The sequence below is a fragment of the Leucoraja erinacea genome, chromosome 10, assembly GCF_028641065.1.
Source record: "Leucoraja erinacea ecotype New England chromosome 10, Leri_hhj_1, whole genome shotgun sequence".
Classification (NCBI taxonomy): Eukaryota; Metazoa; Chordata; class Chondrichthyes; order Rajiformes; family Rajidae; genus Leucoraja; species Leucoraja erinaceus.
In genome coordinates this window covers 43,602,377-43,674,465 of record NC_073386.1, presented here as the reverse complement: position 1 = coordinate 43,674,465, position 72,089 = coordinate 43,602,377, and the positions used below count along the sequence as shown (strand labels likewise).

The 72,089-nt window shown below is 42.6% G+C and overlaps 1 protein-coding gene across 1 annotated transcript; it reads left to right on the top strand.

Annotated features, from left to right (window-relative positions):
• Positions 1 to 19,822: 19,822 nt before the first annotated feature.
• Positions 19,823 to 68,605, top strand: ak4 (adenylate kinase 4). Its single transcript, XM_055642068.1, has 6 exons — positions 19,823 to 21,412; positions 21,872 to 22,080; positions 43,005 to 43,124; positions 47,424 to 47,596; positions 48,916 to 49,034; positions 65,605 to 68,605. Exons 2-6 carry the CDS (start codon positions 21,936 to 21,938, stop codon positions 65,726 to 65,728), a joined length of 681 nt encoding a protein of 226 aa, XP_055498043.1. The 5' UTR covers positions 19,823 to 21,412; positions 21,872 to 21,935; the 3' UTR covers positions 65,729 to 68,605.
• The last annotated feature ends 3,484 nt before the right edge of the window (positions 68,606 to 72,089 follow it).

Here is a 72,089-nt window from a genome sequence, read left to right as displayed (position 1 = left end):
TGACCTGCGATCACCGCACAATAATGCTATCCTACACACAAAAGGGACAATTTACAATTATACCAAACCAATTAACCTACAAAACTATACGTCCTTGGAGTGTGGGAGGAAACCTGAGATCACGGAGGAAACCCATGCGGACACTGGGAGAATGTACAAACTGTGTACAGACAGCACCCGAGGTCAGGATTAAACCATGGTCCCTGGCACAGTAAGGTAGCAACTCTACCACTGAGCCACTACACCTTAAGATATGACAGTCAACCAAGACAGTGACCAGCAATGGAGACTTTGGTTTTAGCCACAATTTTCTCTAAACATGGGCACAAAGCTAAAAAGATCCAAGTTATAATTTTCTCACTCACGAAAGGATCTGCAGGATGAAAAGCTACAACAACTTTTTTTTGCCAAACAGTGTTTCAATAATTTTGTTGGCACTGAAACACATACTTTCACCAATAAAATGTCACCATGACATTTATGTCTGAAGAAGGGTCCTGAACCGATACGCCACTAAACCCAGAGATGCTGTCTGACCTGCTGAGTTACTCCAGTACTTTGTCTTTTTTTGTAAACCATCTACAGTTCCTTATATCACATTTATATTGGATTATTGTTATTATATATGATGCAAGATGATAACAACAAATTGTATTTTTCTGTTTTTATAAATTGCAAATTATCCAATGGGGTCTTTCTCAGAGTATTAAGAAGTAGAATTTGGCATCAAATCATACAAAGGCTTGATCACAGAGGAAGATTTTAAAATGCATTAAAGATTTAAAAAAAAAAGAGATGGGAGGATTAAGAAGGGATTCCAGAGCTAAGATATTGACAGCTAAAGGGCAACAAGCAATGATGAAGAAATGATTGTTGGAAATAATTAGGGGGGCAGAAATGGTGCATAGAGATTTCAGAGGATTGTCGAATGTAGAATAGAATAAAACCATGTAATCTTGTAGGGTTTGGGATGAGATTTGTTATTGATTTATTATTGTCATGTGTACTGAAATACAGTGAAAAAATCTGCTTGCAGCTCCACACACACAATTACAATGGAGAGGACAAAGAGATTCATACCAGAGTGCAGAATATAGTGTTACTGAGTTATAGTGATACAGATGCAGATAAGTGCAGATTAGAAAAAATGTGCAAGGTTCGTAATGAGGGAGGGTCAAGATCGTGACCTCATTCTTAGGTCACGAGGGGTCAATTCGGTAGTGTGATAAAAGTGAAGAAGAAGCCATTCTCGTATTTGGTGGTACAGGTGCACAACTTTTTATCCGAAAGCCTTGGGACCAGACACTTTTCGTAATTCAGAATTTGTCGGTCTTCGGAATGGAAATTTTTTAGCGTAGATTTTAATGGCTGGCTCAGTGGTAGAGTGCTCGGCTCATATCTGCAAGGTCGCGAGTTTGCGCCTTGATCCCAGCAGTTACTCGGTCGCGAGTTTGAGTCTTCAATGTCGTTTTTTCTTGCAGAATAAATGTTTGTATGAAATGCAGTGTAGGAGAGGTGTACTGACTGTGTGGGCAGAACTTTGGAAGTGATTGCCCACCAGTCTAAAAAGCCGCTGTGTCTCCCTGTCCCTGGGATAGCAGGGGGCGATCAAACAGCACAATACCCCCCTCCCCCTCCAACTCCAGAGGAATCCTCTCCCCGATGGGCCGCTACGGCGACAAGTGGCAGTTTGCCCACAGCCCGAGCTGCGCCACCCCAAGAACACCTTGCACACCATCAGCTTCTGCCCCTACGTGATCCTCTGGAGTTGGAGCGGGGCTGGGCTGGAGTTGCTGCTGGCTGTGGGTCTCTGGGATCTCCGTCCTTGCAGTGGGCCTGGGGTCGCTGTCCCATTGGTCCTGACGTCTCCGGCCACCCCCCTGGACTGGAGCTGAGACTGGGAACTGTACCGCCCTTGCCCCCTCCCTCTGCAACTGCAAACAACCCCACTCTCCTGCAAGGGCGGTACAGTTCCCGGAGGATAGCAGGTGGCCGGAGACGTCAGGACCAACAGGAACCCGCTCCCCGATGGGCCCCTACGACGCCCCGAGCTGCGCCCCGTCATCCGCAACCCATGTTCCTCTGTAGTTGGAGCGGGGCTGGGCTGGGCTGCTGTTGGCTGTGGGTCTCTGGGTTCTCCGTGCTTGCGGTGGGCCTGGTGGTCGACGTCCAATTGATCCTGACGTCTCCGGTGACTGCACTGGTCTGCTGCCATCGCCGACGTGAAAACAGTACAAAGCCCCCGCGCCGGTGCAATGAGCGGGGAGCTGGAGAGGGGAGGGATGGGGTCACACACATGGCCGGGGAGCAGAGGGGTGTAGGTGGGGTGAAACTGAAGGGAGCGACAATCTGCTGCTGCCTGCACGCTGAGTGAAAAAGTTCCCACGCAAGACTCACGATACACTGTGTATCGTGTCTACCGTGGGAACTTTTTAACTCAGCGGGCAGGCAGCAGCAGATTGTCAATTATTAACCCTCCCGCGCAATATACCCCCACCTTCTCTTTTATGGATGGGGATTTAGTTCCCCTTTCTTCGAGGACCGACCGGAGGTTCCGCTGTCACCTCTGCGGGCCGCCCTCGGTGAACATTCTGTCTCCCTGTCCCTGGGATAGTAGGGGGCGATCAAACAGCACAATACCCCACTCCCCCTCCAACTCCAGAGGAATCCGCTCCCCGATGGGCCGCTACGGCGACAAGTGGCAGTTCGCCCACAGCCCGAGCTGCGCGACCCCAAGAACAAGACGTACCTCTTGCATACCATCAGCTTCTGCCCATACGGGGAGCGTGTTCCTCTGGAGTTGGAATGGGGCTGGGCTGGAGTTGCTGATCTGGGATCTCCGTGCTTGCAGTGGGCCTGGGGGTCGGTGTCCTGATGAGGGGGCGCAGCTCGGGGAGCGGCTTCTGGTGGTCCTGACGTCTCCGGACAGTTTGCAGTTTTCCTCTGGAGTTGGAACGGGGCTGGGCTGCTGCTGGCTGTGGGTCTCTGGGATCTCCGTGCTTGCAGTGGGCCTGGAGGTCGGTGTTCCGTTGGTCCTGACGTCTCCGGTGACTGGCACTGTGCTGCTAGCATCGCGACGTGAAGACAGTGCAAAGCCCCCGCGCCGGTGCAATGAGCGGGGAGCTGGAGAGGGGAGGGAAGGGGTCACACACATGGCCGGGAAGCAGAGGGGTGTAGGTGGGGTGAAACTGAAGGGAGCGACAATCTACTGCTGCCTGCACGCTGAGTTAAAAAGTTCCTACCGTGGGAACTTTTTAACTCAGCGGGCAGGTAGCAGCATATTGTCAATTATTAACCCTCCCGCGCAATATACCCTCACCTTCTCTTTTATGAATGGGGATTTAGTTCCCCTTTCTTCGAGGACCGACCGGAGATTCCGCTGTCACCTCTGCGGGCCGCCCTCGGTGAACGTTTTCAAGGACCTTTCTTCAAGGACCGAAAAAATGTCGCTATTCGGAGGTTTTCGTTATTTGGATCTTCGGATAAAAGGTTGTGCACCTGTATGTGATTTCAAACCTTTGCATCTTTTGCCCAAAGGGAGAGGGCAGAAGCGGGAATTACTGGGGTATAAATAGTTCTTGCTTATGGTGGCTGCTCGCTCAGAGTGTAGAAATCAATGGGCGGGTGGGGTGGGCGGGGGAGGGGGATAGTTGGGGAGAGAGAGAGGCTTATGTGATGGTCTGGGTACATCCATAACCCTGAAATTTCTTGCGTTCGTGGGCAGAGCAGTTTCCAAATTAAGGAGAGAGTAAAGGAGGACAGGAGGGAGAAAGAAGTAGGAGGTGAGGGTGCATGCGGTTGTGTGCAGAAGTTTGGGAATGGTAAGGCAACTGTACAGGAGGGAAAGAAGGTAAGATGGTATTTTGGGAGTTTGGGAGAAGGAGGGAATGGAATGGGAAGTGGAGGAATTGAATGTGGGGAATAGCACAAGGGAGGTGCAGGGCAGATAGAAGGAATGGGAAGTGTGTTTTGAAGGTAGAAGAGGACATGAGTATGAGAGATTAGGAGAGGAAAGGAGGAATGGAGAGTGACTAGAGAAGTAGGAATAGGAGAGTGTGTGGGTGGGGAAGAGGGGAAGAGACCGTATTTAGCGCAATGGTCACGTGAAGGGTGAAGAGGTTAGAGGAAGAAAGTGGTAGCAATGGTAGGAGTTGGGAAAACTTCACTTTATATTGTAAGATAACCAAATGTTTGAATGAACATTGCGAATGATAAAATATGTCACAAATTTCAGTTACCAAGTGTTTTCCTTTTTGAATTTCTTTAGGTGGTTGAGGGCTCTTGTAAAGAAGTTGAATTCAAAAAGAGTTGAAGTATATACAGTACTTTGCTGCAAAACTAAGCATTGCACAATATGTAGTAAATATTAGGATAATCCCATTGTTTGGGAATGGTTGATGGTAAAGTATTGGAATGGTATAACCCTAGGGGGCGGTGTCGAGTGCAGCTGCCCTGCCAGCAACTGTTAGTCCTTTCACCCTTTTAAAAAAAATTTTAGTGAGGTAAAAGTGTTTGTTTTGTAGGTCTTCTAGTCTTTTTATGTGGGGGTGAGGAAAGGGGGAAACTATCTTTCTCAGTCCCTACCTGGTCGGAGATGTGGCTTTTCTCCGAGCCGTGTGTTTTTGCCCCTTCCTTGCGGCCTACCAACAGTCTGGAGCGGCGTTTCCTGCCGGGACCGGCCAGGACTTCAGTTTCGGCGGCGGCACAGCACTGAGGCACCATCGTGGAGCGGGCGATGCCTTACCCGGGTCGCCGCGCGGTAAGCTCCGGAGTGCTGAGACTGCCGATTCCAACATCATGGAGCTGCGGTCTGTGGAGCTTCCAGCTGCGGGCGGCGCTGGATTTAAAACACCGCGGAGCCTGGGATCTCATGCCGAGATCGCCAGTGTTGGAGCTCCGACCCGTGGACTTTGGGAGCCGTGGTCTCCGGGGAGAAAGCGGCCGCTCCAGATACTCCAAGCCGTTGAGAGTGTTCACCCGACACCAGAGCTTCATCATCCGGCAAGAGGGCCTGAAGCATCGGGCTGCCATAGCGGCGACTGCGGAGGCCTCAATAGGCCTGACTATGGGTGAACAGGGGACGGGACTGGACTTTTGATGCCTTCCCCCACAGTGGGAACCATTGTGGGGGGGATGTTTTTATGTTTATTGTTAAATTCTTTAATGTTGTGTCTTATCTTTATTTGTGTGCTGCAATGGCAAGTCAAATTTCACTACACCAATTAATGTGTATGTGATAATAAATGTCCTTTGTATTTGTATTTGTATTTGTATACCATTTGACAATAAATTGTACATCAAAATCATCATAGACTGAACCTGTGAAGTTGAGATATCTATATTTGTTGGTTGGAAATTGTCAGTATCAGCTCACCATGGATTGACTTGCAATTCCACAGAAAATTGGCACTAATAAATGAGCACCCTATGGAGAGTACCAATCATCAGTGTTGAAATTTCTTCCCTATTCGGAAACAATGAAACTGAAGATGAAAACATCTCTACTGAACCTATGCCTTTGACAGCAATACAAGTGGTGAATTGCTGCTGCTATTTTAAAATAGGTTGAAGTAAATAGCACAGAACATAAATGTTTCTGCTGATAATAGTACAAATGCCCCCACTGGTTTGACGTAATAAATAACTATCTAAGAGATGGATCATGGTGACGCGAGTTTAAACAATTTCTTTCACAAAGTAAACTGTGATTTTTTTGCCACACAAGGCTGTGGAGGCCAAGTCAATGGATAGATAGATTCTTGGTCAGAGATAGGTCGATTCTTGGTTAGTGCGGGTGTCAGGGGTTATGGCGAAGGCAGGAGAATGGAGTTAGGAGGGAGAGACAGATCAGCCATGATTGAATGGCAGAGCAGACTTGATGGGCCAAATGGCCTAATTCTGCTCCTATCACTTATGACCTAATTTTTAATCATAGCAGTCACAAGCAATATTCTTGAATATTGTTTCAAGACAATTTTCTTGAATATTTAAGTAGTGGGTGCATTGGATGTTGAGTTTTGTGTTGTTTGTCAGTATTTTGCATCTTTTGTGCAATCAGGACAAAATGAAACCACCTTCAACAGTTTCAGGAACTGGCTGCCATCCAGCATGCCTCTGAAAATCTAAAACACAGCTGGGCCTCATAAACATGTCATGGGAGGCTGGGCCAGATTCAAGTTTCAAAAAGGAAAGGCGTCCAACATACAAATGTTAATGCATTCCACTCATACAAAAGCTATTGATGAAAACTGAAGATACGAGGGAGCAGCAGTAGAATCTCTTTCTTTCGCACAACATTCACATTGGAAAAACGGGCAGTCTACTAAAGATTATAACTTGTTAGAACATTGAAATTAAAGTATTCCCCATACTATGAAATATGTATACCATGGTTTACAAAATAAAGTTATAAATATGATGACAAACATGGTTTCAAAGCAAATATGCCAGGAGGTGAAGGCAAAATGCCACTTGTTTTTACTTGATTGCAACATATCAGCAAGAAAGAATTGTGTGCTACTTCATTAGCAACAATATTTTATTCTGATTTTCATGCCAGCAGAAAGCTCATTATTAACTCACACCTGAGGAAAATAAACCATGTGCTTCAAACGCATTAATAAAAACATAAAAACAACAATGGTAAAAATGTGTGCACAGGTTAATGTTGGACTGCTATGCTATCTGGGTGCAATCAGGGTAACAGAGAGGTTTTCTAGAGAAGTATTGTAAGCAGTTAACCTACACTTTACCTGATGTGAAAGGAACTTTCCAACTGACGCATTCACATTGTAAGTATAACCGTTGCCTATATCTCATCGATACAAGCTTACTTTAGCTCTGACTGTTATGTTCATTTCTTGCAATTTAGTTTTATTTGAGTGTGTTCACAGTGTGCATCTGTTTGCTGTATCTTTTTGCTCCAATTCAACCTTCCAATTATTTTTAATTATTACTTATATAAGATATAGGATATAGCATAGATAAGGTAGACAGTCAGAACCTTTCTATCCCAGAATGGACTTTTGAAAGACTATAGAGCATAGGTGAGAGGGCAAAGTTTCATGAAGACGTGCAGGGCAAGTTTTTTAAATTTTTTAATTTTTTAATGTTTTTATTTTTATTTATTAGAAGCAAATCTACAAAAATAGAACCAACGGTATATAAAATTATACAGTTTATGTACAGCTTCAATTTTAACTTTTTAGCTATGAAAAGAAAGGAGATGAAGCAAGAAAGAGAAAAAGTGAGATGTGCAATGATAGAATAAAAGAAAGAAGAGAGAAATAGAAAAAGAAGAAAAGGACAAAAAGAAAAAAAGGAGAAAAAAGTGGTGATATACCTTCCCCACCCACCTCACCCAGCCCGTAATTAGATTTAAATCCACAATTGTGTTGTGTCATACTACCCTTGTAGTAAATTACTGAATTGTGTCCATGTCTTGGGAAAATGTTCTGGTTTTTCTGCCAAAGCAAGTCTAATATTTTCAAGATGTAGCGTCTCGGACAATATAAACCACATCTTAAGAGTAGGGACTGATGTATGTTTCCAAAATTTAAGTATTCATTTTTTCGCTGTTATCAGGCCATAATTAAGGAAACATCTTTGAAACAGTGATAGCTAATTTATTCTATATCCTGAAAACGAACCGAAATCATCTATAAGATTTAGTGTACTTAGAATGCTAACTTGGGAATTGGTGATATAAAGTAATACATCATCTGCATATAATGATATTTTATTATTGGAATATTTAGTGTTATAGCCGTGAATATTCGGGTGTACTCTTACACTTTCCGCCAAAGGTCCAATCGCGAGGGCAAATAACAGGGGTGATAATGTACATCCCTGTCTATTGCCCCTGGATAGTAGAAATTTAGGTGAGAGTACATGATTAGTCAGTATTCTGGCAGTCGGATTGTCATATAGCAATTTTATCCATGAAATAAACAAAATTCCCAACTGGAATTTTTGCAATACTGTAAAAAGATATTTCAATTCTACTTGGTCAAATGCTTTTTCTGCATCTAATGAAACAATTGATGTCTTCTTTTATCGCTCTATGTGAATACATTATATTAAACAGATCTCAAGTTGTTGAACAAATGTCTCTTGGATATAAACCCGGTTTGATCAGAATGTATTAATTTATTAATGTAATTACTTAATCTTCTTGCCAGGGTTTTAGCTAATATTTTCTGATCTGTATTTAACTGGGGAATTGCTCTGTATGACCCTGGTCTTCCAGATCTTCCAGATGATCAGCTGCTCCTGATTGAGCCAAAGACTAAGCGGAAGCTCAGAGGGGACCGTGCCTTTGCTGTGTCGGCTCCGAGATTGTGGAATGAATTGCCTCTGCACGTTAAACAGGCCCCTTCTCTAGCTGTTTTTAAATCACTCCTGAAGACATATCTATTCTCCATGGCCTTTGTAGACCAGTGAGGTGTTGAATTGTTTATTAACTTTATTTGCTTGGTTTTGCTGCGTTGTTCGTACTTGTGTTTTATGTTTTTTAATTTATTGTTTGGATTTTTGTATGTAATTTATGCGCCTCGTGTTAGTTGTATGTTCTGTTGTTCTGCCTGTTTTATGATGTCTTGCTTCTTTTCTTTTTTCTGTACAGCACTTTGGTCAGCTTTGGTTGTTTTTAAGGTGCTTAACAAATAAAGTTATTATTATTATTATTATCTTTATCTTTTTTTGGTATCATTGTGATAGTTGATTCGGCTAAGGTTTGTGGTAGCGTCTGTTCTTTAAATGCGTGTATATAAAGGTTATGTAAACGCGAGAAGATTACTTCACAAAATGTTTTATAAAATTCATTATTAAACCCGTTACTAAACCCTGGTGTTTAGCCATTTTTCAATGAATTGGTAGTCTCTTTGATTTCTTTAATTGTAATCTGTGCTCCTAATTCATCGTGTTCCGCCACGTTTAGTGCCGGAAGATTCCAGTTATCAAGGAAATTTGCAATTTTTCTCATTTCTGTTGATGTTTTGGATGTATATAAATTTTGATAGAATTGGGCAATCTTTTATTAATATCTTTTGGAAGTGTGAACAGTTCACCTTTCTCTGATCTGATTTTTTGAATAGTATGATCCTTTTCCACTTTTCTCAACTGACATGCTAGACGTTTATGCGGTTTGTCGCCGAATTGAAAGTTTTCCTGTTTAGTCATTTGAAATAGCCTGATAACTCTTGCAGAGAGAATTCGATTTAGCTTGAATTTTATTAGTGCTATCTTATTATGTTTATCCATAGACGGATCTGTCGCATTTTCTGAGTCCAGCTGTCTGATCTGTTCTTCTAATTGCAATTGTTCCATCCTATTATTTTTGTTTAGATATGCTTGATATGAAATGATAGAACCTCTAATAAAATCCTTAAAACATTCACATAATAATGAGGCAAAATACCTGGAGTATCATTGGTCTCAAAAAAGAATTCCATCTGTTGTTTTAAATATTCACAGCAATCTGGGTTAGTTAGTATTTGGGGATTAAACCTCCAGAACGATTTTTTATTGTACATTCCTTCTAGTTTTAGGGAGAAGGTTAGTGGGGAATGATCGGAAATAATACCATTATGATATTTGGGATTAGTTGTAAAAGGTAATAATTTTGTGTCCACCAGAAAATAGTCAATACCTGTATAAGTTTTATGTATGGATGAATAAAAGGAATACTCTCTTCCAGATGGATTTGTAATCCTCCATACATCTGTTATATTTGAATTTTTTATGTACGAATTTTGAAGTTCGCTGGATTTTGATTTTGTGTTATATCACTTTTGTTGTGAGGATTTATCCAAATATTGATCCAAAACACAGTTGAAATCTCCCCTGGTTGTCAGGTTTTGCTGGGTGGCATCTGAAATTATATTTTAAAATTTGTTAAAAAAGTCGGGAGTGGGGTAGAATATATCTCCCCAGATGCTATGATGTACCTACCATCTTTATCTGCTAGTGTAGTTTTATGTTTAAATGGTATACCCTTACGAATTATAATTGCAGTACCTCTGGTTTTGGAGAGAAACGATGAGTGACATATTTGACCAATCCAGTTAGACTTCAGCCTGATATGAGCTCGATCTTTCAGGTGCGTCTCCTGCAAGAAATATTATATCAGCATTAATCGATTTTAATTGGGCAAGAAACTTACCCCTTTTAATTGGCTCATTATCATCCCTAATATTCCAGCTACAAAATGTAATTCCTCCAGTTTTCTTCAGAGGGTCGTCTTGCATTATAGCTTAACAAGGATTCCCTTGTTTCAGATGGGGCAACACAATAACTCAACCTTTTGGTTGGTGGGTGGGTGGGTGATCCCAATTGTAAAACCCGGCTGGTATATCACAAGAAAAAGTGCCTTGAGAATAAGCTAAAAAAAGTGCTAAATAACATAAATAATACAAAAAAAACAGCATTTAAAGACACTGTGCGTGCAGCCCATCCCCTGGTGGGATATTTCGTGTGAGCTTCCGTGGATGTTAATTACAATTAGCTCCGCCCCATACAAAGTAATAATGCAAAGAAAAAACGGACTAAACAAGATATTATGTAAACAGAAAAAAACGAACGCGGACTGTAAAAAATTTCCTCTAAGAGAGTTACATTTCTTCTTATAGCTTGCCTCTGAGTGGGTATTTATATTTAAATACCCAACTTAAATAAAAAAATCTTGCTTATTAATATTCATATGTTAGATACATAACCGGTTAAAAACAGACAGGCTTGAAGGGGTTAATTTGAAACTCCAGCAGTCTCACCGGCAGAATGAGAACTCTCTCTCTCTCTCTCTCCTCCCCTCTCAGACCACCATCAACAGTCCCACCACTTCCTTATCAGCCTAATACTCTTCTAAACCTCCTCACCTCATACTATCACTTACCAGTACCCATCTACACCTGCTTGACCCCTCTTCCTCTGCTAGAGCCAGCCTGCGACTTGCCCCCGTCTCACATCTCCTTACTCTGCCCCTTATCTCCCTAACTATTGATTCCCTTACACCTACTCAACCAGTTTTCTAACATATTCCCTCTCACTGTGACCTGGTAATTGCTGGAAATTCCGACCCGCCCAATCGGATAGATATTAACCATATTTTAAATACAAACCGATACATTGAGCGTTAGCTATAATTAGTAAATCTCATAACTATTAGATATTAGATTAAAATAAATGGGTTAGTATTAGATAATATGTTAAAATAAACGGTTTAGTATGTTTGTTTTCAATGCTGAATAGTTCAAAGATCTTGAACGCTCTCCTCGTAATCACAGGGACCTTGAACATTCTTCCCGCTTACATTCCAATCTATCTCTGATAAGTATGTCTAGACTTAACCGCCTGCGAACATGTCGGCCATCTTATTTGCAGGTTTTTATATATATATTATATAAAAAAACAGATTATATCAGTCTACCCTTTATAAATACATATAAAAGGTGTAAGTTAAACACGCGATTTAACAAACAGGTTCAGTGAAAGTTCATAGGTCATAGCCCTGTTAATCATACAGAGCTATGCCAATTATTTCTTATCTACTTATGCCCTTAAGTCCTTTTTAAAATCTTGCGCATATTTAAATGTATCTTCTGGGTCGATAAAGAAACATCCTAGAATAGAATAGAATAACAGAATAGAATAGAATAACCTTTAATAATCCTTTACAGGAAATTACAGTGCCACAACAGCTTCAAGACAGACATAACACCACACATTTCAACAGATATCTTCAATACATAATAAGTTAACATTTTTGTGCATTATAAAACCTTATAGCAGCTGGTATACAAGACTTCCTATGTCTCTCCGTTTTGCACATTGGTGCAATCAGTCTCTGACTGAAGATGCTGCACTTGATCACCTTCAGGGCGTGGAGTGGGTGAGTGGGGTTGGTCATTATTGAGCCTAGTTTTTTCAGAGTTCTGGCCTCTGCCACCTGCTTGACCGTTAGTTGCTCTGCCCCAACCACTGAGCCGGCCTTCCTGATCAGCTTATCCAGTCTGTTTTTGTCCGCTATTCGGGCGCCTTCTCCCCAACAGGCCACAGCAAAAAACAGAGCACTGGCCACCACTGAATGGTAGACACTGCACAGTAGGGGTTGACAGATATTAAATGACTTTAGCCTCCTTAAAAAATACAGTCTACTTTGTCCCTTCCTGTACACCGCCTCCATATGACTCTTCCAGTCCAGCTCACTGTCAAGCTGCACACCAAGGTACCTGTGGTTGGCGACCACCTCCACCTCAGTGCCCCTGATGGTGATTGGTGTTGGTTGAATCCTCCTCCCCCTCCTTAAAACCACAACTATCTCCTTCGTTTTTTTGGTGTTGAGATGGAGATTATTGTGTGCACTCCACTCCACAAAGTTGTTAATTGTGTCTCTATACTCCTCCTCATTGCCCCCTTTGATGAGGCCTACAACAGCTGTGTCATCTGAAAATTTCTGCAAAAAGCAGCTCATAACTATTAGATTATGTGACCCTTAATTTGGCAGGATACATTATTCCATATCTTAAGTCTGGGATGTCTTTGAGAATAACACGTGTCTTGGTGAAAAGTGCTCGCTTCTTGACAACCTCTGCTGGATAGTCTCTAAAGATTCTTATATTTTCTCCTTCAAACGTCAGGGTTCCTGCGCTTGTCACTTTCTTCATGATATCTTCAAGAACTGATAGGTCGTGTAGTTTAAGAATGATTTGTCTTGATGGGGCTCCAGCACCAGATCGGGCTCTCTGGACTTGATGTGCCTGATCAATTTTAGGTTTCTCAGGCAGATTAAATACCCGTTGAAGTAAGTTGGCAGTGAAGACCCGAGAATCTTTTCCACTTTCCTTCCATTCCTTCACTCCACCAATTCTTAAGTTTTGACGTCTGAACCGAGCTTCAAGATTAGGCATTTGTCGGTCATTCTGGCCAGTTGCCCAGAAACAAGGTCTAGATCTTTCTTCAGCTTTTGCATTATGTCGGAGATGTCCGTAATAGTAGCTTCGAGTTCTCTGATAGCGTTGTTTTGATTTTTTGAAGTGAGGAGAATGGGCTCCAACTTTTTGCTAATATCTCCTTCGACCCGTTTAATTTCTCCTTTCAAAACGTTATTTACCTCTTCGATGCGAACTTGTAGGATGTCTATTTTTCCGCAAATTTCTTTATTCCCTCCTTCAAGTTTTGTTTTTAGCTTTCCAAGCTTTTCAATCAGAATTTCTCCAAAGTCTTTTGCCATAGCCCATCTTAAAATTTGTTCTTGTTCTTGTATTTGCTCCTCCATGGTAATGATAAATCCTTCTTCCTCAGATTCTTCAGAAGTTTCTTTCTCTTGCTCTTGCAGAACGTGCAGTCGGGTTCTTTGTTTAGTCTGAGGTGGAGACAGCGGAATCCGTTTATTTATTTAAAATTCCGGTATCCAGTCGCTATACGTTGATTTCTGATGACTTCACTTACGTGCCTTCGGGCATCTGCCGGTAAGTATTTTGAATTCGGTCCGTTTTTCTTTTTCAGGTATTTTAACGCGGTTTCACGTGTTTCTCGGAGCTGAGCTAAAAGGAGCGCCTCTTACTGCTCTATGGCGCCACCGGAAGTCTGTTTTTTACATAGAGGATGGCGGGTGCCTGGAACGAGCTGCCAGGTGTGGTGGCTGAGGCCGATACGATAGTGGTGTTTAAGGGGCATTTAGATAGGCACATGATATGTAGGGAATGGAGGGATATGGATCATGTGCAGGCAGATAAGACTAGTTTAGCTTGGCACCATTTTTGGTACATTGTGCATCAAAGAGCCTTTTCCTGTGCTATAATGTTTACGTTCTGTCTATTGACTCAAAAATATAAGAAACTTGAGCCCTCAAAGAGCCAGTAGAACTGAAAGACCTGGAACATAATGGACTTGTCAATATACTGCTTACTGGGAAATTCAAAAATAATGTCAGCTTTATGTGCAACATGAACAGATGTCATCAACCAGCCAAACACTCATTAAGCATTGGGACGAGAACAAAGAATACCAACGATTGATTAGTCATTAGGTTATAGAGCTAATTTCAAGTATTCTCTGGCTTGCAAAAACAATGTTTGATAATTAGAGCAAAGATTTTGCCATGTGCATTTTTTGATGATTTCAGCAAGATAATGCCTTTTTCACGAGTGAGTGCCTAAATCTGCCTTTTTTTTGCCCTGCTATCGTAATTTACAAGAAAATTGCCACCACTGGGGCGAAACCGGGGCGCCACCTTCGGTCATTCATTCATGAGTAGTGGGCGAGGCCCCAGTCTTTCGCAGTCAGGCTGTAAGTGAGGGTTAACTGCTGATTGGAGAGGGGTGGGTGGGAAAGGGTCCAGTCTTTGCAGACTGGAGTCATGCTTTAAGTAGATGTGAAGTGGTGATTGGGGAGAAGTGGGTGGGGAAGGGTTCAGTCTTTTCAAACTGGAGTCAGGCTGTGAGTAGGTGTGAAGTGTTGGTTGGGGAGGGGGGGAGGGGATACCAGGGTTAGGTTTCTGTCTATCATACCTGCAGTGGAACTTGTTCAGGTCATTGGTCAGCTGACGACTGTCCATGGAACGGGGGGGGGTTTCCTCTTGGTTCTGGTGATTTCTTGCATGTCCTGCCACACTGAAGAAGAGTCATTAGCTGAGAACTTGCTCCTCAACTTCTCAGAGTACCTTTCCTTGGCAGCTCTGATTCCTCTTCTCAGCTTGTACTTGGCCTGCTTGTAGAGGTCTGCATCCCGGCTCCTGTACGATCTACCCCTGCAAGCGTCACAATGCCTAAAGTCAAGTCAACCTTCCACTGCGATCTTGTGTTTATTGCTTCCAATTTTGCAAACTTCCCACAAGTTATCACTTCCCTTGAGAAACGTGGCAAAACATTAGTGAATAACTTGCAGGTTTTCATCAAAGTAACTGATGTTTTTCGTAAAGTTCCTGGCGATGTAGATAAAGATACAAAAGGAAAATGTGAGAGTGATTTTAGGTAAAGATCTTGAAGAAATACACAACATAGCTAAAGTTCTCAATGGCAGTTGTTATGCACAAGATATTGACATGAATATAGAGTCTGTAGCTTGTTTTTGGTATGCACCAGGGACCTCAGCTGGGGTGGAAAGAAGATTTTCACAACTGAAGCATATTCTCTCTGACAGACGGCATAGTTTACCACCAGATAATTTGAAATAAATGCTGGTAATTATGTGCAACCAGGCAATTTTGGTCATTTCATGTAGTATATGTTTATATTATCATTTTTAACAATATTTTGTTGGTGGAAATGCATGCCTTTTTTGGTCAATAAGTGCCTTTTTAGTGCCTTTGGGCACCTCCAGTCTCAACTATAGATTAGTCGTTGGGTCCTTCAGTGGCCTCATCAGCTACCCCTGTACCCATAAAACTGAAGAGGAACGAGTCATCCTCAATCTTGAAGGATTGCCGGAAAAGAATGAAAAAGTAGTCCTGCCTTTCTCCATACATTTTTCATTTACGTCTTTGTTTCTCATAGATATATTGGTGTAAACCTTGAAGGCGTGTTTCAGAAATAACATGTTAACATCTCTTTTTTTGGTATGTTATGCTTTCTTGCACTTCATTGTGTTTTTGTATTCATAATTTTTTTTTTTGAGAACAGAATTGGTTTTTGTGGTGTAATTGAGATTGGTCCCTCAAAGCTGAGAAATATATATTTTTAGATTCAGTATGGAGTTCAGGATTTTCAGTGGGGTAGCGATTATTGCCACTAACACAGCTCCAGCGACCTGCCAAAGTTTAATTGTCCCTAATACAAGTGGGTGACGGGAAAATTGGGAAGGATGTTACAGTGTTGATGGGAATGTAACAGGAAACATGGGGTTAGTGTAGATAGGTGCTTGATGTATGGCACAGGTAGATTCAGATTCAGATTCAATTTTAATTGTCATTGTCAGTGTACAGTACAGAGACAACGAAATGCATTGTAGAACTTGTTTTATGCTGTATGACTGTATACATCTGAATTTTGGTTTGACTTGAATTGTCATTACAAGCTTAATATTTTAGCAAAGATTTGTACTGAGGGTTGTTTAGTTGCAGTTTATTCCCTTTCAATGCTAATTAAAGCATTTTAAAATACAATACAGTAAATCACTTAACCATGGAAATAGGGAGAGGGGGAATGAGAATAATGGGATTCCACTCAGTGCAGGTAAGTATCCAATGGCCGATTAGTCCTCTATTGCTTTATTAAAAGTGAAAGAGGGAGGAGAGGAGATTCAAAACACAAAATACCTGAGGGGCTTGATTGAATAGATGCTGGGATGATACTTATCCAGGCTAGGGTATATAGGGAATTAGCCACAGATGAGAAATAATATGTTTAGTCAGAGTAGAGTGAATCTTTTGACTTTTTACATAAGAAGGCTGCAGAGGCACATTTGCTGAGTATATTCCACACTGATATCAATAGATTTTTAATTATTAAGCAAATTAAGGAACATTAAATTTACGTAGCACTGAGGTGGAAGATCTGATAAAAGACGAAACAAGCTGAATGAGCTCTCCTGGTTTTATATAAAAATATTCTGTGATTTCTCCAAAATATGTATAGGTAATTATTTACAATACAATTCATTGACTTTTCTTTGCTCCCCTATAAATATTGCACCAGCATGCTGTAATAATTAAACCTAATCTGTTTGCACCTAATATATATTTTCCTTTTGCATTTAATACAATTATAACACATATTTCTGTGGGTGTTGCTGAAATGAATACATCTGTTTGGGCAGAAGATCTGTCATGCATCACCCCTCCTCCTCCACCCCACCCCCACCGGGAAGAGCCTGAAGCCAAGCAAAGATCCTATAGCAAGATAGTCCACTCGACGAAAAAGCCGTAGTAGGGTAATGGATAATCTTCAGCACCATTTCCGTAACCGTCTCCGCACCAAAGATCCTATAGCGGAGCAAAGATACTAGTGCGGAGACGGAAGCCGGTTACGGAAACATCCTCATAAAAATCTTCTCCTCAAGAGTATTTTCTTTCTGCCTCTCTGCCTCACAATAAAAAAGCAAAAAGTTGCCAGTTCCTTCCACAGCGTGTGGGGAGTCTGGCCCGGATCAGCACGGCTGGGACGCCAGGGTAAAGTTGTGGGGAGGTTTGCAATGTATTTTTATGTAATGTTGTCCCTTGTCTGGGGCTTGCGTCCAAAATAAAGTTCATCATTATTTATAAAAATCTGGAGAAATATATATGTGTGTGTTATATGATTATATACATCTATATCATATTCATACATGTGTGTAAGTGTATTTTTTCTAATCAATCTAATCAGTTGCATGGTCGCTGAATAAAATCATCCTTAAGTTATACATCATTTGTTAATCTTGCGCAAAACAAATTCCGTAGACATAAAAAGAACATCAAGGAACATTCCAAGAGTAGAGCAACTGGAATCTTCATATTGTTATTATTTTACCAAATACCGCAGTTGTGAACAGTGTGATTAGATGAATTACAGAGTGCAAGTTTAATACAAAAATCAAATCAAACACAGCACATGAGCCATTTAAAAAAATATATATTTAAAACATTAAAAAAGAAAATTAACAGAATTATAATTTATTAACATATTAATCATTAACAATAAATAACAGAATTATGAATTAACAGAATTATGAATTATGAATCTAACCCTATATCACACGCACAAATTGTTCCCCCGCAACGCTGATTACACTGCGAGAGGGATAACCAAAGTCGGGTCGAGTTTACTGAAATGGCCGACGTTCCGCTTCATTGCGTACTACACGTCAACCCATTGGATTTAGCAGGAGTGGACTATTTTGCTCTGCAAAAGGATCTTTGAAGCCAAGTCTGTTGGAATTCATTATTTTTACATTTAATGCCCTTACTTATCAATCCAATAATTTAATGCATTTTCACCCTGCAACCTTCAAGGAGCATAATTCTATTAGTTTTAACAAAAATATGGAAAACAGATAACAATGGTGCACAATTTAAAGTCCTAAATTGGGGCAAGACTAATTTTGACGGAATTACACAGGAAGGTGAAGAGATTTATTTTGAGAGGATGGTAGCAAGTAAAGGGAAAGTGGGATGGCTGATAAATCGGGAGCTTTTAAAAGCGAGATAGGAGTTCAGAGTCAGGAAAAAGAAGGAAGTGCATGTCATGTTTAAGTAACTAGGATCATGCAAGTCCCTTGAGGAGTAAAGGGATTTAAGAGTACAAAGGATCTAAGACGTTAGAATGGAAAAAAAGGGATATGAGATATCTCTGGCAGACAAGATAATAAGAATCTTAAAAAAATGATTAGGTATATAAAAAAGTAAAATGATAACAAGGGAGAGAATACGTTTAGTTTAGAGATACAGTATGGAAACAAGCCCATCGACCCAATGAGTTAATGTCAACCATCAATCACCCATTCACACTAGGTCTGTTATCCCATTCCCTATAAACTAGGGGGTTTAGAGGCCAATTCACCCACAGACCCCCACGTCTTTGGGATGTGGGAGGAAACCGAAGCATCTTGAAGAAACCTAGGCACAAACTCCTTACAACCAGCAGCACCTGAGGTTAGGACTGAAACCGGATCTCTGGTGCTGTGAGGCGGCAGCTTTACCAGCTCTGTTGCTGTGCCGCCTATTTAAAAGATCAGTGTGATAATCTATGTGTGAAACCACAGGAGGTGGGCAGAGTCACCTGAACACCTTTCATCTGCATTTACCAAGGGGAAGGACATGAAAGTTAATGAGTTCAGTAACGACAACAATGATATCAACAACAGTGAAAGAGATTGACCATGCAAGAGAAGTTTGCAGTCTTGAAGCCATACAGGTGGTTAAATCTACAGGACCTAGCCAGTTGCATCATATGACATTGTGGAAAGTAAGGGTAGAAATAGCTGGGGCTCTGGCAGATATTTAATGCCCCTATCCCACTTAGAAACCTGAATGGAAAACCTCTGGAGACTTTGCGCCCCACCCAAGGTTTCCGTGCGGTTCCCGGAGGTTGCGGGAGGTTGCAGGTAGTGGAAACAGGTAGGGAGACTGACAAAATCCTCCGGGAACCGCACGGAAACCTTGGGTGGGGCGCAAATTCTCCAGAGGTTTCTGTTCAGGTTTCCTAAGTGGGACAGGTGCATTAGTATCTTTCTTGGCAACCGTTAAACTAAAAAGTGGCGTATATCATCTCTCTATTTGACAAGCTCCATAAAAGCTCAGGAAACACATGCCTTTCACTAGCAGTAGTTGTTACTGCAAGGGATTCTGAAAGACAGGATTTATGTACAGAGACTGATTACAGATTATCAGTATGGCTTTATGTCAGATAAATCATGTCTCATGAAGTTGATGAGTTTATTTAGGAGGTGACCATGAGGACTGAAGGGGGCAGGTGATCTGTGTGTACTTTAGCAAGGCTTTTGAGAGGGTAATAGGGAAGGCTAGTTTGGATGGATAGGACAGATGGGATCCAGGCTGAGGTGGCCAATTGGATACAAAGTTTGAGAGTGGTGGTGGTGGTGGGTTTTTTTTGGAGGCCTATGACCAGTAATATGGTGTACGATTGGTGCATCTTCTTCTTCTTGCATATGGCGTGCACAGCCTAACGTTGTAGGACAACTTCTTCTATTTGATCTTACTTGATTGTGCACGCCAGGTTGATTGCATTCGTCGAAACAGGGCAGACCACGTGAAGGTTGCCATCTCTCACCCCACGATTGGTGCTGAATACTGCGTAGAACATGTAGAACAGCTGGCATAACTCAACGGATCAGACAGCATCACTGGATGATACTGGAAGGCCATGTTTTGGGTTGTGACACATCTTCAGATTGATTTCAGTGGCGGAAAGAAAGCTGGAACAAGTAGGAGCTGGACAAAGCCTGGTAAGTTTAGTCTAGTTTAATGTCACATGTACCGAGGTGCAATGAAAAGCTTTTGTTGCGTGCTAACCAGTCAGCGAAAAAACAATACATGGTTACAATCAAGCCAGTCACAGTGTACAAATACATGGTAAAGGGAATAACATGAATAATGTTATGTGCAAGTCCAGTAAAGTCCGATCAAAGAGTCTGAGGGTCTCTAATGAGGTAGATGGTAGCTCAGACCTCTGTGAATGCAGGTGAGGAGGGGGGTTGATTAGCAGATGGGTGGGCAAAGTCCAGTTAGGGCCATTTCCAAAAGCATAAGATATCATTAAAAAAAATAAACACAGTAATCGGGCATCAGTGGCAAGGACAGCAACATTGCCTTTCACTAGCGGTAGTTGGCCTGTTTCCGTGCTGTAATTGTTATATGGTTATATTATGAACGGGAAAAGAATGGAGGGTTATGGTCTGTGCAGGTAGATGGGACTAGAGGTAAATAAGTGTTTGGCACGGATTTGAAGGGCCGAGATGGCCTGTTTCCGTGCTGTAATTGTTATATGGTTATATTGCCCATCCCTTGAGAAGTGTCAGTGAGCTATCTTTTTGAGTAACCAGAGTTCTTCTGCTGAAGGTATTACAACAGTGCTTAGGTTAGTACATTCCAGACCTTGAAATTGATGACAATGAAGGAATAGCAATATACTTCCAAGTCAAAACAATATGTAACTTGAAGGGGAACCTCCAGGCTGATCTTCTACTGCCTTTTCTGTTATATAATTATGGGTAGACCAAGTCTCCAGGTTTGATTTTTGATCATGTTTTTAAAATATGGCAGTGGGTAAAATGACATAAGAATTGGTTACAATGCCACTTCAATAGAGTAGGATGAAAATCTGTTAAATTCTCATTCAAGCACAAATTTAGATTGTAATGCTCCTACCAGGGGCTCATTGGTATTGCCTTAAATAAGACCAACATAAAACATTTTACGCACGTAAAATATAATAAAACTGAACGAGTCACCATAAGGGACAACATTTTGGATGCTTAAGAAAGGAAGGAAATTCTCAAATCCTAAATGTTACCCTTTTTCTGAAATGACTGTTTAAGGAGTTGAAGAATCCCTTCACATTGCAATGAACTCACAATAGTTTATTTCTCCACTGCCTTACGATTGTTACCCAAACAATGGATTAATTTTCCACACAATAATTTCGGATTTACTACTTGGCTCTAGACTTTATCCCGCGGAAGTGGAAGAAACACTTTAATCCTCAGACCTGATCCAGCGCTCACGGTTGACAGCAGACACAGTCTGCCGGCGTCTGCGCTGCGTATGCCCTGGCCAGCCAGCCATGTTTGGAGTCCATGCATCAGTGTAACCCCTGTTTAATTGATACCTGCGGACTACAGGGCCCAGTGTACTTTTGTGGAGGCGTGAGCCCGCAAACTTGCACTGTGAGATACCGTAATGAGAATCTTTACATAACAACGAGGCCAGCCGTGTATTTAATGCCGCGTTCACCGATAATACACATCATCTATGCAGGGAAAAGTAAGTACAGGGTTGCTTTGGGTTTCTGAATAATTTCATAACTGACGAGAATTATTTGTGTTTTTCCAATCCCCCTCCCCGCCATAATCAGAAGGAGAAATATGATTTTACAGAGAAGCAAGTTTAGATGTTTATAATATCAAGCAATATATTTTTCAATTTCACTTACCTTTGTAAAAGTACATCCTATTAGATGTTAGCACATCTAAATGGGTTTTTTTAATGTGAGGGAAAAGGATATTTAAATATTTTGCCGAAGAAAGTTTTGCTGAAATAAAATTTTAAATGTACAATATTCGTGGCGAATCCAGTCTCTTTAAAGATAAAATGTTTCGGTTGTAAGAACCGAATTTTGTATTTCGTTGAGAACCAAATTGCGGATCAGTTTATGAATAAAACCTTATCTTCAGGAATCCTGTGCCGATTGTGAACTAAGGTGTTTTTCCCCGCCTCCTTTAGGTTGCACCGTTTTATTTTCCTCAACTATTTTGCTGAATTTAATTTCAATTAGCGAGTTTGAAAGATGGCTTCCAAAATATTACGAGCTGCCATCCTGGGCGCGCCAGGCTCCGGGAAAGGAACTATTTCTGAGAGAATAACGAAATGCTTTGGTCTGAAACACTTGTCGAGTGGTGATTTCCTGCGATCCAGTGTAAGATCGGACCCTGGTAAGTGCACGGGGACGTGCAGCCAGCACTCTGTATCAGTGTATGTATGTATACATGTCACCCTGCTGGTGCATCAGCTTTATTGCTCCAACACAACTCGGTTCATAGAGTCATAGAGTGATACAGTGTGGAAACAGGCCCTTCGGCCCAACATGCACACAACGGACAACATGTCCCAGCTACACTAGTCCCACTTGCCTGCATTTGGTCCATATTCCTCCAAACCTGTCCTATCCATGTACCTGTCCAACTGTTTCTTAAATTTTGTGACAGTCGCAGCTTCGACTACCTCCTCCGGCAGCTTGTTCCATACACCCACCAGCCTTTGTGTGAAAATGTTACCCCTCAGATTCCTGTTAAATCTTTCCCCCTTCACCTTAAACCTATGGCTTCTGTGCATCTACCAGATCTATTTCTCTCGTGATTTTATACACCTCAATAAGATCACCCTCATCCTCCTGCGCTCTAAGGAATAAACCTCCCCCTATAGTTCAGACCCTCTAGCCCAGGAAAATTCCTTGTAAATTTTCTCTGTACCCATTCCAGCTTGCCAACATCTTTCTTATAACATGGTGCCCAGAATTGTCATGACCGTCTTAGTGGTGAAAAATGTACATAGAAACACGGTATCTTATGGGACCATCTCCAAAATGGTCTTGAGACTATCTGATCTGATTTACTTGATCCACCTTCAGTTTTGCAAGAGTATCTCGGGTGAAGGTCTTAAAACATTTCAGGGCAATGTGAAGTCCACATGCTGGTATACAGAATTGTATTGTATTGTATTGTATTCAAATTTATTGTCATTGTCTCAACAAAATGAATTTCCCTTTACAGTCAGTATCATAAAAATAAATAAATAATAAATATTAAAACATATTAAAAAAATAAAATAGAATTTAAAAAAAAAGCACAAACACAGAAAGTCCACGACACAACACAACACAGTGGCACCAAGGTGAGGAAGGCACCATTGTCCAGCCAGCCTCCCCTCCGATCTTCCCAGATGTTCATCCGTGGTCGGGGCCTTCCGAGCACCCGCAGTCGCCGCCCCGGGTGGCCCGATGTTCAGGCCCTCACGCCGGGCTGGTGGAACGCCGACGCCGATCCCCGACGGTGAACATCCTCCTCCTCAGCGGCCCGGACCTCCCGATCAGCCGCCTCCCGCAGCCGGAGTCCGCAGCTCCCGAGTCCGCAGGTCGAGCCGGGCAGAGTCGCAGGACCCCGCGCTGTCCATCAGCGCCGCCCGCGTTGGGAGCTCCGCAAACCGCAGCTCCATGATGTCGGTGCAGCAGGTCCAGCACTCCGGGCTCCAGACGGCGACCCCCGGTAAGGCATCGCCAGCCCCGCGATGTATCAGCGCTGTCCCGCCGCTGCTGGAGCTCCGGTCGATCCCGGCAGGAAAGGCCACGCCAATCCAGGTAGGTAGGCCGCTCTGGGGGGAGGGGGGGGCGAGGACGCGACTCGAATAATAGTCGCGTCCTCACCAGGAAGCGGCTGAAGGACGGTATCCCCCGCACCGTGCCCTCTTCCCCCACATAAAAACATTAAAAAAATCATAAAAAACACACATCAACATAACTAAAAAAACAAAAAAACATAAAGATACCCGGCTGAAGGTGGAGGCTGCTGGCACCAGCGCCACCGGAAGTACACCGAAACCAGTTTTAATACTCACTACAATGAGTTTTGGAGACTCTGGTTAAGGCCATCACACCACAGGCAAAGCTCATGTTGTTGGCTTGACAGCAGGTTTAACAGATGGTACTCAGACCTCTCCCTGCTGCCTGGCTGGAGTCTGAGTTTGGTGTCGGCAGGGTTGCTGTTGTGGCAAAGCCATTTTCAAAGAGGTATGCATTCATGCACACTATCCTGGGCAACAAAGCACATCACCTGCTGGGAGAAACAGTCTAGGACATTCACCATTTTAAAGACAACGGTCGGGAAGGAAAAAAATCAACTTGCAGGATCAAAACACAAAGGGCACTTAGCCCATGGATCATCTCCAGCATCTGTGGAGGGAATGGACAGATGCCAGACTCTTGGCATATTGTCATACCAGTAAAATTGGAATGAATCAAACAATATTTTCTCAAGTGGTAACATTACCACTTAGCCAAAATGTAACACAAAAGTATCAAATGAGACAGAAATACCCAAATGCAGTGCAAATATACTTTTGTTTGAACTTAAGCTTCAGATGTACCTCACATTTCTCCTCTTATGGTGTGTCATAGCACACCGTTACATAGAAACATAAAAAATAGGCGGAGGCCATTCAGCCCTTCGAGCCAGCACCGCCATTCATTGCGATTATGGCTGATCGTCCACAATCAATAACCCGTGCCTGCTTTCTCCCCGTATCCCTTGATTCCACGAGCCCCTAGAGCTCTATCTAACTCTCTATTAAATCCATCCAGGAACGCACAACTTTGGTATGTTGACAGGTTACTTGATGTATTTTTGGGGCGTTATTGGATCTGCCACATGGCTGAATCACAAATAGCTTATGGAGTTAAATATCTATACATCCTTGAGATGAAAAATTAAAAAAATTGTCTCCGACCCCAGTAGGTGAAATTCTTCACCGACAACAACACAGCCCTGCGGTTAACTCTCAATACTGTCACCACTTGCCCTTTCTGCACCCACACTTACCGGTATTTTACACCCGGGGCAGGCACGGAGGACCCGTTACTACAACTTTCCGTCAGACAGTTACAGTGAGCCTGCCAGCGGATGTGTACACACGCCTGATGTTACCAGGATAGTCACTGACCGAGCAGCTGTCTCTTATCTGGAATTTTACTTCGGAGTCACGTGAGTGACTACGTGAAGAACCCCGCCAAGACGCATGCGTGTCATATCACTACACGCATTGCAAAGCAGTCATGCAGGTGGAACGGCGTTCCCACTCAGCGGCAGAATTTAAAAGCCGGGAACTGCAGGTAAGAAATACTCTGCGTTCTTTTTTGTTCCACTCACTGTGTTACAGGTGGAGCCAATGGACAGGACAAAGAAAAATAAGAAGGCTGCGACAAAGCTGGCGGGGGAGGACCGCGGAGTTGCGGGCAGCCAGCAGCGGCCAATGGCACACAAATCGCCCGTAATGGGAACAGCTGTGCCCGACTTCGCCCCCGCACCGGCCAGATCTACACCGCGGCCGGGCGGTAAGGCAAAGCAAAAATCTGACAGAGTCGTTGACTCCGATGAGTCCGACTTTGAGCAGCCGCGAGTGGCCAGTGACCGAGAGCATTGGAGCCGGTTGGAGCGGCTTAGGGAGCAGCCGCGAGCGGCCGGTGACCGAGAGCATTGGAGCCGGTTTGAGCGGCTGATGGAGCAAATGCTCCAACGTGACAGGCTCCGGGAGATGGAGGCTAGTCACTGTGGGCAATTTGTAAGTCCTACAGCAGTACCTCTTGTAGGGCTGCACAGTGCTTCTCCCTCGTCAGAGGGGAGTACTGGGGGTCAATTCTGGGCTGACCCTGAAGAGGGGTTTGCAGAACAATCACCAAGTGTGCGAGGGGTGCAAGAAAACGAAAATTTACTGGACATGGTGTCCCAATTCATACAACCAGACCTAACTGGCCAAAACCTGGAACCAAAACTAGCTGCCAGTATTGACTATATGTCATTTAAGCAGCTACAAGGACAGGCATTAATGGACACCATGGCAAGACACTTACCACCATGGAACTGTACATCATTGAATGTTCCCATTGTAAACCAGTGCATATGGAAACAAGTCGGAGTAGCAATTAGAGCCAGGGACTTGAAACTCCAAAAAGTACTGAAGGTCCTAACAGCGGGAATTACAGCTTTCGCCCGCACAATAGACGAGAAAGACATGTCACAGGATCAACAGGATGCACTTGCTTTATTCTGTAACACCCAATACGAGATAAACAGTATTAGGAAGAGTGCCATCCAACCCGCTTTAGACCCTAAATTTGCAGATCTGCGCAAACCTGGAACCCCTAAACCACCAATTCTACTATTTGGAGGTAATCTATCCAAACAAGTGAAATAACTCGATGAGGAGGCAAAAACCCTGGGGCTCATCAAAGCAACATCAGCTAAAACCTACTTCCCCATAAACAGCACCCTTACGCACCGCACCCACCAGTCGAACAAGACAAACTGGTGAAAGCTCGAAGGCCAGGTACACCGAACGTCGGTCTTTTTTAGGCCATGGCCCAGACTGGCCTTTGTGGAAGATGCACAAACCCCCAACACCAACCCAACCACAGACCCAGACACCGACGCCTCCACGTCCACGAAGGATACTAAGAAAGAAATAAACCTACCACTGGTAACCATGGAGGTAGGTTGGTCTGGTTCCTTACGAATTAAAGGGAGCATGGAGGTTGGTGGGAGATTACACTTCTATCTGGATGCATGGAATAAGTTAACTACCGACACTTATATTTTAAGCAGTATCCAGGGATATACCATAGAATTTTTACATAAACATAACCCTCCAGTTTAGCATGTACCGAACCGAAAGTTCGTGCTTTCAGGCAAAGAAAAATCCAAAGCACACGCTGAACTGGAGCGGCTTTATAAAAAAGGGGTAATTGAAAAAACCCAACACGAATCAATGGAATTCGTGTCCAATATCTTTATCAAAAACCAAAAAGATGGTGGTAGTCGCATCATCATAGATTTGACTAATTTGAATACTTTCGTACAATATATTCATTTCAAGATGGAAACCATTGTTACTGCTAAGCAATTGATTTCCAAAGGTTACTACATGGCAAGCATCGATTTAAAAGATGCTTACTATTCAGTACCTATACGAGGTAACCACAGATGTTATTTAAAATTCAACTGGATGGGTCAGCACTGGCAGTACAGAGCACTACCTAATGGTCTAACGTCAGCCCCCAGGCGGTTCCCAAAAATTTTGAAACCAGCCCTGGCGTTTCTGCGGAAACAAAAACACGTGGTGATGGCATATCTAGACGACATACTTATTGTGGGCAAAACTTTGGAATTGGCTAAACAAACGGTAACAGCCACAAAACAATTATTTGAAAAACTGGGTTTTATCATCCATTCAGTTAAATCTAAATTAACGCCTTCTACCACAATGGATTATCTGGGGTTCACCATTAACTCAGTTCACATGTCAGTGACTTTGCCTAAGGAAAAGGTTACAGCCTTAACAGAGGCTTGCAGTAACCTCATTGACATCAGTAAACCATCCATCAGATTGGTAGCAAGAATAATGGGCAAAATAGTGGCCGCCTTTCCAGCCACACAATTCGGACCTTTACATTATAAAAATTTACAGAGGGCAAAAATACGAGCACTCAAAATTAATGGTGGTCATTTTGACAGACCAATGAAGCTACCAACTGAGGCCATAATGACACTAAAATGGTGGAAAAATAACATTCGGCATTGTTCCAACCCAATCATTATCAGCAACCTGTCTATGGTACTACAAACTGATGCCAGTGCACTTGGTTGGGGTGCTACCAATTCCATCTCCAGCTGTGGAGGTAGATGGAATGCACAGGAGGCATCATTATTACAAACACTGGGCATAAACTACCTAGAAATGTTGGGTGCATTCCATGGCCTGAAGTCATATTGTTCTGGGTTATATCACCAGCATGTTAGACTACAAATTGACAATACCACTGTGGTAGCATATATCAACCACATGGGTGGAAACAAATCGACATCATGTGACAATCTGGCCAACACAATTTGGCAATGGTGTATCCAGAAAAATATTTGGATATCAGCTACCTACCTACCAGGTAAACTAAATTTAGTGGCAGACACCAGGTCACGCAAATTTAATGAAAACACCGAATGGATGTTGGATAAAAAAGTATTTGCTGATATTGCAGCACGGTATGGAACACCAGATATCGATCTATTCGCATCCAGGCTTAATCACCAGTTATCAAACTATGTTTCATGGGAACCAGACCCTGGGGCAGCGGCGACAGATGCATTTTCGCTGCGTTGGGGGAGATTGTTTATTTATGCATTCTCTCCTTTCTGCCTCAGCAGTCGGGTATTAAGGAAAATACAGCAAGATTCTGCGTCTGGTATTTTGGTAGTACCCGATTGGCCTACTCAACCATGGTTCCCTGTGATACTCGACATGGTATTAGAACCATGCATCACCATCCGGAATAGACCAAATTTACTGGTTCATCCCATAAAAAGGTAAAGCCACCCATGTCATAACCATATGAATTTATTAATTTGTGGAGTTTAAAAACACCTCTACTGCATCTGGGACTAACGGAGCGAACAGTGGACATTATTTCAGCGGCCCACAGACAGTCCACCAAAAAACAGTACCTGGTGTAGATCAGGAAATGGGAAATATACTGTCACAACAACAACATCAACCACAGATCAATGAACATCCCGTCTGTTCTGGAATTCCTGGCAGGCCTCCATTACGATGAGGGGCTCAGTTATAGTGCCATCAACTGCGCCAGAAGTGCTCTGTCAACATACCTATGGCAAGGAACAGAGCAGCATTCTGTTGGGACACACCCCCTGGTAACTAAACTTATGAGGGGAATTTTTAATGTCAATCCCCCGAGAACCAGGTACTCCCAAATATGGGATGTGAGCATTGTACTGACCATGCTAAGGAACTGGTCTCCAGCTACAGCTCTGTCCCTACAGAAACTGACACTGAAAACAGTCATGCTGATGGCTTTGGTCACGGCACAAAGGGTACAGTCGCTACATAAATTAAGACTGGACAACATGACTTCTTCATCTGGAAACTTAACTTTTCACATCAATGAATTAGTCAAGCAGAACAGACAGGGGTCAGCAGGCCTAAAAATAGAATTTAGGGCCTACCCGACAGATGATCGTCTCTGTATAGTAAGACACTTACTATTATATATGGAGTATATAAAAATCAACAGATGCAAAGAAATGGCACTTTTAATCAGCCACAAACAACCACACAAAAAAGTGACAGTCCAGACCATCTCGAGATGGCTGAAACAGGTCCTAATAAAGGCTGGAGTGGATACTAACATTTTAAAATCTCACTCCACCAGGGCTGCAGCTATGCAATTGGATGTTTCGATGGACCAAATCCTCAAGACAGCAGGATGGTCAACGGAAAAACTTTCCAACAATTTTATCACAAACCAGTAATTAAACCTGGAACGTTTGCAGAAACAATTTTAAGTTCTGTAATATAATTTTACCCCATAAATAGGGGCTATAGTTTGGTGTTAATAAATTTATCGTTGATTTCAACGTCGAATTCATGTCTAATAATGTTAACACTATTCTTCCCATAATCATCAAGGCAGATGTGATGCATGGACTAGTTTCCACGGCATGAAATCACAGAGCTTTAAAATCTTCATGTAGTCACTCACGTGACTCCGAAGTAAAATAGTAATATTAAACGAGAACTTACCAGTTCGAAGTTTGATCGTTATTTTATGAGGAGTACGTTGAGGGAATACGTGCCCTCCGCTCCCACCCTTGATCATATACTCAACTGGTATCTTCTTCTCTAATCTTACTATGTTTAGTCATTACAGTTATCTGTGATTTCACACCGCTGCTTTGAAGAATGGCACGCATGCGTCCTGGCGGGGTTCTTCACGTATTCCCTCAACGTATTCCTCATAAAATAACGATCAAACTTCGAACTGGTAAGTTCTCGTTTAATCTTACTATTAGTCAGTCAAGGTGCATCTGAAGCAAACAGCACCGTCCGCTCCCAAAAGCAGCAGTTACCAAATGGAATAGTTTGATTTACGCCACACCCTCACATGCATAAATGTGTGGACGCAATAGTTCCTTCGTTGTCACGTCTACCAAGGTGCAGTGAAATTATTTTGCATAGAGGTCAGTGCGATTATTTCCGTACCCAAGTACACTGCCTGGTTAGCACATAATCAGTCCCAAAGACCTGTTGTAGCCGTCGTATCAACAGAAACTTCACATCCTCTTCTCCCCCCATTCGCACACAAAACGTGTGTGTGTGTGCATATTACAGGACCCAGTGGTAAGCCACGGCTGCGATTGGTATGTGCAGTGTGTCGGAAAAAAAGTGGTCAATATCAGCTTCACCAGGCTGAAACTTGAGATGCTGCTTTTTAAAAAATTATTATTTTTTTTTAATGAAACTACTTTTATTCAAAAAATAAAAATAAACATAGAGTATGAACACAATCAAAGACTGCCGATGTTGACAGTCTACAAACAAACGATCATCAAATTAATATAACGTCAAGTTTATCAACAAAACACTCGACCTCCAATGGCAACCAGCATTCACGGAAGGCCTCCAAAGTCCCCATGGACACTGCGTGTTCCCTCTCTAGGGACAGGCGGGCACGGACGTAGACCCGGAAAAAGCTCAAGCAATTTAAAAAACACTCAATCAAAATTATCAAATTAAAATATTAATATTTTTATCTATAATATATTCAACCTCCTGTGGTGACCAGCGTTCACAGAAGGCCTCCACAGTCCCCATGGACACCGCATGTTCCTTTTCTAGGGACACGCGAGCTCGGACGTAACCCCGGAAAAGGGGCAGGCAGGCAACCGCTGTGCGGCCATCGACTGCCCGCTGCCTGGACCCGCGAATGGCCATCTTGGCCAGGCCCAGGAGCAGACCAACAGGGAGACCCCCTCCTCCCTCCCATCCATCCCCCCCTCTGTACTGGGTGCCCATAAATTAAAAGCGTTGGACTAAAATGTAGCCAAAACATGAGGAGCAGCCCTTTCAGATACTCGAACAGTGGCTGCAACCTCTCACACTCTATGTACACATGGAACACGGTCTCTTCCTCACCGCAGAAATGACAAGCAGGGGAAGAGTCCGTGAACCGGCTCAAATACCTATTACAGGCCACGGCATTGTGCAACACTCCCCACCCCAGGTCCCCGATGTAAAGGGGGAGGACTCCCTTGTAGAGAGACCTCCACTTGGGACCGCTCCCCCCGTCAGGTGGTAACACGGACCGCCAGGGTGTGTCTGGACGGAAGACAAGGGCGAGGAAGTGGAGAGTGTGCAAGAGCAGCCTGTACAGTACGCGCCTTTTGAGATGCTGCTGGGAGCAGTGGTGCGGTGAAAACATGGTGGCCGTGACAGCAGGTCACATTCCCTGCTCTCTCCCATCATCAACCTCGGGGCCTTCCAATTCCCACCCTTCATTCCCACCCATCGGGAGGGAGCTGTACAGGGACGACATTCTCCCTGACCATAGACTGAAACATTGATTGCAAGGAGCTGGTTGCAACCACAGAGCCCATAGAGAATATTAGTAAACCTTCGTTAAATAACGCGTGGAATAATGCAGTTTAATGGTAATTAGCAGCTACGGTAAAGGTTGGAAGCCAGTGGATGTACAAACAGTCAGACGAGAGCAGACGAGATTAAGACAGCGTATAATCCATAACACAATTACATAATATATATTAAATAACAGGGCTGACAGACCTTGGCTGGGAGCCTGGGGCTCACCAAAATTGTTCCCAATTGGGCCCCGCACCTCCTAAGGCCGGCCCTGATCAAGGGGCAGGGGTTATCACAGATTTTTGTTTCTCCTATCTCTCTCCCCTAGGCCCATTGCTCATAGATAGTAGATCAGTGGCCAGAATATGTTTGTGACAGTCTGTGTGTCGATAGTGGGGAATCTGGTCTGTGTGGTAGACTGGACTCCACAACCCTTCACATCCACAACTCTTAGCAATTTTCTGCAGTCTTGAGCAGAGATGTTCCAAAACCAGGCTGCGATGCAACCAAACTATGTTTTCTATGGTGCATGAGTCATTGTAAGAGTCATTGTGGAGTCATGTCAAATTTCTTCCGTCTTCTGAGGAAGTAGAAGCATTGGTGTGCCTTTTTGGCTGTCATTTCAATATGGTTAGTTCACGACAATCGTTCATAATGTTAATACCAATGAACATGAAGCTCTCAACCATTTTCACTTTGGCACCATTGATGCTGAAAGTGACATGTACTCCATCCTGCTCCCTCGTCCTGCAGACATAGAGGGAGAAATTGTTGTCCTGACACCACAGGACTAAGTTCTCTAACTCCGTCCTTTACTCTTTCTCATCATTGTTCATGATCTGGCCCACCATAGTGGTGTCATCTGCGTACATTTAAATGGAATTGGAACCAAATTTGTCCGCACAGTTGTGAGTGTATAGGGAGTATAGTAGAAGACTGAGAACACGTCCTTTTGTAGGTATGTTACAAAACCTACCTGAATCGTGGCTGAGAATCTGCCCCACCCCGTGTGCGCGATTTTGGCGCTGCTTAGAGGGGGCGGGTTTAAAACGCGATTTTTACTAGGCTGTTGCAATCGAAAATGTTCAGCCTAGTAAATCATTAACGAAAAATCGCTGAAAGACCCCGTCGCAAAAGTTTTTATGGCCTTGTATAATAGTTATAGTAGTTTAAAAATCACTCTCTAAACCCGCGACCTCTCGCAGCCCCAGGGTTTTATAAAGCAAACAATTAAAGGTATGTACCTTATTTTTACATTAAAAGGGGCTTCTTAAGAACCCTGTATATAAAGTTTTCTATAGCGAGTAGCTAATTTTGGGCTCTTTATATCCCGCAGTATTTTTCTGGGCATTTGAGGGCACAAATCTACTGCAATGTGAACGTTCTAAACCAGCGCGTTCACAGGATCCCACTAGAAAGCCGATTTAAAATGGACTTTAATTTACAGCAATTGAACACTAAATTCCTTCCATTTGGCCTATATATTAATGTAAATGAGATTTTAAAATCATGTTTTATTGTGAATTATTTATGAATATTATTTGGACATTTGGGTTATTTAAAAACGTTAATCATTTATTAAGAAATGGATAGATGTTTAGATCTAGTAATTGAAGTTTGAAATTTGCTACACTTGGGTAACTAACTAATTATATGCTTTAATTTCAGGTCGTCCAAGTTAGATTATTTTATGTTTGTTTCAGAATGGTTCAATCTACGATAACTGAAAATTTCATTCAGTTCTCTTAATTTTTAAGAAGGGTATGGCCTTTTGACTGTCCATGATCACAGCTTTTTTGTTATGTCCATAGAAAATCAATAGGGAACAAGATGCTAATTTCCGAGTATGAAAATGGCCATAAATTTTAAAATACTTGAGATATGAAAGTGAATTAGGTGTCAAATTAAACTTATTTTTATGCTTTACCTGATGGGATAAATTACAGACTTGATTTTTTAAATCTCAAAATTTTGTAACATTGCTACCTTTTGGGGTACTGGTGTCGAGAGGTAATGTGGAGGAGGTGTTGCCAGTGAGACCACCTATCCTCACTGATTGTGGTCTGTGGGTTAAAACGTTATGGACCCAATGGCAGGGGGGGGGGGGGGGGGGGGGGGGGGAGGGGTGCTGATTCCAAGGTCCAGGCTTTTGGACATGGGTTTGAATGGGATTATGATGTTGAACGCCGAGCTATAGTTGATAAATAAGGTCAAACATAGGAGTCCTTGTTGTCCAGGTGTTGCAGAGATGAGTTGAGGGCCAGGTACATGATGTCTGCTGTGGACCTGTTGCAACAGTAAAGGGTGTTTGTGATATATTTATACCAGGCAATAGGGTTAATGCAGAGTCCTAACTCTGATAATTGTCATCCACACACAGGCATAAGAATTGGGATAATGAATATTGGGGAAAAGTAATTGTATATTTTATTCATTGTAAGATTATTTTGACTTGTCCCTCAATCTTTGCTTTAAGTATAAGCATTTTTCTCAACGTTACATTGTAACCCCATCTCGTTAACTTACAAAACTGACAAGGTTTTTGCAGTTGAGTGTTAATGTCAAGGGTATCTCTCTGAAACCTGGAAAGTAAATTCCACTGCACAGTTTCTATTAATGGCATTTTTATCTATGGGGAAAAGAGTTGCTGCCAAACCCTGGGGGGTTGGGGTGGAACAGTGAGCCAAGAAGGTGTGGCTGGAGGTTGCCTTCAGTCTGATCAATGCTAAAAGCAGATGAATGCCCTCATCAGTTAAAGAAAGATGAGAGCAGGGGCACATTCATCAATTTCCTGTTGTATGCATTCCCGCTACTACCACATCCTGCCATCTGAAGTCCTGTCAAGCCAGCACATAACTCCTTACAATATCTACCTTCAGCGTTTACCTCTCCATTCATTTGATGCCAATTTAAGGCCACTCATAATTTGATATACCTCAACTATGTCCCCTTTTAACCTTCTCCACTCCAGGGAGCAAAGACCTAGATCCTCCAGTCTCTGCTCATAACCGAATTGTTCCACAGAACATAGAACATGCAGTGCAGGAATAGGGCCTACAGCCCACAGTATTTGTGCTGAACGCTATGCCAAGTTAAACTATTCTCCTACTTACATTTGATCCATATCCCTCATGTGCCATTTGAAAGTCTACTATCTTATCTGCTTCCAACTCCAGCCCTGGCAGCACATCCCAGGCATCTACCACTGTATAAAAAATCTTGACCAGCACTTCTCCTTTAAACTTTCCCCCTCTGATCTTAAAGCTATGCCCTCTAGTTTTTTGACATTTCCACCCTGGTAAATAGTTCTGACTGCCTACCATATCTATCCCTGTCGTAACTTTATATACTTCTATCAGGTTCCTCAGCCTCCGACGTTCCGTAAATAATTCAAGTTTGTTCACCCTCTCCTTATAGGTAATACCCTCTAATCCAGACAGCATTCTGGTGAATCTCCTGCACCTTTTCCAAAGCCGTGACATCTGTCCTATTATGGGGCAACCAGAACTGCACACAGTACTGCAAATCTAACCAAAGTCCTGTAAAGCTGCACCATGACTTCTTGACTTAATACCCTGACCGATGAAGGCAAGCATACTGCACACCTTCTTTACCACAGTATCTAATTGTGTTCTCACAAGTAGTTTTCAGGGAATCAAGGACTTAGACCTGAAGATCCTGAGAGATATGGTACAAGCTGCCAGAGGAGGTAGTTACGGCAGGTACTACACAACATTTTACCACCCGGAGCGCCACACGATTGGCAGCCCCGCCAACAGTCAGTTTTTTCGTCTTTTTTTAATTTTTAGTATGTGTTAAAAGTTTGTGTAAATGTTCTCCGGTTTGTTTTATATGGGTGGAGGGGTTGGGGTTGAGGGAGGGGGAAACTTTTTTTCCAGTTTCTTACCTTGCCGGAGATGCGACTATTTTTCGGATCGCATTCTCCGGTCGCTCTGCAGCCTACCATCGATGGAGCTGGAGGCCTCCTCAGACTGATCTTGGGCCCCACCTTGTGTTTTGTGTGTTCCGTTGCTTTTTATTGTATGACTGACTTGGCAAATGAAATTCCACATATGTTGCAAAACATACTTAGCTAATAAAGTATTATTGTGATTGTGAACAATGAATGACATGCAAAAAAGTAATTATGATAAAGGATGTTTAAGAAGGAACTGCAGATGCTGGCAAATCGAAGGTGGACAAAAATGCTGGAGAAACTCAGCGGGTGAGGCAGCATCTATGGAGCAAAGGAAATAGGCAACGTTTCGGGTCAAAACCATTCTTCAGATAAAGGAAACTGGGTGAAAAAGGGAAGCTTGGATGGGGAGAAACGGAGAGAGATGGAATGCCGGGGTTACTGCTCAGTAGTAATGTATCTCTCTATGCGGGTGTTGGTGAAAGAGTATATGGCTACAAATGCTAGCCAACATTGGCCAAGAACATCTGAGCTCTCAGTTCCAGGATGAGAGCAGCCCACTTCAGTTGCATAACATAGTTATTTCCTAAACTTATTTCACCAAAAGAATACATAAAATCTTGGCATCCCATATTTAAAAACAAGCTAATCAAGTAACGAATTAAAGGGAGAAAATTATTGACCTGATTAAAATTAGCGATGGTTTGTTTGGAGCTGAATAGATTGTGAAATAATGTTGGCTTTTAATCAGGCAGAGAAGAGAAAAACTCAGCAAATTTAGCTTTCAGGTTATTAGTGAAGATGGAAAAGTTAAATGTTGCATAAAATAAAATAAGTATCCAGGAATCAGGAGAGACATGACTCTCAACATAACCAGGCTTTGAAGAGCAGCAATCAAGAAAGAATGCAAGGCTACCTAGCCAAAAACAACTGAATGCAATTAAATTAAAATATTCAAACGATGTACGATTCCATTCAAAGAAAGCATTGAGCAATGTATCCAGGGCAATCCCTAAGGCATGTGGGAAGGATTATGAAAAACATGAAAACCGTTCAGCCAAAAGGTACCTTAAACTAAATTGTATGAAATTGTCATAGAGACAATTTAGATTTTAGTTTGGAGATACAGTGCGGAAACAGGCCCTTCGGCCCACCAGGTCCATGCCGACCAGCTATCCCTGCACACTGACACTACCTTACACACACTTGGGACAATTTTACAATTATACCAAGCCAATTAACCTACAAACCTGTACATCTTTGGAGTGTGGGAAGATCCCAAAGATCCTGGAGAAAAACCACTAACGTCACAGGGTGAATGTACAAATTCCATACAAACAGCACCTGTGGTCCGGATCAAACCCAGGTCTTTGGTGCTGTAAGGCAGCAACACCACCGCTGTGCCACCCTTGTTGAATCCCATATTGGTGATATTTATTTCAATAAGTTTTCTTCAGAACATATATTTTCAAAATATGGATTGGGTTTCTGAGCAGTAGAGATAAAAAAATTGAAGTGTTCCAAAAACGATTGGATACGATAATTGGCAGATGCAGGATTATAATTCTTCCTGAAGGGATGAGCAAAAGTGGGTTGTCTCTTTTCTCACCTATCATCTGTCCATGTGTGATCCATTTTTGCGTGTTGCAATCAAGTACAGGAAGGAATTTAAATAGCTAAAGGAATTTGATCTGTAACCCAAGGCATACTGGAGAACACAAGTTAACTGTAGATGCTGGAAGTATAAAGATTAGGCAAGAACTGAAATCACTAGATGAAGTACACGTATAAATTATGTGATCCAATTGAATCGCAATGTAGGCTTGACAAGATGAATGATTTACTTCTTCCCTCTGTCCAACATCAGTTTGGATAGTAAGCTTAATATAGGGGGATGATCAAATAATCACATACCCTAAGCCACATAAGGTCAATTAGGTCAAGGTGGCAGGTAAATTTCTAAGCAGTATCTTTTAGTAGAGCCAAAAGGAATTTGGGAATGAACTCCCAAGTTTAAGATCTAAGCAGTTCCTTCCTACACTGCTTAAAATGAAGGATGCGCAAGAGGCCAGAATTGAATCATGGAACTCTTAGAGGCCAGTTTTGCTGGACCAAGAACCAATGGAGATCAGCAAGCACAAAGGGCAGCAGCAACTCGATGATAACAAATGGATCTTGGAATGTGGTATATTCTGTCAGAAATGTTTTAAATTATTAGAAATTATTGCTACTAGAATGTCTGGGCTCAGGGGAAAGGCAGCTGGTATTGGGAATGCATGGACTTATTAGTGAAAGATTCTACTCCATCATAAGGAAACAAATATGGAACCACAAAAATATGGACTAGATTCCCGTTGGGTTCAGACTGCTCTCATTCTGGCTAATTTATTGTCCATGAACTCTCTGTGTCAGAATACACTTTCACAGGCAGTTTGTAGTGTCAAACTACATCCCTTTAAAATGTAGCTATCTTTGAGAAAATCAAGTCAAGGGGCCCAGAGGTAGTACAGCTTCTGGATAGCACTACGCAGCAGGCAGTGCTGGACCTGTAGGGCTCACAACGTACAGAGCACAGAGACCCTCAGTAGACGAGAAGGATAAATACACGACAGCCAATCAAACAGAGACAATGCATATTGTAGTTCCCATTATGGCAAGGCTGAATTGGGTGAATCAGTCCAGGAAATCAATATACAAAACACACAACTCTTAACAACACCCTTAACGACAGCTATATATAACCCCTACTCAAGTGCTTACAGTCATAGTCATACATCGTGGAAACAGGTCCTTTGGCCCAACTTGCCCATGCTGTCCAAGATGCCCATCTACTTTAGTCTCACCTATATCCCTCTAAACCTTTCCTATCCATGTACCTGTCAAAATGTCTTTTGAATGTTATGTAGTATCTTCCTTACCTACCTCCTCTGGCAGCTTGTTCCATATGCGCACTACCCTCGATGTGAAGTTTGCCCCCTCAGGCTCCAATTAAATCACTCCCCTCGCATCTTAAATTTTGGATAAATTTAATCTTCAAATACAAGTGAAATAAACATCATGGCAGAAACATAGGGTTCAAACAAATATTTCATCTGTTTGCACCCCCCTGCTCAACCACAGACCTTCACTGTTCCTCTTCCTCATGTTTCCAAATTAGGCGGATCAGTGGGCTGAGGGAGAGCTGGGAAGGGGAGGGGAAAGGAGGGACTACCTGAAATTGGAGAAGTCAATGTTCATAGCGCTGGGGTGTAAACAACCCATGCGAAATATGTGGTGCTGCTCCTCCAATTTACGGTGGGCCTCACTCTGGCCGTGGAGGAGGCCCAGGACAGAAAGGTCAGATTCGGAATGGGAGGGGGAGTTGAAGTGCTGAGCTATCGGGAGATCAGGTTGGTTATTGCGAACCGAGCGGAGGTGTTGGGCGAAGCGATCGCCAAGCCTACGCTTGGTCTCACTGACGTGGAGCAGCTGACACCTAGAGCAGCGGATGCAATAGATGAGGTTGGAGGAGATGCAGGTGAACCTCTGCCGCACCTGGAAAGACTGCTTGGGTTATTGGATGGAGTTGAGGGGGGAGGTAAAGCAACAAGTGTAGCATTTCCTGCGGTTGCAAGGGAAAGTGCCAGGAGAGGTGGCGGTTTGGGTTGGAAGGGACAAGTTGACCAGGGAGTTACGGAGGGAGTGGTCTCTGCAGAGCAGCACCTCATATTTTGCTTGGGTAGTTCACACCCCAGCGGCATGAACATTGACCTCTAATTTCAGGTAGTCCCTGCTTTCTCCTCCCCTTCCCAGCTCTCCCTCAGCCCACACTCTGCCTCATCCTTTCTTCTTCCCGCCCTCTCACCCTCACATCAGTCTGAAGACGGGTCTCGACCCAAAACAACGTCTATTTCCTTCGCTCCATAGTTGCTGCCTCACCTGCTGAGTTTCTCCAGCATTTTTGTCTACCTTCGATTTTCCAGCATCTGCAGTTCCTTCTTAAACACTTCCTTCCCAGTGTTGTTTTCAGTGAAGATATAGTACTATTGTAACAATAAAAAGCCATGGCCTTATCTCTCTTTACAATTAAGAGTATTAAGGACATGCGTCTAAAGGACTGCAATTTTGAGTATTTTAGCTTAGCAGTTAAGTCACCAAAATTGCATCCTCTGATCAAGACTAGAGACCTGAATTCTAGCCATACCACAGTAGCAATGGAATTTAAATTCAAGTAATTAAGGATATTTGGAACAAATGCTAATACAGTATTAGTAACAATGCTCTGGAAATGACTTGATTATGTCATAAACCCACAGACTCAATTGATGTTGGAGTTGGATTATGTTTCAAAACCATGTCACAGTTCAATAATGCTGCTGAACTTGCGTGAAATTGCTAGTATTCCTGCCTTATTATGTTAATTAATGAAAAAAATACTGCATTCAGTTATAAGCTCTGCAATTCAGGAAAGACATGTTGATCTTGGACTAGATGTAGTGCACATTCACCAAGAAGAAGCAAAGCATTAAATTCTAATGACAGATTGTGTGGAATAGGATTAACGGGTTGTCTGCTACTGCTATTTTAATAGTGTCAATGCATTCCCATCCCCCTCTCAAAAATTAGCTCATCTGAAAATGTTTGGTCTTGTGCCTAACTCTCACGAATCCCATGGGCCCACTGTCACCCCTACATTTGTTGACTAACAATGAATCACAATTTTTCTCAGACCTGGCTGAACACTCAGAAATAATTTTGGATCTCTTGTGTCTCCTTGATTTCACTCACTCTGCCACTGGCAACCATCCCATCAATTATCTGAGCTCCATGGTTTGGCGATTCCTTCCTAACCTCTGCCTCTTGCGCCGCTCAAATGCTCATTAAACAATCTCTTTTCTTAATGTACTCTAGTGTTTCCTTATATGGCATATTGCCGAACCTTGTTTTCTAATACTCATGTAATACAGTGGGATGTTTTACATATTAAAGTTGTTATATAATTGCAAGTTATTCTTGTATTTGTTTTCACTTAAAAGGAGATCGAACCCAGGCTTACTGCTAAAGTAAGGGATATATTAGGAAAGAAATAAAGTAGTTCCTTTGATGGGATGGGACAGGCAAACAGGTTGTAACCTTAAACTTTGCTAAACTGCACAAAAGTCATGAACATCCCAAAATCTGCACATAACCATATAACCATATAACAATTACAGCATGGAAACAGGCCATCTCGACCCTTCTAGTCCATGCCGAACACATAATCTCCCCTAGTCCCATATACCTGCGCTCAGACCATAACCCTCCATTCCCTTCCCATCCATATAACTATCCAATTTATTTTTAAATGATAAAAACGAACCTGCCTCCACCACCTTCACTGGAAGCTCATTCCACACCGCTACCACTCTCTGAGTAAAGAAGTTCCCCCTCATGTTACCCCTAAACTTCAGTCCCTTAATTCTCATGTCATGTCCCCTTGTTTGAATCTTCCCTACTCTCAGTGGGAAAAGCTTTTCCACGTCAACTCTGTCTATCCCTCTCATCATTTTAAAAACCTCTATCAAGTCCCCCCTTAACCTTCTGCGCTCCAAAGAATAAAGCCCTAACTTGTTCAACCTTTCTCTGTTAACTTAGTTGCTGAAACCCAGGCAACATTCTAGTAAATCTCCTCTGTACTCTCTCTATTTTGTTGACATCCTTCTTAAAATTAGGCGACCAAAATTGTTCACCATACTCCAGAATTGGCCTCACCAATGCCTTGTACAATTTTAACATTACATCCCAACTTCTATACTCAATGTTCTGATTTATAAAGGCCAGCACACCAAAAGCTTTCTTTACCACCCTATCTACATGAGATTCCACTTTCAGGGAACTCTGCACAGTTATTCCCAGATCCCTCTGTTCACCTACATTCTTCAATTCCCTACCCTACCATTTACATCCTATTTTGATTTGTCCTGCCAACATGTTGAAAATCTGAAATAAAAACAGAAACTGCTGGAAACTTTCATGAAATAGAAACAGAGTTAAAATTTCAAGTCAAAGTTCCTTTGTCAGAGCAAGTTCTAAGGAGAGGTCTTTGACCTGAGAGAGTAACTCTGTTTTCTTTTCACATATTTGCTTGAGTGTTTCCAGCATTTTGTGGTTTGCGTGGAATTATGGCAGGAGGCATTACTGCACAAAAATGTGCAATGGAAATCTAGAGCTCTCCGCTGGTGGAAGATGCCAAGGCTTGATCAATTGTAATATGAACACAAATACTGATATATATATATGGGTATTAAGGGATATGGAATTGAGGCGGGAAATAGAACTTACAGCAGATCAACTACAGTATGATCTAATTGAATTGCAGTGCAGGCTTAAAGTTATAAACTGGTGGCCAATGTAATTTCAATAAAAATGGGAATATAGATACATATGCAAATATTTGATTGTTGCAGTATTCTTGGAGGCTTTATCTTTCAGTCCTTTTTATAATCATTTATCCTATCTGTTTAATATATGTCTCATATCTGAGGTCATCCTTAATTAAGTTTGCTGATCTCAGTGGGGAAGACAAATAACCTCAGAACATTTAAATAACAGGCGAAAAATTAGTAATGGTTTTGCTTCTCGGCTATGATACATTCACCCTATTGGTGTGAATTGGGGGCGGTGCAGTGGCACATTTAGGGTGGCAAAATGATTGCTGCTTTATAGCACTAGAGACATGGGTTCGATCCTGACCACGAGTGCTGTCAGTACAGAGTTTGCACATCTTCCCTGTGACCGTGTGGGTTTTCTCCAGGTGCTCTGGTTTCCTCCCACATTCTAAAGGCATACAGGTTTGTAGGTTGATTGGCATTGGTAAAATTGTAACATTGTCCTTTAAAACGACAGTTGAGTGTGGAAGACTGAAATGTGCCAGGTTGGAAGGTGAGGTGCTGTTGTCCCTGAGCTTAGCATGAGCTTCATTACAAGAGTATAGGAGCGTCGTCAGCATGGGTGCAGGATGGAGAATTGCAGTGATAAGCGGCGAGGTTCAAGGTCACACTTGAACACCGAATGCAGATGTTTTGCAAAGTATTACCTGCATCAGAGGCAGAGCATACTGAATACTAAATTAAAACATGGACAAGGAGGTTTTCGTTTCACCTGAAAAAGTGCCAGTGTCCATGGTTAGTGAGAAGGATGGAGAAAAAAGGGTTGGCATTAAAACTCCGACACTTATACAAGTGGATGCCATTTGCAAGAGAGGGGATGCTGGAGATGATTGAAGAGTTGAGCATAATGTCATGGGGGAAACAATTTCTTTAGATTTTTTGAACACGAGCTCCAGGCAAAGAGGTCCTGAAACCAGTGTTAAAGGTCCAGTCTGCACCTTACTTAGTATCATCCGGCGGGGTCACAACAACGGAAGCCTGGATCGCCTCTGCGCAGAGGGAGAACAAGGGGGGAAGAGACAGAGACTTTAAGACTTTTGCCTCCATCACAGTGAGGAGGTGCCTGGTGAACTCACTGTGGTGGATGTTGATTTGTGTTTATTGTGTGTTTTGTTATTTATGTATGACTGCAGGCACGTCATTTCGTTCAGACCGAAAGGTCTGAATGACAATAAAGGAATCTAATCTAATCTAATCTAATCACAGAACATAAATTTAAATGACTTTCTGTTATACTTGAAAGTTTAAGCGGCTTAGATGTTAATATATCAAAATTGCCATTTCATTCTATTTATTTCCCATCACATTAAAACTGAACTTTTCTCTTTAAAATCTACAGAAATTGAGCTCCTGGCAAAACGCTATCTGGAAAGAGGGTATTTGGTTCCGGATCATGTAACAACTCACTTGATGCTGGAAAAGCTTAAGTCAATGGGAAAACAGAGCTGGTTACTGGATGGCAAGTGCCTCAGTTACTTGTATGTTTTATGTTCTATACTATCATGGTCCCAGGAGTCATAGGGCGATCTGGGTGAAAGGTCAAACAGCAAGGTGTGGGAAACTTTCATAGTTGTAAAGAACGAAAGGTGAATCAGGAAATGGTGACTAGATGATGCAAAGATTGGGTTTCAACAGATTTTTAAATGAGGAAGGGATGAAGAACTAGAGGCGAGGCAATCCATAGCTTTAAACTCTGCAGAATTAAATCAGAGTGGAGATACTAAGGCAAATTAATTTCTCTCCTATGTCATTGCAGGGAGGAGAAACATATTGTGTGACTTCCTCTTAGATGCTCCCTTGGGATTGATGGTGAATTGCTTCCACTCATTCTCTGGGGTTCCGATGGGGCAATTGTAGGCTGTGCTGTGGGTGGGACAACAGGTACTGACAAGATAGGTGTAGTGAGCAATGTGGGAGGTGGTGTGCTTTTGCTGCTCTTCATGCCAGGACTCCATGTGTGGTTGATGACTGGAGGTTAGTGCTGGTCCACTGACAATTCTCAATGCCATTCTGAATCTGCATCTTGAATGGTCATGGGCCAGGGAATCCCATGAGTCTGGGGGATATTGTAATTTTTCAAGGAGGCACCCAGTGGCCACAGTGCCTGAACTGCCATGAACATATGATGTCTTGATTTCTTTATGAAGGAATGCCAGGACTGTTTGATTGAAAGACTATGAAATAACAACTAAATACATGAATAAGTTGCTCATGCAGGCTGCACCGCACTGTGTATTGACCAAAACCATGCTGCCAAGGATGGAGGTGGAAGCAGATAAAATACTGGCATTTAAGAGACATTTAGATAGGCACATGAACATGCAGGAAATGGAGGAATATGGATCACATGTAGGTGGGGGAGATGAGTTTAACTTGGGGTTATTTTCAGCACAGATATTATGGGGCAAAGGATCTGTTTCTGTGCTGTACTGTTCTTTGGTTGTAAGAAAATATTGCTTTTATGACCAGTATCTGATTCAGACAGATGTTTAACACATGCTTTCTATTCTCTGGTAAACACCCAAACCAATGCCATTCCAGGCTTCAAATCCTGAAATGATCAGAACATAGCTGAAGAAGGTTTTTTTTCTCTGTTAAACTTTTTTCTGCACATCCTATTTAGACTATTGGCTTCAAATAGGATTTAATTTTTGTGAGGACAGTTTATTTGAGAATGGGATGTTACAGCAAGTTTGACCTGTAGCTTCTTCTTATCAAATATCCATACAACCAGTTCAGCAACAATTGTTGGATAGTCATAAAAGAAGCAGTAACTTATTTCTCCTACTTCAAGAAAACTAAAACCATTTGTAAATCATGCACGTGTAATGGCAATTTCTTAAAATCCTAACAAGGCCATAATGATAAAAGTTGGGTCCTAACTTGGACATTTTACCGAGTCCTGCACCCGATAGTGAACCTTAGCTGTGATCTAGATTTCATGCCATGTTTTTTTCTATTTTAGATTCTCTGACCAATTCTTATTCTTATCCTTGTATTCTCCAGCCTAAGATCAGTCATTAAAATGACTGTCAGCATGAAAAAGTGCTGTACCTTAAAAAAAGATTGTATACTGTACTTGACTAAACACAAATACTGGTGTAACTCAGCAGGTCAGAATATCCCAGCACTTTGTGTTTTACTTGAGATTCCAGCATCTGCGATACCTTTTGTCACCATACTGAATTGATTCCTGCATTGCAGTGCATTCAGAGCAGCAATAACTATGTTGCAATTAGAATGGAATAATACAGATATGCACTATGATATCTGTGCTGACCATGGTGCCAAATTAAACTAATCATATCCTCCTGCACATAGTTTTTATCCTTCCATTCCCTGCCTGTTCATGATTCATATGCTTCTTAAATGTCACTATCATTTCTGCTTCTACCACCTCTCCAGGCAGTATGTTGCAGGTACCGACCACCTTGTAATTCTCCTTTGAACATTCTCCACTCTCACCTCAAAGCTATGCCCTGTGGTATTTGACAATTCCACCTAGGGTAAAAAACTCTGACTACTGTATATATGTCACTCATAATTTTATATACCTCTATTATGTAATCTCTCAGCCTCTGACTCTCCCGGAAAAACAATCCATGTTTATCCAACTTCTCCTATATAACCACTTAATCTAAGCAAAATCCTGGTGAACCTCTTATGATCCCTTCTCAAAAGCCTCCACGTCTTTCCTGGAGTGTGGTGAACAGAACAGTGCACAATATTCCAAATGTGGCCTAATCAAAGTTTTAAGCAGCTGTGACATGACTTGCCAATTTCCAGACTCAATGCCCTCGCCAATGAAGCCAAGTATGCCGTATGCCTTCACTGTGCTGCCACTTTCAGGGAGCTATGGATCTGCACTCCTAGATCTCTCGGTACATTAATGCTCCAAAGGATCCTACATTTTACTGTATACTTTCCTCTTACATTTGACCTCCCAAAGTGCAGCATTTCACACTTGCCCACATTAAACCCCATCAATTTTTCCACCCAAATTTCCAAATGATCTATATCCTGTTGTGTCCTTTGACAACCTTCGTCAATATTCACAGCTCCACAATTTTTTGGCTTGTCTGCAAACTTACAAATTAATCCACTAACATTTTAGTACAAATGAAATATATATATATATATATATATATATATCTATATATCTCAAAAAGGTTCCAGCAATGATCTCTGCTGAACAGTACTAGTCACAGACCTCCAATCAGAATAATACCTCTTTACCACTGTCTTCCATGGCCAAGCCAGTTTTTAATTTAATCTACCAACTCACTGATCCTGAATCGTCTGGATGGATCTATCACGAGGGACCTTGTCAAATGTCAAATTCCATGTAGACAACTTCCACTTTCCTACCATTATCAATCATCTTCGACACCTCACAAAACTCAATCACGTACTTAAGACATGATACCCTCTCACAAAATCATGCTGACCATTTCTAATAGTTCCATGCTTTTCCAAATGTGAGTAAATCAATAGACAATAGACAATAGGTGCAGGAGTAGGCCATTCGGCCCTTCGAGCCAGCGCTGCCATTCAATGTGATCATGGCTGATCATCCACAATCAGTACCTCGTTCCTGCCTTCTCCCCATATCTCCTGACTCCGCTATCTTTAAGAGCCCTATCTAGCTCTCTCATGAAAGTATCCAGAGAACCTGGGAATCTTCAAGAGAGTCAAGAGTCAAGAGTCAATTTAATTGTCATTTGGACCCCTGGAGGTCCAAACGAAATGCCGTTTCTGCAGCCATACATTACATTACACACAAATAGACCCCAGACACAACATAATTACATTTAACATAAACATCCATCACATAGCTGTGATGGAAGGCCAAAAAAACTTATCTCTCCACTGCACTCTCCCCCCCCCCCGATGTCAGAGTCAAAGTCAAAGCCCCCGGCTGGCGATGGCGATTGTCCCGCGGCCATTGAAGCCACGCCGGGTGGTGCGAGGTCGCACACCGGGTCTTGGTGTTGGAGCCCCCGGTGTGTGCTCACATTCCTTGGACGTAATGCTCTTGGGATAGGGAGAATAACGATTAATTGAGAGAAATGGAGATGATCAATAATAGGATTGGGCTTGACTGCATCGTAAAACGTTACATAACAATTTGTCGACCGCATGCCGCTAACAGCTGCAAAGGATTCTTACATGATGTGAAGCAAAGCGGACGATCCCAGCATCACGGGGTGGAAGGGGAGTCCCTGGAAACCGTTATGTGAAAACGTGTCATCTGCAGTGTGTATGGAAATGGCAGATCAAAAATATGTTTGTAGTGATTTATTTGCAGTTTTTTTCTCACACACACTCCCAAGAGAGCAAATTTAATTTCATAACTCAAATGTTTGGGTAGTGATTTGTGAATTCTGTAAGGGTGAATTTCCATTACCAGAATGGACATAACCTGGGGATCTGGACCAAGCCAGTATGGGTGATTTACATTTAATGGTATGAAGCTAATTGAACATGTACATCGATTTTATTACAATCATATCAATAATATATTAATTAATTCATTAATATGAATTAATATATTATTTTATTCCAATAATTATAATAATAAGAGGCATTCATACATGAGAGATGTTCAGAATTTATTTTCATGATTAGTGTCATGGATTTAAATGAATAAATGTTGTGACTTATGTATTATTCTGGCGTTTAGAGGAATAGCTCCTCCTGCTGGTTTTACTGGTAAATCATTGGCTGCTAATGTAATCCTTTACTGCTCCGAGTCTAGGTTTCCCTCATACGCTAGCTCAGGCAGAGGCACTTAACGGCATCTATCAGCTTGATCTTGTCATTCACTTGAATGTCCCATTTGAAACATTGAAGGAGAGACTTCGCGCGAGATGGGTTCATCTGTCCAGCGGAAGAGTATACAATATGACATTCAATCCTCCACTTTTGCGTGTGAGTACTGAACAAGCATTTTAGCTCAAGATGCAGAAACCTGCTTTGAAAACTAATAAATGGAGAAAATGTTGTTGCATTCATCGAATTATACCTGAGGATATATATTGAAATATACGAACTGAAACTGACAGATCTTTCAACTTAGATAAACACAAAATGCTGGAGTAAAGCTGCGGGACAGGCAGCATCTCTGGAGAGAAGGAATGGGTGACGTTTTGGGTCATCACCCATTGCTTCTATCCAGAGATGCTGCCCATCCTGCAGAGTTACTCCAGCAATTTGTATCTGTCTTTGGTGTAAACCAGCATCTGCAGTTCCTTCCTACACAGATCTTTCAACTTAATCAGACCCTGATCTATTATTAACTAAATAATTGCCAAAATACTGATAATGTAAAGATTATTAAACTGAATGGTTGCAGTTAAGTTCTGCTGTGTCACTGTGATGGGGTGGGCCTCAAAGACCCAGGAAAGTTGGATAAAAATGGAGACATTTATTTCACACTTAAAGAATGGCTGTATTGGCTTATAAATTCAAAAGTGGTCGAAACAAAACACTGGACCTGCCCTTTCACTTTAAGTGACTACTTGGAATGGCAAAGCTCAAGAAACAGAAGTAATATTAAATAGATGAACGTTAGTCTTGAGTTTGAGTTTAGCTTATTACAGAGCACAGTGAAAGGCTTTTAAATTCTAACCAGTCTGCAGAAAGACAATACATAATTACTATCACATCATCCACAATGTACAGATACATGATAAAAAGAATAAAGTGAATAACATTTAGTACAAGATAAAACAAGTAAAGTCCGGTCAAAAATAGTCTGAGGGTCTCAAATGAGGTAGATAGATTCGAACTGTTCTCTTGCAGAAAAAAGAAACATTTATTTTTTAATGTTAGGGATGTGTTGAAGTTTGATTTGGCCGTTTTCATTATGTGCTGATCTTCTTTAAGAACCAATCTTTACAATCTTGTTCCAAAAGATCCCTTTTAAAAATCAGGTTAATTATGTGTTTAATTGGACTTTAATTAAGATAAAACAATAATGGTTTTTCAGAGTATAACCAATATAAATGACTGATAATATTTACTCCAATATCTGACTTCAGGTTCAATGCTTAGACAAATAAATAAAGGCTGATTTAAACTTAAAAATGAATGTCTCTCTTTTGTCTGTCACTACTGTTTTCCTACTATCACTATTGTTGTCTCTTTTAAGAAACAACCTTGCCATTGATCTATTTACTGTGTATACCATGTTTTGCTATGATTTTGTTCTTTATTACAATGTAAATGATATTTGTTTCTGCATGCAGGGTATTGATGATATCACTGGCGATATTTTAATCCAGCGTGACGATGATAAACTGGAAGTGGTTGCATTTAGACTGCGTCAATACAAAGATATTACAAAGCCAGTTATCGATTTGTACAGGTTAGTCATACAAAACTTGACTATTTTCTGAAACCTCTCATGTAGTAAATCATCTGAGGTGCCTCACAGTGAAAGATGAAATTTGAATAGAGCTTGGGCAAAAGTTAAGGATGGGAGATGCAGTAGATTCATTGGACACTTTAGTCGGAGGGAAAATCTTAAAGCAAGATCAGATGGTTTCAGATTATTTATCTTGATTTGATTAAAGAGATATAACATTTTTACAATTTATAATATCCTTGTTACCTTTGTTGGCTGTGGTGGCTTTTTAAATGTAAGACTATTTACTGGCGTTAACTGTGATTAATAAAAATAATTGATCGATCCCACGCCACTTCCATATTTAGCTTCATCATTTGGTAAAGGCTGAAATGATTCAAAATTGGGACAAGGAGCAGCACAATGGTGCAGCAGTAGAGTTGCTGTCGTATAACGCGAGAGATCTGGGTTTGATCTTGGTTATGGGTGTTGTCTGTTTGTAGTTTGTATGTTCTTCCTGTGACTGTGTGGTGCTCTGGTTTCCTCCCACATTGTAAAGACATGCGGGTTTGTTAACTGTAAATTGTCCCTAGTGTGTAGGATAGAACTACTGTACGAGTGATCGCTGGTGGGCGTGGTGGGCCGAAGGGCCTATTTCCACATTGTATCTTTAAACTGAACTTAATTAAATTATGAAAGGAGAAAAAAGGAGAAATCATTTTTTCCAGCAGGGATGTTTGTGATAAGGAGACACTATAAATTTACTGTTGAAAATAAGCAAGAAAAGTTTTGAAGAAATTAGTTTTGGGATCATGGAATGCTTTACCATAAGAGATAGTTAAGATATGGACCACTGCATGTACTGACATTAGTTTTCCTTGGGTGATCAATTCTGACAAGAATGGATTTATTATCCAACCTTTGTTCACAGGTAGAGATGTGTTCTCCACAAACCATTGTGGCCCTCGTGGTAATGTTACTTTCATAATTATGCAGGTGGGGCCATCTGAGAAAGCAAATATAAATGATCAGCAGTATCTCTAAGTTATTTTTGTGTATGATTGACTTGTCCCTACTACAGTCACAATGCACTGGGGGTGATGAGGGTGGAAAGGAGTCAAATAACAGAGGTATTATTCCAATAAGGTACCGTTTTGGATGTTACCAAGCTTCATCAGTGAGGTCTGCACCAATCAAGGTTCTCTTATTCTTCCTTCTTGAAACGTGTAGATGACAGAATGGCCGTGAGGAATCAGAAAGTAAGCCACAACTCATCAGTTTCCAAATCCTATTCATCTCTTGATCTATTTGGTAAGGTTTAATACTGGGTCAATGCTGATGGTGAGGAGAGTAGGTGACGGTGCTTCTGTGGTAAACCAGTAGAGAATATATGGACAGACAAAGGAGGAGCAGCAGGCTACTCAGTCCTCAGTCCATCTCTGCCATCAATAAGTGTAAGATTGTAAGCTCATCTCCACATTCATGCCTACCGGTAGCAAGCTTTTCCCATCGATTTTCATTTTTGCTTTTCCTTAAAAATATTCAAAAGCTCTACATACGTCATCCTATCAGGAAGGTAGTTTCAAACATTAACAACCCGAGAGAAAATAATTTGCCTCTTTTCTGTTTTAAGTAGGCAACACGATTTTGAAACAGTTCGCTAATTCAAGATTCTCCATCGAGGAGAAAAACCTTTGCATCCCATCCTATCAAGACCCTTCAAGATCTTGTATTTCAATCAATGACCCTCTCATCCACACTAACTCTAACTGATAGAAGCTTAGCCTGACATACTTTTCAGATATTTGTCTGGTAATCCTTATCTGTCCCTGGTCCATAAATAAGCAAACCAATGATCAACACAGTCCTCCAGGTGTTACCTGTGTGAGGCATTTAGTTGGTTAACTTTCCTTCATATTGTTCCATTATAGTTAGTTGACAACTGAAGTTCAGAGCAGAAATATTCCCTACTACTTAGCAACCCGACTGTTTGAACTGCTTCATTTTAAGGCTGATATGAATGGAGCTGAATTCTGATATTGTTACAGGAAAGCCCCTATATAGACCTTGTGACATAGTGAAGAATATTCCTGAAACAACAGGAGATGGTTAAGGAACTCCTCCAAGGATCATTTTTATCTCTGTTGTGTTTGATATGACTCCAGGTTCTGACATAGTGAAGAATATCCGGTGACTCCCTTGATTTTAATTTTATAAAGTTACCTTCTTCTGGAGGACAAATTTGGGTTAGGGGGATTTTATTAATTTAGCTCACCCACAATTAACACGGAGTGGTGGTCCCATACCATAACCTTTGGGCTGCTGTTCACATTAAAGAGAGAAATCCACATGGGTAGTCCCGGAAGTGAGCGACTTGCTTCCACTCTGGTTTTGTGAAAATTAGTTTAGTTTCGAGATACAGCGCGGGAACAGACCCTTCACCCCACCTGTCGACCAGCGGCCTTCGCACATTAACACGAACCTACACTCACTAGGGATAATTTACATTTATACCAAGCCAATTAACCTACAAACCTGTACGTATTTGGAGTTTGGGAGGAAATCGAATATCTCGGAAAAACCCACAGAGAGAACGTACAAACTCCGTACAGACAGCATCTGTAGTTGGGATCGAACCCGGGTCTCTGGCACTGCAAGTGCTGTAAGGCAGCAACTCTATTGGTGTGCCACCATGCCGCCCCTAAGGACATTTTGGGAATCAATGTCCTGATAAGGTCATTGTGGGAATCACAGACTCTTCCACAGATGGGACAGCAGGTGGCTGATGGATTAAGTGGTGTAGTACTTGGGCCATTTAAATAGGGCTTCTCTGTGTTCTTGATGCAAAATCTCGAGGTGCTCAATTTTCTCCCATATATTCCTCCCCTTTTGTGATTACTGGCTTAAGGTTCCAGGCATCACCAGGATGTTATATTTTTCCAGAGTTTTTGAACACATCATAGAATCTTCCCTATGTCGGCTTGGTAACTTCATCCCGTGACAGAGCTTAGAATAGGGTGTCTGGGAAGAATGGTGTTGGGCATTTGAGAAACATGGGCTGTCCACTAGAATCGAGTGAGTGTAACCAGCATTCAGGGCTACAGACATTGGTCAGGGAGAGGGTGCTGCCATTGGTTCACTTATCTTTCCAGATGAATTTGCAGAGAAGGCCATATCTTTCCAGTTCCGTAAGCACCTGCTCTAAGTAGCCCAATTTTCAGAAGCTTCTTCACACTGAGAGTCAGGGGATAGGGAAACCAGATGTATGAAAAGGTACAGAACAGATCAGAGCCAGCACTGATGACCAAAGAGCCCACAATGGTCCATTGTTGGCAGTGGAGGAGGTGATAACGAGGGGATACGAACAGTAATACTAGCAGGACAATGAGGGTGGGGGTGAGATGGAGAGAGAGGGAATGCAAGGGTTATTTGAGATTAGAGATCAAAATTCGTACTGCTGGGTTGTAAGCTGCCCAAGCGAAACACGAGGTGCTGTTCCTCCAATTTGTGTGTGGCCTCACTCAGACAATGGAGGAGGCCCAGGAAAGGTATTATTGGTGAATACTGCTTGAATGGAGTCTGTCAGTCTAAAATCCCACTGGTGGCAGCCAGTGAAGCAGAACAGATAGATAGTTGGATTTCAGTTCAACTCTACGTATGTGGCTTTATGTTTCCCTCTTAATAAAAGCAAGGTATGCTAGAAATATTCAGCTTGTCAGGCAGAACCTGCAGGAAGAGAAAAAAAATGGTTTGGGTTGATGTCTAACCACCAGAACTAGATTAGTCTATGATTGTTATGTGTACTGACGTACAGCACTGACGAGCAGTGACACGAATTGGAAATAAATAATGATAATCGGGTTTAAAAATGGAACAGGGCAGAAGAGATTCAGATTCAGATTGTGTTATTTGCAGCGCCATCATGTGGCCGAGCCACTTTGGTCTCAACCATCGCGCGTCGAGCTCAAGCTCTCGCGTGGACCTGGCGTGATCTGGGCCAACCAATCAACGCTGATCTGGGTGGACAGCTGGCGGGGTGCAGCGAATGATGGAGCTAGCCTTCACCTCACAGTCAACACGTTAACACACCTTGCCCATTTGTACTAATTGTTGAGCTGTATTGTTTAAATATTAAACTGAGTGTTCATACCACACGTGAACCTCTTCAATAGTCACTCCCGACGATCCAGAATGACCTCTTTTGGATTTCTTCATGCCTGGAGGAGACAACACAGATCAGCAGAACGAGCCGAAGCTCAATTCCACATTCGCCAGATAACTGTCGACGTCACTAAGTACTATTACATGGCCAGTGCGCTGGACCAGGAAACCGCCAGGTGCCTCATCGATTACCATCACCAGCCACCATCCGACACCAAATACGAAGGGATCAAGACGCTGCTCAAGAACACTTTCGGTCTCAGCCGCCGCGACAGGGCGGCAAAACTCCTGCACATGGGTGGCCTAGGCGACCGCAAACCGTCCGTGCTCATGAAGGAAATGCTCGTCTTGATGGATGGACACAAGACCTGCCCCCTTTTCCAACAGGTCTTCCTTGAGCAGTTGCTTGAGGACATCCCCCTGCTCCTCGTGGATGATGATTTCACCGCCCCCCGATGGCTGGCAGCCCATGCGGACGTGCTGTGGCAGGACAAACAGCAGGATGGAGCCACAATCAATCGGGTGGCGGCTGTGCCTCGGCAGGTCATACGGGCGGTCCCAACCTCCATGGTAGGAGTGGCAGTGACGTCAGCCACGAATGGCGCCGGCAAGGACAAGTAGGGCTACTACCTCCAAAGGTGGTGTTCCGAGGCCCGCTAACGCCGACCACCCTGCACGCATCTGGGAAACGCCTCGGCCGGCTGTCGGTAATGGCAACTGCGGCTGGTCAAAAACATGGCCTCCTCTACACCTGGGATCGTCATTCGGAGCGGCGTTTTCCCGTTGACACGGGAGTGTAGGTCAGTGTTTTGCCCCCCTCGGGAACCGACACTCGTTCCAGACCGCCGCCAACAGCAGCAACATCAGAACGTACAGGGTCCGCACGATCCCGCTCAACTTCAACTCCTATCGCTTCAAGTGAATCTTTACCATCGCTGACGTCTCATAACCACTGATGGGTGCCGACTTCCTCCAGGCTTTCTCCCTGCTGGTTGACGTGGAAGGACAATGTCTCGTTAATTCTGAGACGTTCAAGTCGATCGCCTTGCGCCACGCCAAAATTAACTGCGCCCCACCCCGGCTCGGTGACCTTCTCTAACTACGAGTACACCAGGATCTTGGCAGAGTTCCCTGACATCATAACTCCCCAGTTGCCGCTGTCTGAAAACCGTCACAACAGCCGACCGGTACCCTGTTCCTCACATCCAGGACTTCACGGCAAACCTGGACGGTGTTAAGGTATTTTCCAAGATTGACCTGGTACGCGGCTACCATCAGATTCCGGTCCACCCAGACAACATCCCCAAGTCGGCCCTCATCATCCCGTTCGGACTCTTGAGTTCATGCTCATGGCTTTTGCCCTCAAGAACGCCGCCCAATCTTTCCAATGGTTCATGGACACGATGGGCCGCGGGCTGGACTTTGTGTTCATCTACCTCGACGACATCCTCGTCGCCAGCCGCTCTCACCAGGAACACCACGCACACCTTCGACAGCTCTGCCAAAGGCACAACGAGTATGGCCTAGCCATCAACGTTGCCAGGTGTTAGTTTGGCCTCACTTCCATCAACTTCCTCGGCCGCCACATCAACCAGCACAGAGCGGTCCCGCACCCAACCAAGGTCAAGCCCATTCGCAAGTTTGCCAAACCCTCAACTGTGAAGGGACTCCAAGAGTTTGTCGGCATGGTAAACTTCTATCACCGCTTCGTGCCAGCAGCTGCCAGGATCATACAACTGCTATTCAAGACCCTGGCCAACAAGCCGAAAGAGCTCATGCAATGCATTGGGCAATGCAACCACGACTGCATTTGACAACACCAAGGAGGCGCAGGCAAAGGCAACGATGCTGGTACATCACTTCCGCGGGCCAACGCACCAACAGTTCTCACGGTCAACGCATCTAGCACAGCCATGGGTGGTATGCTGGAACAACTGATCAATGGCAGCGGGCAGCCCCTCACCTTTTAAAGTATTCGCCTTCCCCCCCCCCCGAGCAGAAATGCAGCGCTTTCGACCGGGAGCTCCTCGCGCTCTACCTGGCCATCCGGCATTTCCGCTACTTGCTCGAGGGCAGGGATTCCACAGCTTTCACCGACCACAAGCCACTCACGTTTGCCTTTGCCAAAGTGTCTGATCCTTGGTCAACCAGACAACAGTATCACCTGGCGTGTGTCATGTGGCGCCATCATGTGGCCGAACCACTTTGGTCTCGATCCATCTTTCGTTGAGCTCGAGCTCTTGCGTGGACCTGCCGTATTCTGGGCCGACCAATCAACGCCGATCTGGGTGGACAGCTGGTGGGGTGCAGCGGTCAATGGAGTCAGTCTTCACTTCACAGTCAACACGCTAACACACCTTGCCCTTTTGTACTAATTGTGAGCTGTATCCTTTTAATATTAAACTGAGTGTTCATACAACATGAACCTCTTCATATTGTAATGCACACCAGGATGTATTGAAATACTTTGTTCAAATGCTCATAGTATACACAGTATACATGATGATAGATAAAATGATAAATACAGTGCCCTCCATAATGTTTGGGACAAAGACCCATCATTTATTTATTTGCCTCTGTACTCCACAATTTGAGATTTGTAATAGAAAAAAAAATCACATGTGGTTAAAGTGCACATCGTCAGATTTTATTAAAGGGTATTTTTATACATTTTGGTTTCACCATGTAGAAATTACAGCTGTGTTTATACATAGTCCCCCCATTTCAGGGCACCATAATGTTTGGGACACATGGCTTCCCAGGAGTTTGTAATTGCTCAGGTGTGTTTAATTGCCTCCTTCATGCAGGTATAAGTTTTTTTAGTATGTTTTAAAGTATGTTTTTAATGTTTCTTTGTGTGTCTTGTGTGGGGTGAGGGAGAAACCATTTTGGTCGCCTCCTCCACGGAGAGGCGACTTTTTCCAGGTCGCCTCCCCCGTGGCCTAACAACGAGGATCGGGCGGCCTTTCCTGGAGACGCGCCCGGGGCTTCAGCGCTGGGCGCAGCGTGGACTCTCGGCGTGGAGCAGGAGAGCCCTCGCTGGGGCTCGCCGGAGGGGAGCACTCCGTTTCGCTGGCCCGCGGCAGCTGGCAGCCGGAAGCTGCGGTCTGCAGAGTTCCAGCTGGCGCGGCGTCCACAGCCCGGGATCCCTCGTGCGGGACTCGGGAGAAGAAGGAGCTTCCACCGCTGGCCCGCAGCCAACTTCTACCGCGGACCCGGCGTGGACTTAACATCACCCCTGGAGGGGAGCTTCTACCACCGGCCCTGCGGTCTGCGGTGCTTCTGGCTGCGGCGGGGACTTTAAATCTTCGACCGCCGGCCTGCGGCCTACACCAACCTAAAGCCGCGGTCTCTGGTGAGGAAGAGCCGATCCTGGACTGACTCTGGACTCTGGTCCCGACCACGGGGGGAAATGGAGGAGGATTGGCCAAATTTTGTGCCTTCCACCACAGTGATGAATGCTGTGGTGGATGTTTGTGTTAAACTTTTATTGTTTATTGTGTGTTCTTTATCATTGTACCGCTGCTGACAAATTCATTTAACTTGAACTTTATGTGCAATGTGACGAATAAAACCGTATTGTATTGTATTGTATTGTAGAAGCCATTATGAAACTGAGAAACTTGAATAAAACTGTTAGAGATATCAGCCAAACCAAAGGCTTACCAAAATCAACTATTTGGAACATCATTAAGAAGAAAGAGAACACTGGTGATCTTACTAATCGCAAAGGGACTGGCAGGCCAAGGAAGACACCCACAGCTGATGACAGATTAATTCTACAGCAAGACAATGATCCCAAAGATACTGCTAAAGCAACAAAGGAGTTTTTCAAAGCTAAAAAATGGTAAATTCTTTAGTGGCCAAGTCAATCGCCCGATCTGAACCCAATTGAGCATGCCTTTTATATGCTGAAGAGAAAACTGAAGGGGATTAGCCCCCAAAATAAGCATAAGCTAAAGATGGCTGCAATACAGGCCTGGCAGAGCATCATCAGAGAAGACACCCAGCAACTGGTGATGTCCATGAATCGCGGACTTTAAGCAGTCATTTCATGCAAAGGATATGCAACAAAATACTATATATGACTTAAAAAAATAAATTGAGATACAGCGCTGAAACAGGCCCTTTGGCCCACGGAGTCTGCACCGACCAGCGATCCCTGCACATTAGCATTATCCTACACACATTAGGAACAAATTTACACTTGCACCCTGCCAATTTACATACATATCTATTCGTCTTTGCAGTGTGGGAGGAAATCAAAAATCTCAGAGAAAATCCGCGCGGTCAGTGGGAGAACGCACAAACTCCGTACAGACAGCACCTATAGTCGGGATTGAACCCGGGTCTCCGGCGCTGCAAGCGCTGTAAGGCAGCAACTCGACCGTTGCGCCATCGTGGCCATCCTTTCATTTCTTTCATTTACATGACATTGCTGTGTCCCAAACATTATGGTGCCCCGAAATGGAGGGACTGTATAAACACTGCTGTAATTTCTACATGGTGAAACCAAAATGTATAAAAATGGCCTTTATTAAAATTTAACACTGTGCTCTTTAACCACATGTGATTTTTTTTCTGTTACAAATCTCAAATTGTGGAGTACAGAGGCAAATAAATAAATGATGGGTCTTTATCCCAAACATTATGGAGGACACTGTATACCAACAAATGCAACAACTGAATAGCTCATAGATTGTACTGCAATTTGCAGTAATGCTAAACAATACCACAGTGCAATATGATGGTCTGTCTGTGAATGGGGTAAAAGGCAGGAGAGATGGCGTGGCAAGCTGGAAAAGGGTAGTAATGGTAGAGATATGGGAACAAAATATCTTCATGGAAGGGGTGGAATTGATGGTATGTGATTTAAAATTACAGAAGTAACGTGATGTGGATGTTTGAAATGAAAGCAGATGAATGCTGGAAGTGTGTAGGAAGGAACTGCAGATGCTGGTTTTTCATACCAATGGGTTGTAAGCAGCCCAAGTGAAACATGAGATGCTGTTCCTCCAATTTGCGTGTAGCTTCACTCTGACAATGGAGGAGGCCTAGGATAGAAAGGTTAGTGTGGGAATGGAAAGGAGAATTAAAGTGCTTAGCAACCGGGATCAGGTATCAGGTAGGCCCAGCTAAGTTACTCCAGCTTTTTGTGTCTATCTAAATGCTGGGTGAACATTGCCAGAAATTGTTGAAATCAGCATTGAACAGAGTCTGTACTGTGTTTATTTGACAGATGGGTGCTGTTGCTTGAATTTATGTTGTTAGCATCAAAAGCAGCATCTCATTTTCCAGCTAAGCACATTACTGCCTTTCAGATTCAATTGTAAGAACAACAATTTCAAAATGCGCATTGTAAGCACAAGAAACAGCAGATGCTGGCGTACAATAAAATACACAAAAGTGTTGGAGTAACAGTAGCTCAGGCAGCATTTCTGGAGAATATGGATAGGCTGAAGAAATGTCCTGATTAGTGTTGCCAACTGTCCCTTTTTAGCCGGGACATCCCGTATATTGGGCTAAATTGGTTTGTCCCATAGGGGACCGTTCTTGTCCCGTATTTGACTGCTACTTTCGGGTCGAGGGGACTGTCGGATCGGAGCCCCGCGTCCGGCCCCACCTCACCCTTCCCGACGTAGTGCAGCCCATGGAGTGCAGCAGCAGCACCTCGCCCATGGCCCCGTCAGTCGGCAGCCTGGCCAGCTGTCCGACCTTCGGACCTTCACTTACCGCCGACACCACAACCCCTCCTCATGGCCAATCATCGGTTTATGAGTTGCATGGGGTGCCAGACTTTGCGAGCGACGTCGCTTGGGCCTAAACTCCTCAGCTGGCCCGCCGGCTGGGCTTTGTGTGCAGTCCAGCACCCGGGCCAACTCATCATTCACCCAGCCACAGACGAGTCGGTCAACGAATTGCCGTCGGGAATTTATCCCGTTTTGACCTTTTTTTCCCTTATTTGGGAGTGAGAAAGTTGGCAACCCTAGTCCTGATCCAACAATTCACCTATCCATATTCCCCAGAGATGTTGCCTGACTTGCTACGATGCTCTAGTACTTTCTGTAACAAATAAGCATTTCCTGTTTTCATTTCAGGCTTTCATCATCCACAATAGTTTGCCTTTGTGTTTGTTTCCTCCTTTTAGTTTCTGAAACGTTCCTGCTTTAGAATGTTTTTCACACCATTGTAAACTATTCTTTTGAAAGCAGTGATTCCAGGGACACTGAGTAGAGCAAAAACTACCTGAATATGTTGACTTTTTTCTATCTGAACCCAGTGAGTAAATTGCAGGCTATTTCACATGGAGAGCTTCACAGATTATTCCAATTCCAATCCCATCTTCCCTCAAAAATCCAAGCCTATCCACTATTTGGTATGGATCACTGATTAATGGTTAAAAACAGAATCTTTGGCTATTTTGAATGGAAGGAACTGAGACCAACTGCAGCATCCTCCGACTCTCACTTTGTTTGAAGTCAGTCAATTTAAATCGCATCGATTTAAATATGGGATTGTATCTGAAGTGCTCAGAACTGTACCACGAATCATTTTAACTAGTTCAACCATTGGCAGGCCCTGGAGTCCAAACAAAGAACAGTTTATTGAAATTCCCAGTAGGGAGAAGAAGACTGCAACTTGCAAACAGATCACATCTCGATATTAACTTTCATTGCAGAGAAAGGGATCAGTTTTCTGTCAGTATTAATGCACAGTCATTTGTAAATGTTTTGCATCACTGAGCTAAGGTTACAAAACGTTTCGTAAGTACTCACCAAGATGGAAACATAGAAAATAGGTGCAGGAGTAGGCCATTCGGCCCTTCGAGCCAGCACCGTGATTCAATATGATCACGGCAGATCAGTTCCCCGCTCCTGCTTTCTCCCCATGTCCCTTGATTCTGTTAGCCCTAAGAGCTGTATCTAACTCTCTCTTGAATACATTCAGTGAATTAGCCTTCACTGCCTTCTGTGGCAGAGAATTCCACAGATTCATAACTCTCTGGGAGAAAAAGTTTGTCCTCATCTCAGTCCTAAATGATAATGAAATAAAATGTAATGAATAAAAGATAATGGTACTTTAAGAAAGAAGTAAGAATCTCTTGGAAAAATAAATTGTCATCAGTAATATTATTTTAAAAGATGCAAATTGGACTGGCCACAACCAAGAAAGGAAACTGTGGTGTCTTTGTTGTTTTCTGTAACAGCCTGGTGTTGGCACCGCTTTATTGGTTTTCGTAATGGTGACTCAACAGAGATAGAGAAAATGTGTCGACCCACCGAGTGTAAACACATGGAATGGAATTGACTGCAGCTGCAAGGAAATTCTTCTAGAGCACGGGCTGTGTTAGGATTAATGGTCAAACAGCATCTTAGCTCATATTAAATTAAAGGATGTTTCCACCAGTGGGAGAGTCTAGGACTTATTTTAGGAAGGAGATTAGAAGACATTTATTTAGTTATTTAGTTATGAATCCGTGGAATTCTTTGCCACAGAAGGCTGTAGAGGCCAAGTCAGAGATAGATAGATTTTTGATTAGTACAGGTGTCAGAGGTTATGGAGAGAAGGCAGGAGAATGGGGTTAGGAGGGAAAGATAGATCAGCCATGATTGAATGGTGGAGTAGACTTGATGTGCCGAATGGCCGAATTCTACTCCTATCATTTACGACTTAAATTGCAAGTTCACAAGCATGTAATGTGAATCAAGCATTGGTCCCTATTGCAGTCTTCCAGGTGAAAATGTAAGAAAAGATACTGGGCTATTTCTTGTGCCTTATCTGGATGTGACTGGTGTTGTGTTGCGACTGTAGTAATAACTGAAGCCTTACACCAAGATAAAGGTCCAAAGACTTTATTAACGACATAGCTTAGATGACTTCATGCTAGCACGTCTCTCTAATTCTAAGGGAAACAGGCAGGGAGGATTACTGTAAAAGCAAGTGGGCGTAACTTCAAAAGCATGATTCATAACATGAATGACACTGATCTACAACCGGGCAAATGACTGTCACCAGAAAACTGCCCTTTTTTAGACACAAAATGCTGGAGTAACTCAGCGGGACAGGCAGCATCTCTGGAGAGAAGAAATTGGTCACCCATAGTAGAATGGGACACCCATTCCTTCTTGCTAGAGATCCTGCCTGTCCCGCTGAGTTACTCCAACATTTTGTGTCTATCTGGTTTTTACAACCAGCATCTGCAGTTCTTTCCTACGCACTTCAACTGCCCTTTTTTGTTTGTTGTGGTTGATTTCTTGTGGAGATGTACAAATAAGAAAAAAGAAACATTTGCTACATGGTTTGGAGACATGGAATCTAGGGTTCAGAAATGTAAGAGTGGTGTTGGAACAAGTCCATCACTCATCAGCCAGTCTCTCTCGAATGTTTATTTTACTTTCCACTAAACTTTGAAAAGTTGATTGGAATAATAAGTTGAGAATAATAACAAAAGGAGTTGAAGAGAGGATTATGATAAGATCAAGATGGAGGATGGTGAAGTGAAAAAGGACATAGGAGAAAACTGGGAGAGGATTAGGTAACTCATGAAACCAAGTGAAATAAGAGCAAATGAGCCACAAACATTTCTACATATTAAAAAATGGATGTAGTAACTTTCACAGAATGCATTAAAAAAAATCCCGTCAGATTTAAGAGCCCATTTTAACAATTACGCATTTTCTGTGTCTGTAATAGCTACACTAGATGTAGGTAATATAACGAGAGACCATGTAATTAAAAGAACAAAGAAGAAAATGTTAGTTGTAATTAACCACAGTACTCTGGTACTGGAGAAAATAAGCACTCTGAAGTAACTTTATGAGTTCACCTATTTTAGGCTGTGGGCCGAGCATCAAAAATGTGTCTAGAAATCAGTTTTCATGACCCAAGTCACAGAACTACATGAAATTTTCCACAGATTTAGATGAAAAATAATTGAGAAGGAAGTCATAATTCGTTATTGCCGAAAGTTGCACATTAATTAATTAAACTCATTAGAAAATGAGATCGGGAAAGTAAGCGCCATCTAGTGGCCAATGCCCATATTACACGATGAGCAGCCTATTTCCGTGTTGCAGTCCATTTAAACTATATATTATTATACCTATATATATATATACACATATATATTAATGGCAGGGGAGACCTTCCCCTGTGGAGGGTCAGGCAGAGGCTACAAAAAAAACCCCATCTCATAGTCATTAAGTCTGCATGGACTTCAATCCATAACATTTCAACCTCTTCTTAATGTTAATGAGAATAACACTGTTACTACCATAGATAAATTAGTTCAAGTTTAAGTTCACATACACCAATTGATTTCTACATAAACATCAGCCATTTCTTACCATTTCTCACTCCAATGGCAGCCTATAAAGTGCAATGAATATTCCCCCGTGGTCAGGGCCTGGAAACGGCCACTACAGACAGCACTATGTACAGCCTAACCCCCCCCCTCCTCCCCCCGCCCGCGGAGATGATCCGCGGCTCCGCGTTCGCGAATCCGACGCTTTTTAATTGAGACCGCGGCTTCACCATGTTAAATACATAGGCCCCGTGATCGGAGCACTTTTTCCCGGTTAGTTATCGCAGGCAGCTCCGAGATTAGATGGTTAAGACTTATTACTCTACAACAAGCTGGCATTAGTGAAAATGTTTAATTTACCTTGTTATTGATACATATAGTTTAGGCTCTCAATTTCATGAATTAATGAATAAGTGAATGAGTGAATGGTGAGTGAATGAATGAGTGAATGAGCGAGTGAATGAGCGAGTGAATGAGCGAGTGAATGAGCGAGTGAATGAGCAAGTGAATGAGCGAGTGGATGAGCGAGTGATGAATGAGTGAATGTATGAAGCAATGAATGAGTGAGTGAGTGAATGTAATTAACTTCCGGCTAATGAGTTTTGAGGCATTTGTTTGAACTTGAGCAGATAGGATGTGTCAATACACCTCAGAATTAATTATGCTACCACCATCAGCAGTTGTATCATCAATGAAGATAAGTGAGCCAGTACCTTCAGCAGCCATACAGCCATACATCCCCATCACCGTGTTTCATAGATGAGGTGGTATGCTTTGGATCTTGGGCAGTTCCTTCTCTCCTTCATACTGTGCCCTTGCCATCACTCTGATATGTTAATCTTTGTTTCATCTGTCCACAAGACCTCTTTCCAGAACTGTGGTTGCTCTTTTAAGTACTTCTTGGCAAACTGTAACCCGGCCATCCTATTTTTGCTGCTAACCTGTGGTTTGCATCTTGCAGTGTAGCCTCTGTATTTAGAAACATAGAAACATAGAAATTAGGTGCAGGAGTAGGCCATTCGGCCCTTCGAGCCTGCACCGCCATTCAATATGATCATGGCTGATCATCCAACTCAGTATCCCGTACCTGCCTTCTCTTCATAACCTCTGATCCCCTTAGCCACAAGGGCCACATCTAACTCCCTTTTAAATATAGCCAATGAACTGGCCTCAACTACCCTCTGTGGCAGAGAGTTCCAGAGATTCACCACTCTCTGTGTGAAAAAAGTTTTTCTCATCTCGGTTTTAAAGGATTTCCCCCTTATCCTTAAGCTGTGACCCCTTGTCCTGGACTTCCCCAACATCGGGAACAGTCTTCCTGCATCTAGCCTGTCCAACCCCTTAAGAATTTTGTAAGTTTCTATAAGATCCCCTCTCTATCTCCTAAATTATAGGGAGTATAAACCAAGTCTATCCAGTCTTTCTTCATAAGTCAGTCCTGACATCCCAGGAATCAGTCTGGTGAACCTTCTCTGCACTCCCTCTATGGCAATAATGTCCTTCCTCAGATTTGGAGACCAAAACTGTACACAATACTCCAGGTGTTCTGTTCAGATTTTCGTTCATGAAGTCTTCTGCGGACAGTGGTCATTGACAAATCCACACCTGACTCCTGAAGAGTGTTTCTGATTTGTCGGACAGGTGTTTGGAGATTTTTCTTTATTATAGTGAAAATTCTTCTGTCAACAGCTGTGGAGGTCTTCCTTGCCCTGCCAGTCCCTTTGCAATTAGTAAGATCACTAGTGCTCTCTTTCTTCTTAATGATGTTGTTTTTTGTAAGCCTAAGGTTTGGCTGATGTCTCTAACAGTTTTATTCTTGTTTCTCAGTCTCATGATGGCTTCTTTGTCTTTCATTGGCACAACTTTGGTCCTCATGTTGATAAACAGCAATAAAAGTTTCCAAATGTGATGGAAAGATTGGAGGAAAGACTAGGTGCTGAGAGCTCTCTTATACCTGCATTAGGGAGGCATTTAAATACACCCGAGCAATTATAAACACCTGTGAAGCCATGTGTCCCAAACATTATGGTGCCCTGAAATGTGGGGGACTATGTATAAACACAGCTGTAATTTTTACATGGTGAAACTAAAATGTATAAAAATACCCTTTAATAAAATCTGACAGTGTACACTTCAAGCACATGCGATTTTTTTCTATAATTAATCTCAAAGTACAGAGGCAAATAAATAAATGATGGATCTTTGTCCTAAACATTATGGAGGGCACTGTACTTTGCCAGAGGAAGATGACTAGCTACAGCTACATCTGGAAAAGGGTGATCCATGCCTTAATGTTTTGTTCCATGTTGGAATTTGTCACATTTAAAGCTTTTTTTAAAATACCTTGCTGATTGATCCTTGGCATAAGGCATGCTTAGGATGAGCTAATTTAGATTACAATTAGCAATAACATTAAGGAATTGTTCATCAAATCAATCTTTGTTACATTGGCAATAATTGGGGTGACACATTTCTCACTATTTATAAAGTTGCGATGATGTAATAATACATATTCAAAATTCTGTTTATATGCTGATTCCTTTGTACATATTTTCAAAGGTGCACAATGACCAAAGCTCCTGTTTCAAGTCAAATTATGTGGGGAAGGTTCAGATGTTTGATTTTACGCCAGACTTTATGTACATACGCCAGATTCTATGCTCTGTTGCCTTCCATGAAACCCAGTGGTTGGATTCATATGGGGCTAATTAGCATTGTTTTTGTTATGGGGAATGTTTCTTTTGCTAGTGTTTATTTTACACCCAAGCAGTAGCTTTGTTTGGGAACATTTGGATTTGCCATTTTGAAGATAATTCGAGCAGATGGTCTGTAATACACCAGCTTTTTTAATCTATCTTTGGTCTTTAATACTTTTTGTTGCCTGTCTCTTGTTAACTGGCTGTTTCTTGTCCCATCTCTCATGTATTTGTAGAGGAAACAAATGATATGAATCTTTAGGAATGCTCAATACTTTTCAAGCAGGTTGTGGACTTGATCCACAAAATGTGATTTAAGACAATTCTCCAGTTACCTGATTCAATGCTCTACTATGCAGATTGGGCTGCAGGGAACCCATTAGTTTACGGTGATCATTGCTTTTTGAAGCTTGTTTTGTTTTCTCTACAGAACCAAGGGAATTCTGCACACATTTTCTGGGACAGAAACAGACAAGATTTGGCCGTACATTCATTCACTACTAAGTGCCAGGATTCCAGCACTTAACATCGAAGCACCAATCGGACAAAGCTGAGCCAATTTACATGGACGATATCCGGGCTCAAAGAAATTCTAGTGTTTTTTTTCCTTGAACCTAAAGCGTTTTATTTAATTTGATTCAAGATAACATTTTTTTTCCTTCTAAATGTAAGCATGTGCCATTATTGTTAAGGGTTTCTAATCTCTAGAAGCCTCTAAATACCATTCTGCCCCAATGTTATTGAAACAAAATGGAGACAGTGAAATGTTTTCAAATATCATTCCAGGTAGCCTTTGAACTGGTTAGCATATCAGGAGTCATTTATTTTATATAGCTGTGTTCCAGCCAATTTCACAATATAAAATATCTGGGTTAGCACAGAATAACGTCATTTTGTATTATTTAATTGGGATTTCTACAAATACTTTTTTGGGTATTACATATGCTTATCTTTTTGTAATGCAGTGTTCTAAGCATAGCAGACCATCAAGGCTAAAGCATAATTGTATATATTTTTCTATCTAGAATCGTATGCAAGATACATTTAAAATGAAACTAATGCTGTGCTTCATCAAGGCGATGGCTATGAAAGTAGGGGAGTTTCCCATTTCTGTACTCTAAGGTCAGTTAGATATAGAATAAAACTCGCTGTGACCCAAACAGTGTGAGTTAATCGCAAGAATATTCTGTTCTTCCTTTTAAATTTTCACTTTTTCCATTTGACCAATCTACACACTCTCTGAATTTACATACAAGATAGGAACTATATCTCTTTCATTGCCCATATTAAAATTAGTCGGCCCTCAACCCACCCTCTTAGTATTTGCATTTATTGTTTTAGTGGAGCCGATTGTTGGGAGAGAAAGACAGCAGTGACTGATATTCCGTCACCTATTTACCACCAAGAACAAAGACAGACCATGCTGATATTGTGGCAGATTCACGATGAACGGAAAGCTAAGTAAGATAAATTGTAACCTATTTAATTTTAATACCTACAATTTGTGAGGAAAAGAGATCATAAGGTCATAAGTGATAGGAGTAGAATTAGGCCATTCGGCCCATCAAGTCAACTCCGTCATTCAATCATGGGTGATCTATCTGTCCTAACCCCATTCTCCTGCCTTCCCACAGCCTCTGACACCCGTACTAATCATGAATCTATCTATTCACTGCCGTAAAAATATCCGTTGATGGCCTCCACAGCTTTCTGTGGCAAAGAATTACACAAATTCACCACCCTCTGATGAAAGATATTCCACTATCTATCTGACCAATGCTTGGAGCTTTGGTATGCAGGCATTTTAACACAGAAATGATTATTCTTTTGTAGTCAGTCTGCATCATATTTCATCTGAATGGTGCCTTTGCCGAATAGATGGATGTGATATACGGTAAATATTTGTCAACCTGAGAACAAATGTCCCATTTCCTAAATGTTTCTTCAGTTAAAAAAAAAATATCTCAAAGGTGTTAACTCAAGTTGTACAGATTCACAGACTACTTCTTCAATCCTGGGTAAATGTTCGAGTGAACAGCATTCATTACAATGATATTACAATCATTACGATGGCTTAATTACAAGGCTCGGATAATGGATATAGGCAGGTTATTCACACAGGCAAGGTGGCTCTGCTAGATTAATTTCTGTCCCCACCTAATCACTGCCAATAACCCTATGCTATCAGAGGTCATTGAATAGGGATTAAGATTACAACCATCAGGGGAGGTTGTTATTTTTTGCACTCCTTTTTTTGCTGCCTTGACCCTGGATGGACTAGGCACCAAAAGCAGTCGCATCTCACGTGGATTAATGAGCGTAGAGAAAATAAGCAGGTCACAACTGGTCGCTAAGCGGCAAGGGAGGCTGCCTGGAAGATGACCCTGAGGTGTGCCTACTCTCTGCTGTATCGATGAACACAGAGATGTCGCTGAAGTCTATAAAATCTTGCCTTTTTGTTTAGTCAATATTCTCTCAACATTTCCCTTCCATTCCGTTATGAAAGCATTGGTACCTGATTAACATATTGTTTTACTGGCACCAAAGACATCCGGCACTTTGCCCAAGTAAAGGTTTTTCAAGACTGTGAACAGCATTGAAGTTTGACAAGCTATTCAGTTATAAATGAGCTCCACAATCAATTTTAACCTTCTGCACATCCATGTCACCAGGCAAGGATGATTTGGAAGTACAGAAACAAAGATTTTCAATAGTTTGATTTCTTCTGTGGTGGTGGCCCTATAACTTATGGATACACTAGAACCTGCACTGATTAGTGATTGACATTGGGATCTTATTGGATAAATTGGAAATAAATTGCTTTTCTACTGTTCCACATTCAGGTGGTTACAAATCAATAACCTACCACACCGTTTGTAGCCAGCCTGCAGTGGATTTGGAAACATCTGGTAAGGCAGTGTGAAAGATACCTCTTCTAGATGCACTGGGATGCATCCTCAATGATGTGACCTGGGGTCATCGGGTGTTTCGGGTCTCACAACATTGGACACCGTCTCCCAGGCGGCCCAGCCGGGGTTGATCAGGCCCCGACTTGTGTCCCAGCAGCAACCGCCCACGGATCAGCCCTCTTAACCCAAATCCACCTTGTGGCTTTCTTTGCAGCGTCGCTTGCGGATTGACTTCTTTGCCAGCCCCGTACTGCCCGACTGGTTGAGGACTTTGCAGAGTGAGCGTCCTGCAAAGCCTCTACAGCCCACCTCTATGGGCTCATATTATGTCTTCCAGCTGCTGTCCTGGAACATCTCCACCAGTTCCTGGTACTTTGCGCATTTCCTCTCGTTAGCCTCTTCAATACGCTCTTCCCAGGGCACTGTCAGCTCCAGAATGATCGGCTGTTTTGTCACTTCGGAGGTGATGATCATGTCTGGCCGGAGTGATGTTGCTGTGGAAAATTTCAGCTGTTTGCCCAGATCGACGTGCAGCTGTCAGTCAGTGGCTGTGTAGAGGGGCCCCGTCCCTGTTTTTGGCCTTGTGGTCGAGGCTTCAGAGATTCTCCTGCTGTTGATAAAAGTGATTGATTTATTTAAGGGGCGTGGTGGTGTTTGCTAGCCTGTTACCGATTTTGGCAGTGGCTATCTGCTCTCTGTATAAACCACCTTGTGCAGTCTTGCTCATAAGGCGTCCTGACATCCCGATAGCGACCTCTCCCCAAGAGACTTGGAGGCAGCTGCTGAGGAGTCTCACCAAGGAGTAGATTGACGTTCCTCTTAGAGCCAACATTTTCGCTTTCTTTTTCTGGGATCCAACCTTCCTCGGTGTACCTCCGTCTGGTCCCCTTTCCCATCGGCCACCGTTTCCCCCTTCGCCAAAATATAACACATTTTCAAGATCTTCCATAGATGTGCCCACGAAGGAGTCTCTGGGTAGCGCCTCCTCAAACACTATGTATGGTACCCTCATCCACTATTGGGCCTGGGTCCCAGTAGAGGCTTGCGGAGCTAGTCACTGCCGCCATTTGACTGACTCTTTGCTTCCTCAGCCAGTTCTCTTCCACATCTTCAGCCATTCGGCTCTAATCCTTAGATGTGAAACTCTGGAAGTCCAGATGTCCAGTTCTCCCCTATCCACGCTACTAGTTACATCCTCGAAAAATCGACGTGCAGCTGTCAGTCAGTGGCTGTGTAGAGGAGGCCCGTCCTTGTTTTTGGTTGTGGTCGAGGCTTCTCTCCTGCTTTGATAAAAGGATTGATGGGCGTGGCGTTGTGCACCGATTCAAGCTCCAGCAACCACCTTGTGCCCTCATTAGATCGCCTCAGGGCAGTGCATGGATTAGGAAACTAGATTTACTTTCGGGATCTGTTGAGCACATGAGGCTGGGCCACTCTTCTTGTCCCCAAGTAAGATCCTGGTAAAGCCAAAGAGATTGGAAATGAACGCAGCTCACTTCCTAGCTCCCTCTCTTCCTCTTCTCCTGTGCCACTCTGCTCTGGGCTGATGGGAGCGGTCATAAGTTCCCTCTTTTCCTTAGGATGTTTTACTTCATCTGTTGAGTCGGCCAAGTCTTGGTTCGCCTGGTAAAGCCAAAGAGATTGGAAATGAACGGAGATGCTCCCTGTACTTCCTCTTTTGTGCCACTCTGCTCTTCGAAGCTCCAGCCACCTTTGATGTATTGTAGGTAGGCCCTGTGGTTCCTCCTGGTGGGAGATGCCTTGTGGGTTTTTGTGGTCGAAGCTCCAGCCCTGTGGTCCATGGTGTGGGCCATGGGGTAGGCGGTGGGGTATTTTGGTGGCCCTGTGGTCCATGGTGTAGGTGGTTGGGCTTGGTGTTACCTTTCTCGCGATGGCCAAATCTTTCAGAGGCATAACTGACTATGATGGCAGACACTGTTTGGAGTCGGCGATCTACATCTCCTTTGGCTGTGGCTTGAATGAGCCATTAGACTGAGAAAAATAAAGTGTTGAATGCATTGTACAGGCCCAGTTTGAGCTGCGAGACCTTAAAATCAACATTCGGCTCCTGATCTGCATGAGCTCCAACACTTATACCAAAATTGTGGCCTAGGCACACAGGTTATCAAATCTTGGCAGTTTGTAGTCAGGGTGGGACATAGCATCCAGAAAATGGTATTTATGGTGTGTATTTTGCAATGGGAAGGAATTCCCTCTGTGCCATCATGGCCAAGGCTCTTGCTAATATGGAAGCAAATGAATACTTACCTGTGTAAAGTTCCTGCAGGTTATTATTAATTTTACTTCTTGACAAACTAAGTTTGCAATTGATGTCTAATTAAACGGGGGCAACTTTAGATTTGCAATGTATGTAGCTATATCATTGATTTATAATTAATATCTAATTGTATTATTTTAAAAATATATCACCTATCTGATTCAACGCAGAAATTTTACTCCTACTCTCCACATCCACTCAGGTGACATTGCGTGGAAAGCTACTGCTGTTTTTACATGCGCTTATGTTCTTTACAATGATCGAGGCAAATTTGCATCGATTTTTAATATGTGCCCACGTATGACTCACAGGACAAAGCATTTTTCAATCTAGCAGATCCACCTGGTCTGAATCCGGCAGCATTATTACATTGAATAGGACCATTCCCATAAGCAGGCTGTTTTTTCCTAATTAGGATGCCATTGGACAGGCTCTGGAGGACAAGGGACCCAAAGTGACATGTCTTTTACAGGCAGGATATTATGCACAGGTTCACCAACTGAAGGTAGGATAGCCATTGAGAACTGTTTTAACTCTACTAATTTATTAATTGTAACATTTTACGCTTCCTAATGTTATGCTTCTTTTTCAGATAAAATGTTTGTAAAGTAAATCTCTGCATGATATTGTTGTGCTTGTAATTTAAGTGCATATCAGTGTATGAAATTTTCCGACTGCAAAATCTATGGTTCCTCCTTGAGCTATTGATTTGCTGGAGATTATATTTTGATGAAGCATTTTTGAATTCCTACTTTGTACTTTTGGAGGGTGTAAATTTGGATATTTATTTTCAACGTAATATAAACAATATTTGCTGTTATACGATACACAAATGAAATGAAAAAATGCCGCCCTAATGACAATGAACAAATAAATATATTACCCACTGTATGTACCCTGCAATAATATTATGTAGGTAGGTGGATGTCGGGTAAAATATGGTGCTCCACTGCCTAAGATGAATAAGTGATGCTCTGACCAAACTGTATAGTTGCCAGTCAAGATGAATCACTGGCTATTCATAAGTCGACATTTCTATTCATTAACTATTTGTTATTCTTAATTATTAACGATATACTGGACACAATAGTGCTTCCTATAAATAATATGATAAAGTGGATGGTTCTGGGAGGGAGGGAAGTCTTGGACCAATGAGCATTGCTCCAGAATAAAAGGATTCACCTTTAGAATGGAGAAGAGGAGGAATTTTTTAGCCAGTGTGTGATGATGAATTAATTGGCACAAACAGCAGTGGATGCCAAGTCATTGAGTGTTTTTAAAGCAGAGGTTGATAAATTCTTGATTAGCGAGGGTGTCAAAGGTTACAGGGACAGGCAGGAGAATGGGGTTGAAAGGGAAAAATAGATCATGCCATGTTCGAATGGAAGAGCAGACTCGATGGGCCGAATTGCCTAATTCTGCTCCTATGCCTTATGGCCTAATATGTGAATATTTTTCAAAGCCATATCTATAAAACGTCAGAAGACCAATAGCTTAGAAAATTAGTTTGGTGACAAGAGCAGGCAGACTCATCAATACATTGATATTTCCTTTTGCACGATTTAAAATCATGCAGCACACATTTGCCTCTTTTTCAACTCAAAGTTGAAAGGAAAATCTGAACCTGTTGCTCATCTCTTAACTGACTGACAATAACCTGTGGTGATGGCATGTTGAGCTGCAAATTAACACAAGGCTCTTCACCCAAAACGTCGCCTATTCCTTTTT

Coding starts and splice junctions, on each gene's coding strand:
- ak4 (XM_055642068.1), top strand. CDS start 21,936: ATGGCTTCCAAAATATTACGAGCTGCCATCCTGGGCGCGCCAGGCTCC. Junction 22,081..43,004: donor CAGTGTAAGATCGGACCCTG/GTAAGTGCACGG, acceptor TAAAATCTACAG/AAATTGAGCTCCTGGCAAAA. Junction 47,597..48,915: donor TCAATCCTCCACTTTTGCGT/GTGAGTACTGAA, acceptor TTCTGCATGCAG/GGTATTGATGATATCACTGG.